Here is a 72089-nt window from a genome sequence, read left to right as displayed (position 1 = left end):
ATATGGATCGGGTTGCGCACCGCAGCGGTTATTAAATGGTACCTATTGAGTGTGAGTGCTGAGTGTGAGCGCTAATTGGTAAGAGTTGAGTCACGAGTGACTGAGAGGCTTTCCCGAGGAGCAATAGATATATACATGCACATGAGTGATATTTTTCTTGAGGGGCCTGTTTATGAACTTATTGATTTTCACTCCTCTTTAAAATGAGTTTCTATCGAATATGTTGATTTATTGTCTGTTTTCACTCATCTTTATATTGAGCCTCTGTCGAAAGTATTGAACAAATGTTTTAAAACAACTTTCATTTAAGCTGGGGTTTATGAGATGTTCAGAATTTAATCACTGATTTGGCTTTGTTATTTCCATTGATATTTTCATATTATGAGGTGTTTATGATTCCTGTTTTGCCCGAGGGGTTGTTTACGAACTATGTTTTGCCCGAGAGGCTGATTATGGTTTTTTATCTCTTTTAATATAAATGGTATTGAACCCCTACTGAAACTGTCGGAAAGCATTTTCAAATTATTTTTACCAAAAGGCTGGATTTTAATAAGACGATCGACTCGTATTCTGAATCAGCAGCCTGTGTGCTTATTGAGTTATCATGAATATGTATTCATTATTTCCTACTGCTCAGTCTTTATTTACTCTTATTACTTACTGCGTTGGAGTACTCGCATTACTCCCTGCACCTCGTGTACAGATTCAGGTATTTCAGAACCCGGTAGCGGGTATTGATTGCTCAGACGCGGAGTCATCAGAGTTAGTAAGGTGGCTGCACGACATTCGCAACACTGTTTATTCATCTCATTTCCATTTCTGTACTTAGTACACTTGACTGTTTTGTTGTATTTAGACCTTGGTAGATGCTCATGACTAGTGACACCCCGATGTCGGGCTTGTGTAATTATTCCTCATTGTTCTTTTAAACACTCATTATGAGATTAATGGGTTATAAATGGTATAAAAATCACTTTTAAATGGAAAATGGTTGATTTGTGAATTGTGTCAGCTGGCTTTGTCTTCATGAGAGGCGTCATCACGACTGGGTCCGGTTTGGGGTCGTGACAAGTTGGTATCAGAGCCTAGGTTACATAGGTCTCACGAGACATGAGCAGGTTTAGTAGAGTCTCGCGGATCAGTACGGAGACGTCTGTATTTATCCTCGAGAGGTTGTAGAACCTTTAGGTAAACTTCAAGTTCTTGAATTCTTATTATGCGTCCTTGATTCAGCTTGAAATGTAACTCTTTGGATTCCTTCCACGCGTTCGTATGCGCGCATGAGTGCTCAATATCAGATTTGCATCGATGGCTTGTGAGTCCTCGATTGGGGGGCGAGATGTGATCTCTGTGAGTTGATGTTGGGCCAGTCTGGAGGACTTGAGGCCGGATCTTTGCCTATGGCTTGAGCACCGAGGTGCTGATTGTGTGAGCAAGTGTTTTTCAACTTATATGTTCAGCATTGTCCCTATTAGAGGGAGCGATAGTTGGATGGCTATGTGATAAGTATGTTAGTATTGCGAGACATATCCATATGATTTAGAAGCGACGAGAAAGGTCCGCTGAGGATAGAAGAACTATTAGGTGTTTGAATTCCATCTTGGTTCGAGGTATAGCCCCGAGTTATGGGCGTGTGAAGAATCTTTTCATGTTAGTTGGGAGTGAAGTAAATTTCATGTTGCGGTATGGGTTCAGACTCAGGAAGACTAAGTGACTGTGTAAAGTTTACGACGGTGGAAGGTATGCGGGAATGTTAGTTTGAGGCAAATCAGGTGGGTTATCTCCTGCGAAGTGTTCGGAAGTTGTGCGATCTTTATGCTGTCTGTTAGCAGATCTCATATGCAGGTGAAAGATATGTGTCATAATTTAAATGGGTAACTTAAGAGAGGGGGACTAACTGTTGTGAGAGTGAATGCGAGATTTGCAGAAGAGTTAAAGTACTAGATGATTTGTGTTTTCGCAAGCTTACAAAGGATTTGAGTTTAATTTCACTATGGTATTATGGCATCAATAGAGTATATGTGTTATGCGATATTGAGTGTGTTTTGATCTATGGTTTCGAGCCAAGTGGGGGAGTCTGTTGTTGATTTGTTGATTGCACGGTTATGTGCTATGTTGGTTCCAGTTTGAGGCACACTAGTGAATTAGTTATGGCTTACGGGGACTGAGACCGAGGATGTCTCAAGTAAAGGAAAAATGTTGACAGAGGTTATGTCATGCTTCATAGGTGTATGGGAATCTTAGAGTGTCTTGAGCTGTTGTGGTATTGGATGCTCGATGCATAGAGCAGAAAGTGGCTTGGTTGTTATAGGATGAGGTTACACCCTACGGTGTCGGAGTGCTATTAAGGCAAGGGTGGCTCTGTTCATTTGATCAGGCTAATTGCAGTTTGAATAGAGTGAATGACTCTCAAGAATGGTTCTAATGTGTTCAAGATTTTACATATAACAATTGGGTATTTTAAAGTTGTATCTGTGGTTAGAAACTGAGTTTTCATTGGAATATATCGAGACTTGTGGTAAATTCTTTATAAATTATGAAATTCTATGTATCAGTACCAGGAAGGTAAAGGTAACAGATTTAGATTCGCAAGAAGTCTCTTCAGAGAAAAGTACTTTGATCATGGTGCTCGTGGGAATATCTGAGAAAGTATTCAGCGGCTTATGAGCCTTAGACGGTGTGGCTTTATGCTTGGGTCCCGTGTGGTAATTCTGGGTTGAGAAATTGTGATGTTATAGCAAGAGTGAGTACCAAGTTGAAGGTAAATCAGAAGGAAATTCGGATAGATGGGATAGCCTGGTAGTAGGCCGAGTTGGTATGGTAAGGATACATTAGTTCTTTGGATGCTTGCGAGGTAATGCGTTTCTACAGGTGTTTCTCGGCAATTCTCTTGGGTTTTAGTGATCTGCGTAGCTTGGTTGAGTTCGAAGGATTCAGTCCTGGCAGGTCTGGTTTGTGCAAGGGGAACTCGGAGAGTTCTTGATGGTTTCAACCTCGGTTGGAAATGTATATTTTCTATGGGCATGAGGAGCATGGTATGTATAGTGATTTTCTTCTAGATGGTAACAATGAAAAGTTCTTGGTTGGTTGAGTACATAATTGCTTGTGGCTCGGAAGAGATACAAGGTTCTTGTGGTTATCCTAGAATAGTACGGTTTATGCGGTATGTTGTGTAGGAGTAAGATTGGCATGTGTAAGGTCACGGTTCAGATTTGAAAGGAAGGTCATAAATTCTTAGGCAGCACGGGCAGTTCAGATAAATTGAAGAAATGAGCTTCAGATAATTTGAGAAATACTCTTTAGATGATTAAGGAAATGGTAATGCTAATTGAGGTGATTGGATGAGGGTATATGATTCAGAGAGAGGTGATGTGATTAAGTTGATGGTACTCCGGTAGTATTGCATCACTTCTTGTCAGATCAGCTGCTAATATTCGGGTTTGCTTGGCATCATAGAGGAATCTTAGAGTATCGCTCGTGGAATGATTGAGTACTAGAGGTGAGTTATATATGCGAGTGGTGGAATTGGGATCAGATATGGTACTTCATGTATTTTATGGACTTGGAGACTGGAAGTTCTCATACGCAGGTTAGCTCGTGGTTGTGGATGGCAAAATGTGGGTAAGTTAGTCAGATGTTAGTATGTGCTATGATTCAGTCACTGTGAACCTTCGAAGGATTATTTATCTGTTGTGGGTAACTAGAGTTGATGTGTGGTCCATTGGTAGACCTATATGGATATATGTCCGGTATCGAGACGGCCTTGTTGACATCGAGTTGTTGTAGGCGAAGGATGTGTTGATTCGGTTGTTATTGAGCTTATTGGTAATCTGGGGAGATCTATGAGTTACCTTTCTGTGTTGCGAGGCGTTATGATCTGTTGATTATAGGCACCTATAGTGCGGTTCTGTCGGAGTTTCATAGTGGAAGTCGAGCGGGAAGAGTGATTGGGTGTTTCTCGGTGAATGTCGTATCGGTTATGTTCTTTCGGGTTTGCATGGTGTATGTTATTTGTCTCACCGTGGGTGTAATGATTTTCTTTGGTTCCAGACATCAAATTGTGTGTGTTTGTCAATTTCGAGCATAGTGACTCGAGGAGTTTCGTGTGGAGCAGCGTTTGGATAGGATCGCGCGTTGCAATGAAGCTATGTGGAGTTATGACCTTGCGGGTTAGATTCATGTGTTATATTTCTATGATAAGAGACGGGTTCTCAGCCTTGTGTTGTGATGGTATTGGTGAGCTTGAGGGGCAGCTCTTTCGTTAGAGTTATTTTTATGATTTGAGTATGTTCGGACCGTTGCTTATTGGTGCGTGTATTATACAAGTTGTGGCTTAAGACTGTATTGATATGTCATGTCACCAGAGTAGTGTGTTGGATCAAAGGAGATCATTGGGATCATTAATGAGTATGAACGGATTCGATTTCAGCATGTTGGAAGGACAATATTGAGGTTCGGCTCAGAAATTGCTATGGTTTTTGCCAAAGGAGAAGTGGCTTCATAAATGGTTGATCTGAGGAATGGTTATGGCTTACTGTGTGGTTTATTTATCATTGGCAGCATATGGAAGTGTTGGGATGAGATTTTGGTTGATAAGAGGTTTTCTACCGGTATTCGGTTGTTGTGTGCAGCTGTTAAGATTAGAAGTTATCGCTACAAGTGGTTGAGGTATGTGGTATACCATGTAATTGCACCTAAGGTTGCATGTATGGGTTATTACAGCCAGTTCGGGCTTATTCGGAGTATAGATGTGATATTTTGATCTTGTGGATGATCTCAGGAGTGGAAATGTGGTTCTAAGGTTTATGGGCTAGGTCGGATTGTGAAATTTCAGTTGCATTGTGTTATCGGACCTATATGTGATAGGGTGACGTGGGATCACCCCCGGGTATGTGCATGGTAAGGTTATTCAGCGATTGGTTGGCTTTTGGAACTACACTGGGCACGTTCAAGGACGAACGTATGTTTAAGTGGGGGAGGATATAGCGACCCGACCAGTCGCTTTGAGCTTTTGCACTTTGCTCGCTAGTTCTTGGGCATGACTAGCCCTGTGTGATGAATTATGACTTATTTAAATCGTTTGTTTAGGTTTTCAGGAAAAATCGGAATGAATTTGGAAGAATAGTTCTCAGTTTGAAGCTTGAAATTCTAAAGGTTTGACCAATATTTGACTTAATTGTATATGATCTCGGATGGGAATTTTATGATTTTGTTAGCTCCATCAGGTGATTTAGGACTTAGGAGCATGATTGGAATGCATTTTGGAAGTTCGTGGAAGGTTTAGGCTTGAATTAGCGAAAGTGAGATTTCGGCGTTTTCCGATGGATAGGTGAGATTTTGATATAGAGGTCGGAATGGAATTCTGAGAGTTGTTGTAGCTTCGTTATGTCATTTGGAATGTGTGCGCAAAATTTCTGGTCATTCGGACATGGTTTGGTTGGGTTTTTGATCAAAAGCATATTTCGGAAGTTTTTAGAAAACTTAGGCTTGAATTCGATGTGAATTGGTGGATTTGTTGTTGTTCGAGGTGTTTTGATTATTGGAGAAAGTTTGAATGAGGGTTTAGGATGTGTTGGTGCTTTGGGTTGAGGTCCCGAGGGCCTCAGGTGAGTTTTGGGTGGTCAATCGGACCATTTTGGAGTTTGAAAGTTGCAAAATAATCTGCTCAGCTGTTGCAGAGAATTATCTCTTCGCGTTCGCGAGTGGAGCCTCGCATTCACGTAGAAGGATTTGAGGAAGGCTAGAATTAAGCCTTCGCATTCACGAAGAAGGCACTCGCGATCACGTAGAATAAATTGGGGTCCAAGGTATTTTGTTCATCGCGTTCGCGTAAGGTTGTCGTGTTCGCAAAGGTGTAGGAGGCAGAAGCATCTCGATCGCGATTGGTGTGACGTTCGCGTAGGGAAAAGGTTGGTCAACGTAAGTTTGTGCTTCGCGAATGCAAGGCATTGACAGCGTTCGCGAAGAGGAAGGGTCAGACCTGGGTAGAATGTTTTAAGTCACTTCATCCTCGATTTTGCGGCTCATTTCCTCCATTGTTGATCACTTTGAGAGCTTTATGAAAGAAATTAAAGAGGGATTCAAAGAGAACCGAATGGAGGTATGATTTTTTGAACCTAAAACTTGATTCTATTGTGAAATCAACCAAGAAATTCATGGAACTTAAGCTAAAAATGGAAGAACTATATGTGCGTGGAGGCTGATTTGAGGGGCAAAGGCATCACGAGCTAGAGATTTAGCCGATTCGAGGTAAGTAATTATTGAAAATGCTGCTCTGAGGGCTTGAAACCCCGGATTACACATCGTTATGCTATGTTGAGGTGACTTACACGCTAGATGACGAGCGTGGGGTAGAGCACCGCTGGGGATTGTGACTTAGTCCATTCTGAACGATTATTTTAATGCGTAATTGATAGTTAATTATTTGATGTTATTATATTTTGGGATGTATGCCATGTTTGGGGCCTTGTGTCGACCTGCTGAGACCTTTAGGGGCACTTCCACTATTTTTCCTCACTCTCTTTATTTTGAAAGCATATCCTCAGTCGTGTGTTACCTGTTTATTGTTTAAATCTGGTTTATCACTTTATTTCTTAAAAATAAGAAAACTGTTTGGGTTGAGTTCCCTATTTTACTGATGGTCCGAGTGATCGTGAGGTTGATGACTGAGATAGAACGAGAGTGTGATTGTGAAGTTAATGACTGAGAGAGGCCGAGAGCCTGGTTGTGAGGATTATATAGTTATGGATCGGGCTGCACGCTGCAACAATATATATATATATATATATGTGTGTGTGTGTGTGTGTGTGTGTGTGTGTGTGTGTGTGTGTATGTATGTATATGGTATCAGGCTGCACGCCGCAACAATATGTTGGATTGGGCTACACGCCGCAGCGATATAGCGCTTGGGCTGTAAGAGCCCGTCCAAAGTCCGCACACCCCCAGTGTGCGCTGTCGACGAGATATATGGATCGGGCTGCACTCCACAGTGATATATGGATTAGGCTGCACGCCGCAGCGGTTACTATATGGTACCTATTGAGTGTGAGTGCTGAGTGTGAGCGTTGATTGGTAAGAGTTGAGTCACGAGTGACTGAGAGGCTTGCCCGAGAGGCAATACATATATACATGCACATGAGTGATGCTTTGCCTGAGAGACCTGTTTATGAACTTATTGATTTTCACTCCTCTTTAAAATGAGTTTCTATTGAATATGTTGATTTATTGGTTGTTTTCACTCATCTTTATATTGAGCCTCTGTCGAAAGTGATGAACAAATATCTTAAAACAACTTTCATTTAAGTTGGGGTTTATGAGATGTTCAGAATTTAATCACTGATTTGGCTTTGTTATTTCCACTGAGATTTTCATGTTATGAGGTGTTTATGATTCCTATTTTTCCCGAGGGGCTGTTTACGAACTATGTTTTTCCCGAGGGGCTAACTATGATTTTTTATCTCTTTTATTATAAATGGTATTGAACCCCTACTGAAACTGTCAGAAAGCATTTTCAAATGATTTTTACCAAAAGGCTGGATTTTTAATAAAACGATCGACTCGTATTCTGAATTAGCAGCCTGTGTGCTTAATGAGTTATCATGAATGTGGATTCATTGTTTCCTACTGCTCAGTCTTTATTTACTCTTATTACTTACTGGGTTGGTGTGCTCACATTACTCCCTGCACCTCGTGTGCAGATTCAGGTATTTCAAAACCTGGTAGCGGGTATTGATTGCTCAGACGCGGAGTCATCAGAGTTAGTAAGGTGGCTGCACGACGTTCGCAGCACTGTTTCTTCAACTCATTTCCATTTTTGTACTTAGTACACTTGACTGTTTTGTTGTATTCAAACCTTGGTAGATGCTCATGACTAGTGACACCCCGATGTCGGGCTTGTGTAATTATTCTGCATTGTTCTTTTAAATGTTCATTATGAGATTGATGGGTTATAAATGGTATAAAAATCACTTTTAAATGGAAAATGGTTGATTTGGGAATTGTGTCGGCTGGTCTTATCTTCATGAGAGGCGCCATTACGACTGGGTCCGGTTTGGGGTCGTGATAAATAATTGCAGGAGAGTTCATGATACACAATGTCATAATTATTCTAGGAATTTAAATAAGAACATACCTTGTAAAACTCTAATGTGTCATAACCAATTTTCCGGAGCTCAACCAAATGCTTTATATGCATCTAACCTTTAAGAAAGAAAATCAGTGATTTAGCTATGAAGTGTCTTATGTGTTTTAGTTTCTCATTTTATTGAGCAACTGTGTGTTATATGTTATGCATATCAACTTATAGTTTATCTCATTCTTGTGAAATCGTAGGAAGTTTAGTCATAAATATGAGTTTGACAAGTTTCATAACAAGTAATATGCATCTTAGTACCTTTTTTAAGTAATGCGCATCTTAATACTTTTGTTATCTTAATTGTTTAAACCTTTTTATATTTACTATCCAAGGTTATGGCACCAAGTAAGCAAAGGATGCAACTTGTTGATAACCGACTTGACGAAACCTATTTAATTGGGGTGCAATTAAAAGAAGTGAGGCAATTAAAAGAATTATTATTAGCACAACAAACTAATTTCCAGCCTCCACTTCAAGAGAATGACTATTTCAGATCCTTGATCATACCAAGTGAGCAACAACTTACCTGAAACATCAATTTATTTTGTTGATTTAAGTGTATGTTATTAAATATCCTTTGTAGAATTTATATCTTTTGTTGATTCTGAATTTGCTGGTTGTGCATCATTATTTGTCTTATTACTGATTTCTTAATGTACGCTAGTGGTTGAAGTTTGATAAACCATACCTGAGACGCTAGTTATTGAAAGTGATAATAATGTATTGATACAAATATGTTGTTGTGGATATAAGTAATAATATTTAATGGATGATGAATGCTCAAAAGAAGAACATACAAGGTAAAAGTTCTACGGCTTCTAGGTTCATTTCTAGTTTGAACTCTTGTGCTCTGCTTGTTAGGGATTGGTTACATATTGATTTTTTGATTGCTGATGTTGTTATTCTTCTTGCCATGTCCAAACAATATCCTGAAGAACTGGTCTTAGGCCTTCATTTAGTTTAAGGCGTTTAGCGGTATGCTTGGACATGATGTCGAACGCTGGTTTCCAAGATGTGAATTTAGCTTCATTCTTTAAAAAAAAGTACCTCGAATAATTTGGATAAATTATACTTAGCATAAAAGGAAATGATATCAAATGGATTCAAGTTTGGAATTCTAGCCACTTTTTGCTTTTCCTCTGTATTTGCTGAAGCTAGATCCTGTCACGACCTAATTCCCCGAACCCGGTCGTGATGGCACCTCTCGTGAAGACAAGGCCAGCCAGACCAAAACAGACCACCTATTTTAAACATTTAAATATCATAAGTAGTTCTAAAACGTGATATAATAACCATAATTTGCGGAATTAACGATAACAACAGTAGAAACCATCCCGACACAGCCCAAACTAGGATGTCACAAGTCATGAGCAACTAATTATTCCGAATACCAGTCTACTAGATACGAAATCAGTTACAAAAGTTTAAGAACATGAAAATAGTAAGATAAGGGAGGCACGGGGGCTGCGGACGCCAACAGCTACCTCGTAGTCTCCGAAAACACTGCCTGGACTGGGAGGATCAGCACTCAGGAGCGGACTCTGCGATGCCTGAATCTGCACACACAGTACAGTGAGTAATATGAGTACTCCGACTTAGTAAATAATAATCATAAATAATGGCTGAAAGCAAGAAAATGCGAAAAGGCACAAAGCAATTCAATATCAAGCTTTAAAATCACTTAAGGCATTAAATCCATGAAGAAATCAAATGAAGTTCCTTTAAACCAAGTAAAACAAGTAATTTAGCAGGTGAATAACAAGTAGAAATCCGCCCCTCGGGCACAGTAACAATCACTTAGAACAGTATCAGCCCCTCGGGCTCACTCTCGGTACAATATCAGCCCCTCGGGCTCACTCTCAAATCATGATGGGTACCCGCGCTTACTGTGGGGGTGCAGACTCCGGAGGGGCTCCTTACGGCCCAAGTGCAATATCAAGCAATCTCGTGGCAATAAAATGTATCTCAGGCCCTCGGCCTCATATCCTCACATATGGCCCTCGCCCTCACTCAATCTGAAAATCATCACAAGCCCCTCGGGCATTAGTAAAACAGTAGTTCTCAGCCCAAAACATCATTTAGAAATATCATTTAAGTTCAAATACGAATAAATGTTGTTGAGTTTGTAAAACAGTAAATATCAACAGGACTGAGTTCAAGTAATAAGTCAAACAGTGAGAAATTAGTGATAAAAATCCCTGGAGGGTTCTAATAGTTTGCACGAAGCCCAAATATGGCAATCAACCCAAATTATGATGATAACAAATAAGTTTCAGTCCAATACGCGGTAAAATCATCAATCGAGACGGACCAAGTCACAATCCCCAGTAGTAGAAGACCCCACGCTCATCACCCAGCGCGTGTCTCACCTAAATAAAGCAATATGATGTGATATTCGGGGTTTCAAATCCTCAGGACATCATTTACAACCATTACTCACCTCGAACCGCCTAATTCTCTAGCTCGCGACGCCTTTGCCCCTCGAATTGGCCTCCACGTACGTCGAATCTATCCAAAATCAGAACGAATACGTCACAATATGCTAAGGGAACAAAGCCCAAGCAAAAACAATAGAATTATCACAAAATTCCAAAAATTGGTCAAACCCGACCCCCGGGCCCACATCTTGGAATTTGACAAAATTCACAAACTAGAATCCTTATACTCTCACGAGTCTATCCATACGAAAATTATCCAATTCTGATACCATTTGGTCAAATCATCATTTTATATTTTTGAAAGATTTCACAATTTTCTTCCCAAATCTCATCCAAAATCACGAATTAAATGATGAATTCAATGATAGATTCATGTACTCTAGCCAAATCTGAGTTAGAATCACTTACCCCAATGAATTTCTTGAAAAACCTTCAAAACATCGCCAAAATCCGAGCTCTCTATGTCAAAATATCAAAAAAAAAAAACAAAACCTCATATTTATAGAGTACCCCACAGATTTCCACCTCCGCGGGCCGCACAAAATCGACCGCGGTCCACACAAAACCAGTGCGGTCCGCACAAAAACGACCGAGGCCGCACAAGCTTTCCTCTGCAGTGACAAGCTTTAATATTTTGGCCATAACTTTCGCTATAGATGTCCAAATTATGATATCTTTATCTTTCTGGAAAGTAGACACAAAAGGCTTCAACTTTTGTTTTTAAATCATCTCACAATTCCTTGTATATCAAAAGATATGAGTTTCTGAAGTAGGACCAACGAAATGCTCTTCACCGCAGCCGCACACCATTTTGTGCGGTCCGTACAATGCCTACCGTGGCCGCACTTTATTTTGTGCAGTCCGCACAGTACATACCTCAACCGCACTTCTTTTTGTGCAGACTACGCGGGTGAGTTCTGAGGCCTGCAACTCTTCTGGACCTGCTACAACTATGATTTTCGGCGTAAAATATCCCGGAACCTACCCGGAGCTTCAAACCAATTGTACCAACGCATCCCATGACATAGTTTAAACTTGTTCAAAACTTTGGAATGCTAACAACAACATCAATCACCAATTTAGCATAGGATTCAAGTCTAATAACTCCAAGAACTCTTAAATTATGTTTTCGATCAAAAAGTCTATCAAATCTCGTTCGAATGACCTAAAATTTTGCACAAACATCCCAAATGACACAACGAGGCTACTGTCACTCTCGGAATTCCATTCTGACCCCTATATCAAAATCTCGCCTATCAACCAGAACCGCCAAAATATCAACTTCGTCAATTTAAGCCTAAATCTTCTCTAAAACTCCAAAACCCATTCCGCTCACGCTCCTAAGTCACAAATCACCTCCAGAAGATAACCGAACTATCGGAACTAACTTCCGAGCCTTCTAACACATAAGTCAACATCCAGTTGACTTTTCCAACTTAAGCCTTCTTAAAAGAGACTAAGTGTCTCATTTTTTACCAAATTCTCTCCGAACTCGAACTAGTCAACCCGATCACATAAAACACGGATAACAAAGCGTAAAGAAGCTAAAATAGGCGAAAACGGAGCGGTAACTCATGAGACGACTGGCCGGGTCGTCACATCCTTCCCACCTTAAACAAACGTTCGTCCTCGAACGAGTTAAGAAACATACCTGAAGCCTCAAACAGGTGAGGATATTTGCTCCACATCTCCCGCTCGGTCTCCCATGTAGCCTCCTCCACGGGCCGACCTCTCCACTGCACTTTCACTGAAGCTATATCCTGACGACCCAAAATTGCTACTGGCTCCACATCATAGGTCAAATCATCATCCAACTGAACCGTGCTGAAGTCCAAAAACATGAGACAGATCCCTAATATACTTCCGGAGCATAGAAACATGAAATACCGGATGGACACTCGACAGGCTGGGTGCAAAACAAGCTTATAAGCCACCTCCCCAATCCTCCGAAGCACCTTAAAAGGCCCAATGAACCGAGAACTCAACTTTCCTTTAGTCCCAAATCTCATAACACCCTTCATGGGCGAAACCTTCAGCAAGACCTTCTCACCAACCATGTAGGACACATTTCGAACATTCCGGTCCGCATAACTCTTCTATCGTGACTGCGCTATACGAAGCCTCTCCTGAATCACCTTCACCTTCTCTAAGGTATCCTTAACCAAATCTGTCCCCAATAGCCTAGCCTCGCCGGGCTCGAACCAACCAACTGGAGATCTACTCCACCTCCCATACAAAGCCTCATATGGAGCCATCTGAATACTTGACTGGTAGCTGTTGTTGTAAGCAAACTTTGCAAGTGGTAGAAACTTATCCCATGAACCTCCGAAATCAATAACACAAGCACGCAACATGTCCTCCAATATCTGAATAGTACGCTCGGACTGCCCGTCCATCTGAGGGTGAAAAGTTGTGCTCAACTCCACCTGAGTACCCAACTCTCGCTGAACAGACTTCCAAAACTGGGAAGTAAACTAAGTACCCCGATCTGAAATGATAGAAACTGGAACACCATGCAGCCGAACAATCTCTCGGATATATAACTCTGCTAACCGCTCTGAAGAATAGGTAGTACAGATAGGAATGAAGTGCGCAGACTTGGTCAGCCAATCCACAATCACCCAAATAGCATCGAACTTTTCAAAGTCCATGGATGTCCAACAACAAAGTCCATAGTTATCCTCTCCCACTTCCACTCAGGAATAACCATCTGCTGAAGCAAGCCACCCGGTCTCTGATGCTCATATTTCACCTGCTAACAATTGAGACACCGAGCTACAAATCCCACAATATCTTTCTTCATTCTTCTCTACCAATAGTGCTGCCTCAAATCCTGATACATCTTCGCGGCACCCGGATGAATAGAATACCGCGAGCTATGGACCTCCTCCAGAATCAATTCTCTCAGCCCATCCACATTGGGCACACAAATCCGGCCCTGCATTCTCAACACCCCATCATCACCGATGGTCAAATCTCTAGCATCATCATGCTGAACTCTATCCTTAAGGACAAGCAAATGTGGGTCATTATATTGGCGCTCTTTGATGCGATCAAATAAGGAAGACCGAGAAACCACGCAAGCCAACACCCGACTGGGCTCCGAAATATCCAACCTTACGAACCGATTGGCCAAGGCCTGAACATCAATTGCAAGGGGTATCTCCCCAACTGGAATATAAGCCAAACTTCCCATACTCACTACCTTTCGACTCAAAGCATCAGCCACCACATTGGCCTTTCCTGGATGATACAATATAGTGATATCATAATCCTTAAGCAACTCCAACCATCTCCGCTGCCTCAAATTAAGATCCTTTTGTTTGAATAAATGCTGAAGACTGTGATGATCAATGAACACCTCATAAGATACACCATACAAGTAATGCCTCCAAATTTTCAATACATGAACTATGGCAGCCAACTCCAAATCATGAACGGAGTAGTTCTTCTTATGGGGCTTCAACTGAAGAGAAGCATATGCAATAACTCTACCCTCCTGCATCAATACACAACCAATCCCAACTCTCTAAGCATCACAATATACGGTATATGAACCTAAAGCTGATGGCAAGACCAATATTGGAGCTGTGGTCAAATCCATCTTGAGCTTTTGAAAGCTCTCCTCACACTCGTCCGACCACACGAATGAAACACCCTTCTGAGTCGATTTGGTCAACGGCGATGTGATTGATGAGAATCCCTGAACAAACCTTCGATAATAGCCTGCCAACCTAAGAATGCTACGGATCTCTGTGGCTGAGGACAGTCTAGGCCAACTCTGAACCGCCTCAATCTTCTTTGGATCAACCTGAATACCCTCGCTGGACACCACGTGCCCTAAGAATGCCACTGAACTGAGCCAAAACTCACACTTGGAGAATTTTGCATAAAGCTTCTCCTCCCTCAATCTCTGCAATACAACTCGCAAATGCTCCGCGTGCTCCTCCTGACTATGCAAATACACCAGGATATCATCAATGAATACTATAACGAACGAATCAAGATAAAGTCGGAACACGTTGTTCATCAAATGCATGAATGCTACTGGGGCATTGGTTAGCCCGGAAGACATTACAAGGAACTCATAATGACAATATCTTGTCTTTGAAGTAGTCTTAAGAATATCTGATTTCTTGATATTCAACTGGTGATAGCCCGAACGGAGATCAATCTTGGAGAACACTCTCGCTCCTTGAAGCTGATCAAATAAATCATCAATTCTAGGCAAGGGATACTTGTTCTTAATTGTTACCTAGTTCAATTGCATAAAATCGATGCACATTATCATTGTTCCATCCTTCGTCTTCACAAACAAAACCAGCGCACCCTAAGGTGACACACTAGGCCGAATGAACCCCTTATGTAGGAGTTCCTAAAGTTGTTCCTTCAATTTTTTCAACTCCGCTAGTGCCATACGATACAACAGAATAGAAATGGGCTGAGTGTCCGTCACTAGGTCAATACCAAAATCAATATCCCTATCCGGTGGTATGCCCGACAGGTCTGCAGGAAAAATATCGGGAAAATCCCTCCCAACTGGGACAGAATCAATACTAGGAGTCTCAGCTCCAACATCCCTCACAAATGCTAAATATGAAAGGCAACCTTTCCCAACCATACGCTGGGCCTTCAAGAAAGAGATCACTCTACTAGGAACATAATCAGTCACACCATGCCACTCGATCCGCGGTACACCCGGCATAGCCAAAGTGACGGTCTTAGCATGATAGTCTAGAATAGCACAACACGGAGTTAACCAATCCATGCCCAAAATGACATCAAAATCCACCATGCTCAATATTAATAGATCCACTCGGGTCTCCAGAACCCCAATAGTTACCACACATGACCGGTACACACGGTCTACAATAATAGTATCGCCTATCGAGGTAGATACATGAACAGGTAAAGCAAGAAACTCACGAGGCGTACCCAAATAATGAGAAAAATATGATGACACATAAAAAAAGGTGGAACCAGGATCAAATAATATAGAGGCATCTCTGTGGCAGACTGAAACAATACATGTAATGATAGCATCTGAAGCAGTGGCGTCTAGCCTGCCTGGAAATGCATAGAAACGAGCCTAACCGCCCCCTGATTGACCTCCCCCTCTGGGGCGACCCCTGGCTGCCTTACCTCCACCCTTGGCTGCCTTACCTCCACCCCTAGCTAGCTGGGCGGGTGGTGAAGTAACTGGAGCAGAAGTCGAGGGCTGACCCCTCTACTGGGATGAACTAGCAACACGACGAGGATACTACATCCACACATGCCCAAACTCTCCACACTCAAAACAACTCCCGGGTGCTGGAGAAGGGGACTAAAGGGAAGCCCTCGCACCGGAGTGACTAGCTGACGCACTCGGCATAGATGAACCCTAAGCTTCCCAGGCATGAGATGAACTCTAAGCTAGGAGGACACTAAATGATGACTGGCCCTACTGAGTACCGTGATAACCATAACCCGAAGATGCCCCACGATAACCCGGGCATGCTGACTGAGCAGGCCTGAAAGAACAACCTCTACCATGCTGGAACTGGCCCCTCGAAGGAGCACCACTGTAACTGCCAGATCTTCGAGGCCTCTTGGCCTTCCTCTCCTCCCGATCCTGAAGGCGAACCATCTCAATCTCGCGAGCGATATCAACCACCTCCTCGAACATAGCACCCAACACTCTCTCTCTAGTCATCAAAATACGGAGATGGTAGTTAAGGCCATCAACAAATCTCCTGATCCTCTCACGATCTGTCGGAACCATCCAGACGGCATGCCGAGCCAACTCAGAAAACCTCGACTCATACTGTGACATAGTCATATCCCCCTATCTCAACCACTCAAACTATCTACGCAGCTCCTCTCTGCGAGACTGCGACACATACTTCTCCAGGAAGAGAACGGAGAACTCATGCCAAGTAAGGGGTGCTTCTCCAACCGGCCTACGCCTCCCACCAAGTGAAGGCAGCCCCAGAAAACTAAAAGGTAGTAAATGCCACACCACTAGACTCAAGAATCCCTATTGTACGGAGCATCGGCTGACACGTATCCAAGAAACCCTGGGCATCTTCGCCGTCTGCTCCGCTAAATGTCAGAGGCTGGAGTCTACCAAACCTCTCAAGACGACGCTGCTCATCATCTGGCAGAACTGGCACAACAAACTCCTGAGCTGGTGCAACCGTCTGGGCTGGAGGTGCCCCCGGCGTCTGAAGTCCCTGCACTACCTGCTCAGGTGTGCGAGCAGCGGGGGTCTGATTGCCTCCCCCGGCCTGTGAAATAGCTGCTGCTGTAGTGGCTGAAACTGCCTGAGCCAGGCCAGTGCGAAACTGAAAAGATCTGTGCCAAGGCCTCCTAAAGACCCGGAACCACGATGGGCACAGTTGGTGCCTAAACTGGTGCTGCTAGAGCATCCATAGCTGGAGCCTGATCCGGAGCTAGGGCAGCTGGTGGATCTATAGGTGCTGCCCTCGCTGCTCTGCCTCTACTGTGACCACGACCGCGTCCACGGCCTCTGGTGGTCTTAGCTGATGGCACTGGTGGTCGTCTAACTCGTCCGGCAGCTCGCGTACCATCTGTGAGAGAATGGAATAACAAAAGTTTCGTACTTGGACCAACAAGTTCGCACGACAAGAATTTCAAGAATATGAAGTTTTTCCTAAAGGTTCTGCAGTCTCTCGATTATAAATACAAACGTCTCCGTACCGATCTGCGAGACTCTACTAAACCTGCTCATGATTCGTGAGACCTAAGTAACCTAGGATCTGTTATCAACTTGTCACGACCCAATTCCCCGAACCCGATCGTGATGGCACCTATCATGATAAAAAGGCCTGCCAGACCAAAACAGACAATCTCTTTTAAACAGTCTAATACCATAAGTAGTTCTAAAACATGATATAATAACCATAATTTGCGGAATTAATGATAACAATAGCAGAAACCATCCCGACACAGCCCAAACTGGGGTGTCACAAGTCATGAGCAACTAATAGTTCTGGATACCAGTCTACTAGATACAAAATCCGTTATAGAAGTTCAAGAACATGAAAATAGTAAGACAAGGGAGGCGCGGGGGCTTCAGACGCCAACAGCTAGCTCGTAGTCTCCGAAAACACTGCCTGGACTAGGGGATCAGCACTCAGGAGCGGACTCTACGACTCCTGAATCTGCACACATGGTGCAGGGAGTAATGTGAGTATTCCGACTCAGTGAGTAATAATCATAAATAATGGCTAAAAGCAAGAAAACACGTAAAGGCATAAAGCAATTCTATATCAAGCAGTAAAATCACTTAAGGCAGTAAATCCATGAAGAAATCAAATGAAGTTCCTTTAAACCAAGTAAAACAGGTAATTTAGCAGGTGAATAACAAGTAGAAATCCGCCCCTCGGGCACAGTAACAATCACTCAGAACAGTATCAGCCCCTAGGGCTCACTCTCGGTACAATATCAGCCCCTCGGGCTCACTCTCAAATCATGATGGGTACCCGCGCTCACTGTGGGGGTGCAGACTCCGGAGGGGCCCCTTACAGCCCAAGTGCAATATCAACTCATCTCGTGGCAATAAAAAGTATCTCAGGCCCTCGGCCTCATATCACTCAGCATATCCTCACATATGGCCCTCGGCCTCACTCAGTCTGAAAATCATCACAAGCCCCCCAGGCATTAGTAAAACAGTAGTTCTCAGCCCAAAACATCATTTAGAAATATCATTTAAGTTCAAATACGAATAAAAGTGGCTGAGTTTGTAAAACAGTAAATATCAACAGGACTGAGTTCAACTAATAAGTCAAACAGTGAGGAATTAGTGATAAAAATCCCCGGATGGTTCAAATAGTTGGCACGAAGCCCAAATATGGCAATTAGCCCAAATTATGACGATAACAAATAAGTTTCAGTCAACTACACTGTAAAATTATCAATTGGGACGGACCAAGTCACAATCTCCAGTAGTAAAAGACCCTACGCTCATCACTACGATGTGCAATCCAGGTTTTCAAACCCTCAGGGCATCATTTACAACCATTACTCACCTCGAACCGGCGAATTATCTAGCTCGAAACACCTTTGCTCCTCGAATTGGCCTCTATGCGCGTCGAATCTATCCAAAATTAGAACGAATACGTCACGATATGCTAAGGGAACAAAGCCCAAGCGAAAACAATCGAATTATCACAAAATTCCAATTCCGATACCATTTGGTCCTTCAAATCATCATTTTATATTTTTGAAAGGTTTCACAATTTTCTTCCCAAATCATAAATAAAATGATGAATTCAATGATAGATTCATGTACTCTAGCCAAATCTGAGTTGGAATCACTTACCCCAATGAATTTCTTGAAAAACCTTCAAACAATCGCCAAAATCCGAGCTCTCTAGGTCAAAATATCAAATAAAATCCAAAACCTCATATTTATAGAGTATCCCACAGATTTCCACCTTCGCGAGCCTCACAAAATCGACCGCGGTCCGCACAAAACCAGTGTGGTCCGCAAAAAAATGACCGCGGCCGCACAAGCTTTCCTCTGCAGTGATAGGCTTTAGTATTTGGCCATAACTTTCGCTACAGATATCCAAATTGCGATATCTTTACCTTTCTGGAAACTAGACACGAAGGACTACAACCTTTATTTTTGAATCATCTCAAAATTCCTTGTTGATCAAAAGATATAAGCTTCTGAAGTAGGACCAGCAGAATGTTCTTCACTGCGGCCGCACAACACCTACCGTGGCCGCACTTCATTTTTTGCGGTCCGCACAGTACATATCGCGATCACACTTCTTTTTGTGGGGACCGTGCGGGTGAGTTCCGAGGTATGCAACCCTTCTGGACCTGCTACAGCTATGATTTCGACCTAAAACATTTCGGAACCTACCCGGAACTCCCGGAATATCAAACAAATTGTACCAACACATCCCATGACATCGTTCAAAACTTCGAAACACTCACAACAACATTAATCACCAATTTAGCATAGGATTCAAGCCTAAGAACTCCAAGAACTCTTAAATTATGCTTTCGATCAAAAAGTCTATCAAATCTCATCCGAATGACCTAAAATTTTGCGCACACATTCCAAATGATACAACGAAGCTACTGCCACTCTCGGAATTCCATTCCAACCCCTATATAAAAATCTCGCCTATCAATCGGAATCGCCAAAATATCAACTTCGCCAATTTAAGCCTAAATCTTCTATACAACTCCAAAACCTATTCTGATCGCTCTCCTAAGTCACAAATCAACTCTCGAAGCTAACTGAACCATCATAACTCTCTTCCGAGCCTTCTAACAAATAAGTCAATATCCGGTTGACTTTTCCAATTTAGGCATTCTTAAAAGAGATTAAGTGTCTCATTTCTTACCAAATCCTCTTCGAACTCGAACTAATCAACCCGATTACATAAAAGACGGATAACGAAGCGTAAAGAAGCTAAAATAGGGGAAAACGGAGCGGTAACTCATGAGACAACTGGCTGGGTCGTCAGAGATCCTAGACATTTAATTTTTATACAGAGTGTAAATAAATTCATTAAAATTGATAGTTCATTAAAATTAAAAAACTGGTACATGTAAGGAAAGCTTATCAACAATTAAATCTATAAGTCCATCTTCGCATCTTCGCATCAAAAGGAAATGCAACTGATATTTCCCTTTGTCCTGTCCCTCTTTCTTCGAACTATTCCTTATCTGTTATCAAACTCGTCGGACTGCTCATTGACAAAATGATAATAGCTTCCGATGAAGTATTTATCTACTTAGACAGAGCTATTTTTCTTATCCTTTGTGCTTATCTTTCTTTTTTGCCTTTTTTTCCTTTTGCATTCTTGCATTGTACTTTATCTTTACAAATATTTTATTTTCCTACTATTCTCAGCTGATGTATAAGTCTTGCATTGCTTATTTTGTGCTAATATAATAATGACATGCCTTTTTTATTTGTTTTGGTGGAAAAACATCAAGAAGTGATCCTTTGTGACCATGGGCACCAAATATCCCAATCGACCAACCTTTCCCTAAAGGCATGCTACTACACCTTTTGTGTTCCATAGAATGCAAGTCCTTTTCAATAATCTGTTCCAGTAGTTGGATCTGATGCTTCTGCTTTTCGGCATGCTCACCCTACTTCTTCTCCAGCTATGTCATCTCTGTCTTCATATGGCCCCATTGTTGGACCAGGGATCTCTACTTTTAGACCGATGTAGCCCGGTATGCCTAATGATGTACGAAGTCCACCTCCAATATCAGTACCTCCATATGGGCCGGGGCTGCCTGTTTTAGCACCCCCAGTTAGAACTGTTTCCGGTCCTTTTTCAACACCTCCTGTTCTTATACATTTCTATTTAATTTGAGTCCTGAAATGGAAGATAACTAGCCAACAATACAAATAAGGCAACCCCACATGACTAAATATCCATTTTTGCACCATCGTTGCCTTTTCTATTGAGCACTTCCGGAGAAACATAGGCTGGAGTCCTGCACGTAGTTTGTAGGAGTCCGTCTTAGTGCTTTGACTTGACAAGAGCACTTAAACCAAAATATGAAATTTTTAAGTTTTCATCGTCGTTTAATAGTAAGTTTTCAGTTTCAAATTCCCGTGATAGACACCCTTGCTATGGAAAAAATCTATAGCATTTATTAATGGTTGAAAATAACTTCGTGCAACGTCATCTTTAATGTTTCCTTTTGCTACCTTGTTAAAGAGTTCACCTCCTTTATTATACTCCATCCCGAAATAAATCTTGGTTTTCTTGGTCATGACTTTGTAAAGGTGCACGATATTAGGATGTCTAACTAGTCTCATAACAGATATATTCCGTTTGATATGATTCACAAGTCCAACCCTTAGAATTTTTCCTTGTCTATGACTTTGATGGCAACACTCTGCCCATTTCTAATACTCCTATCATGGTAAACCTTCGAAAATGTGTGAATGAAATTGTGAAGGTATAAGATTGTGTTTGGACCTCTTTGACCAATAAGTAATAAGAAATTTAATTGGTGATATTGCAGGGCCTTAATTGGAAAATTCATACAAATTGTCCTTATTCTTCATGAGTAATTTGTATCTCCTGTCATTTAGTATATGAAATAGCTAGATATTTGGTTCATTTGAATGAGAGCCTTTTGCTAAGAGCATAACAAATAATAGACTGTGATTTGCTGCATTAAGTTAAACTATTTGTCTCAATTCTTTGTCCCTATATATAACTTAAGACAACTTTTTCAAGTGATGAAAGAGAACAATGGTGTCTAGCCAATAATTTTTTGTTGCTTCTTTTTTCTCTATGTAGCCCTGATTTTGTTCCATCCACACAGTTACAATTTTTCTAACTAAAATTTCTTATTTCTTCTACAGGTTTTGGATATTGAAGTTTACAAGAAGCAGATTTTTAACGACATATAGATTGAACCATCTTTTTGCTAGGAATGTCAAGAAAATTTTACATTGCAATTGAGGGATATTAGTGATATATAGTTTTTTGCCAAATGTTTGTGAACACTATATTGTAACTAGCTTACATCATTGATATACGGTGCAACTAACTGATGTTGATCATTTTTGGTAATATTTTATGAAAAGCAATATCATCTATATATTAATATACTCGATTTTCTAGTTGCTAATTGAAGGTGATTTAGGGACTTGTGACTTGTTTCTTTAGGGCCTAGACTGTTAGTCCTTAAATTCCTTTTTGGAGTAGAAAATTTGGTTGCTAAATATGTAGCTTTGTAGTACTGCCCTGTTTGACTTAGCGACCAACTTTAAAATATTCGCAAAAGATATAAGTGGCCGTGAAAGTACTGTTTAACGACCATATTTAAACTAGTTGCAAAAATATTCTAAGGACCACGAATTTAGTCCCTAAAATATGCAAATAGGCACCAGAAACATGGTCCTTAAAAATTATTTAAGAGTTAGTTTTAAACTGGTCGCAAAACAGTTTTAACGACTAGAACCTTATCTAGTCCTTAATGACCTTTAGTGGCGGAAGCTATAAGGACCAGATTATTTGATCGCTATTGACCATTTGGGACCAATTCCTTGCTTTTAGGGACAAGTTTTCTCTTCGCTATTGAGCATTTTTCTTGTAGTGGAGCTCCTTAGGTCGAATCTGTGTCAAAAATATGTCCAACCTCTCAAACTACCATTTTTCCATGTATATATACCAAGTAGGGTTGAGCCCAAAAAATCACACCTTCTCCTACGCGAAAAAAGATACATTTTCCGGACAGGACGTGCGCGGCCGCGCTTGGACCACGCATATCCACTTTGATTCTGCCTGACGAGCACGGCCTGAGCGAGGCAGCGTATTTGACACGCACTTTTTACCCTGTTATGTTGGGAATTTAGAAAAATGTAAAACATGAAAAGTGTAGCCCTTTGAGTTAGAGTTCAACCATATGTTGTGGAGCCCAAATGCAGTTCTAAGCAAAAGGTTATGTGCATTTTACTAGACAGTATACAATATGCCTACTCGATTCGTCGTTCGTTCTTAACTATCATCTGTTGATCCCCAAACACGATCCCGACATAATTACTTGGGCTTTTACTCAGGCTTCAAAGCTCCAAATCACTTGAATTCATTTCATAACATCTACATAGCTCGGAATCCCTCCTACAAGGCATAAAACACACAATTAGTGCAAAACACTAGCGATTAAAGCTCAAACTCAATTAAAGTGCAGCAAATTAGAGTGTAATAAGCGACTAAAATACGTAATTATAGCATGTCAACAACAAACATAGATTCAAGTCAAGTTCAAAGGCACTTGAATTTATTTACTATTGAAAAGAAGAATAAGAGGATTGATAAAGATTGTAACACTCAAATATTTGAAAGAAAATACTACGATCGTTGCGCTATTTTTCGGTCTTGGTTTTATTTTCTTGACGCAGTTTATTGTCTACAGATATGTATATATACAATTTGAAAACTCTTAAATATAAACATATTTGTTTTTATACCTGTTTTTATAAACAATTATTTCTTTGATTTTGCTTATAGTTGGGTGGAATTAAATCTATCTCACGATTGTTTAACAAATCCTATTGAAATTGAATCAACGTTTTACATTATTCAAATCGAAGATGTTCACATAGTTTTGCACCTTCACTTATCTGTGCGAGTTATCTGATTTTTTCTTGTGAAAATGACAAAACGAAAGAAACCTTATGTTTCTATTTGGTTACTCAGAGTGTTGAAGGAATTTAAATCCTTTTGATCAATCACTTTCGGTGTTTTTGAGCATAGGAAAGCACGTTTCCTAGGATACCTAGGGGCGAAGCTACACCTTTCTATCACCCTTAAGAGAAAATTACAATGTGTATATAAATAAAATATTAAATTTTGAACGTATATAACATATATTGAATATCCTTTGTTGGAGAATTTTTTTCACTTCTTTCAAGTTTGAATACCCGTAAAAAAATATTTGACTTTGCCAATGCCTGTCGCATATTTGGATTTAATTTCCAATCTTTCCGCACAAAAATTGAAGAAATAAAAAGAACGATAAAAGTTGTTCTATGTTTCGATTAATTTAATTTATATATTCAATTAATATATATTATTCATTTAATTTTCTTTAATAAAACTGATTCAGATGAAACTACAAATACCTCAGAGAAAAGTCCAACAAGTTCTTCAGATGTCTCAACGGTGTTGGAAGCCTAAAGACAAGTGGTAATAAGATACCTTAAATTTGTTTAATAATTTTAGATATTTTTGTTTAAAGTATTTTTTTTTTACTTTCTGATATGCAATTTAATCTTGATGAGATATAACCAACCCATGAAACATTATAACTTTTTTCTTAAATTTAATTTTGATTTTTTATCATATGATAGTCAACATAACTCACTATATATCTTGCCTCCCAAAGTAACAATCATGTGGGAAATTGCATTTACAAAGATGATAAACAAATCAAGTATAGTTTTTGACAATTTAATTAGTTTGAAGCGTACCTACAGAGACTTTGAAAGAAAATATCTTATAAAATTAGAGTTATAAATAAAATTTGTTCAAGTTAAAATGAGAAAAACTAGAAAGTAAATACAAATTTAATTGTCTTTCAATTTCATTAGAATTTCTCAACCAACTACAAAAAAAAATCACATAATAAATATTTAATTTACATATATAAGAAGAGTAGTTTTTGGCCCTCTAAGTTTGTGAGGCGTAAAGCAGCAGTTTTAATGGCCTAAAGGCCGCCTATTTTAACTCTTCGCCTGACATTTGGTCCACGAAGTTTCCTTTCTACTTAGAGTGGGTGGCAATTGTACCATACCTAACTCTTTCAATAGATGTCCTTTTTGTCTCCTTAGCGAAACTTCCCAAGTAAAAACTTTCTCTTTCTTTTTGGCTAATCAATCGTTTATGAATGGCGACAAATATGCAAAATGTTGTGATCTTAGTGGATAAAATACTCATTTTCTCTCATGGTGTATAATATAATTACTATTTTGAAGGTCAAGTAAATTTTCTTCTATATATATATATATATATTTTTTTTTTTTATTTTAATACATATTTTTTTCTTAGAAGTACAACACTGCTCCAGTTGGTTTTGATGTTACATTTGAAATATGTCCAATCTTTCGTCTATTTCAACTTATGCTGCTCCTTGCTCATTCTCTCGATTTGACTAACAAAGTAAAAAGAATATGCTTTAGAGTTTAGACTATCTTAAGTTATGTTATTATTGTCTTTAAGCCAACTTCCTCCGTTCCTCTTACTATGTTAATTTAACTTTCATATTACTCAATTTCTTAAGATCGTCTGAAATGCAGTAATGTCAATGTCCACTGTCCAGTGAGGATTAACTGGTAGTAGAACCCCAAACCTATGCACCAAATGCAATACTAAATATTAGGGGAAAATGATGACCCTTTTTTTTTCCAAGCCAAATCTGAGAATGTGCCCTTCTATCGACGACTTTATAAAATTTACTTGAATGGAAAAAAGATAGTTTATTTGGTGTATATCTGTAACGTACAAACTCCAAAACACATTGTACATAAGAACTTATTCTAGCTATTTAAAGATTTATTAACAGTTTAGTGAGATCATCAATAAAATCTTAAAAATAAAACATCTACATGAAAAATCAACATCATCATTTATGTTCAGTTTTTTCACAACTTACATTCAAGATTTTACCAATAAATTGGCGTACGTAAATCCTAAAATTCTCATAGCTTATAATAGTACGTCTAGTTGAATAGGATTCGAAATAGGTTTATGAGTGTTAGTTTGAGTGCCCATTTGCATTAGTAAAGAACTTGGTTTTTACCGTGTTTCTTAAATGTGAAATAAAATAAGCAGTAAAATAAACATATCGATTTTTACGTGAAAAATTACCAAGCATAAAAGATACAAAAACCATGACCTGTGTAGGATTTTCAATTTCAACTCCACTAGAACAATGACCCAAAATATATCAATTATAAGACTATAATTTAATACTCTCTAGTGGTCCTACTAAGACTATTTGATTTACAAGTTACTCTAACTTATGAAGCAAACACTCACTCCAACTCACTAATTATTTGTGATACTTTGATTACAACTCGAATTTCTAAAATACATTTACTAGACTAATTCAAGAAGAACACAACACTGATACTTGACTGGAGTGGGCAAAATGTAGTTCTTCAGTTGATGTGTAAAAGAAAAATCTCAGAAGTCCAAAATAGATAGTATTTAAATGACTGGACTTCAAGATCTTCTAAGAGTCCTATGCATAGTCAGCTTCTCATTTGATAGGACTCCTACTATTCCAAGGACTCCACAAATTTTGGGACTCTTGTCTCTTACTGATTTATTCGTACCTTCTTGAGCAACAACCCTTATCACATGTAGCAGCCTTCTTCCATTAAACTCGGACTTGGGTAACTTTGAGATAAAGTTACTGTTCTGCACAGACTTACAATCATCAACCAAAGGAATGAAAGTACAAGGAGGGAGGGGGGGTTGAATTGTTGCCTAGTTAAAATTTAGTCGACAAATATAGGTATTAGTTGACTAACCACGAGACAGAAAGAGTAAAAGTAGTAAAAAGCAATAGTAAGACACACATGATTTATACTGGTTCGGTAAACATCCAGTTCCTTGGGTCACAAGGGTTCCCTTAAGATCTTTGAATAAAGTTACAAGATTGATGGATTTTGAGTTTACCACCAACGTATAAAATTAGCAATTGAGTTCTAATCAATTAACACAACTTTCTTTTGTACTCTAGATCTCTCTATCTTTTGAGACACTGCTAAATCAGAGTTAGAGTGTTTGATCTAAAAAGTAGACAGATGTGGAATACATTTTTTGTAGTTGCGTGATCTTCTTCTTGAGAGAGCAGCCTTCTTATACAAGAGAAAGAATTGAGTCCTTTTTGAAACTGGAGGCACAAGATCTTTAATTAAGGGATTTGACCCAAGAGGTGCCTATTTGAATCTTGCTCTTTGACTGACCCAGATTCGAATGTGACCTTCCTTGTCATAACTGAATTCAAGGATAGATTAATTTGTAAGCGTGTTCTTCAAAATTGGAGTGACCAGGATTGGTTATCTGAGTTCCCTTAATTGAGTCAATCTCCTTCTTGATTGATCATTAATATTGTAACTGAATCTTTATTCTTTCCTTGATTGAGGACGAGTTAATCTGCTTCTTAATTGATCATTAATGCAGTAACTGATTCTTCCTTCTTCCTTTATTTTGAAACCAGTAGCAATCTTGCTAATCATCATCATTCTTTCCTTTTTGTTTGTCCTAAAAATATTACATAAGATAATATTATCATCATTGAAACTTAAACTTAAAACCTATCAATCTCCCCCTTTTTGATGATGACAATCAAGAAGGAGTAAACAAGTTTAAAGAAAATTAAGATACTTCCATTTTCAGCTTTTTCAATAGTTGCTCCCCTTGAGCTAGTGCTTCTCTTTAATTCAATTGTTCCTATGTTTGGAAAGTTGTGCTCATGTCTCCCCTAACTATTTACTCATTTTTTTTCTCCCCCTTTGACATCAACCAAAAAGGAAAGTGTAATACAATATACAGAAACACAAAGCAATATAATGAACATACTAAATAGCAAGAGATAATTAATGATGTCCTAGAAAGTATTTGAGGGTGTTGATCACTTTGGTGTAGAAGGAGTCATAGGAGTTGTCAACATCCTTGATGAGCTTGTCCATTTTTTCAGTCATGGAATTGAAGGCCTTGGTTCCATGTCTCCTTGTATCCCCTATGTCTATTCATAGCTTTGCTACATCTGAACCTGCCTCCTTAGTGACTTCTCTGATTTTATCTACATGTTCTTTCATTCCCACCAGCAGCAGCTTGAATTCATCAAGGTGTTGTTGAATGTGTGGAAGACTCTAGGAGGTAGTCAACTGAGGAACTAGTTGATCAACTTGAACATCTACCGGAGCTGGAGCACTTTCAACCTTGTCCCTTTTAACCCATCCATTTTTACCCAATGAGTAACTCATCATAGAGAAAGCAGTTTTTCAACCTTGTCCCTTTTAACCCATCAAAGATATCTCTAGTGGACAATGAACTTAGGGACCCAGACCCGGGAAGTAGAGTAGTGGAAATCATGTGGGCCAAAACCCGGTGTTCAAATTTTAGATTTTTGGGGCCAATGCCAGGGGGATTATCAGACAAGAAATTTTTTGCTTCTTCAAGAGACACATCAAAGTCTTTCGGCCAAGAATTTTGGACAAACATATCATACCCACTAAATTTGGCAGAAAAAATCTTTTCAAATTGGTAGGAGTCCAACACAATTCTAGTACCTAAGACCATATAGTCTAAGTCATCCTTATCATTCACAAACATATTTACATAAAACATTCTCACAGGTTCTTCATACACAGAATTTCCAAGAGTGTCAAACACAGGGGAAATGTGCTGAAAATAAAAAATTGCAGTCACATCATAATGAAGACTTTGCATAAGAGAGAGACTTATACAGCGTCCATAAGCCATGTATTTTGACTTAGGACTCAAACCTTGCCTTTTCACTGGGGCCATAGAAGATCAAATTGTCTTCCAGACCAAAATCCAAGTGTTCTACCTTACCCGTTTTACATGCAGCCTTTTTTGGGGTTTTCTCCATGGGTCATTTTCTGGCTTTTTTCTGGCTAATGGGTTGATTTGCAGATGAGGCACTATTATCATTATCAATCTTGAGAAGGTCTGAATCAATAGATGATTCTACATCCACCGTTTCTTCTGTATTGAGAGGTTTTTGAAACCTACGGCTTTGTGTGGTTGTAGAGGAAGATTTATTTTGGCCATGGAGAAATCAAAAAAATTGTAGAGAATGAGGAAAATATTGGAAGAGGGAGGTTTTTTATCAAGGATTTAAGATAAGTGAAGGGCGTCTTGGTTATCAGAAGGGTCATACAGACGGAGGTGATGGTTCTGAATGACTGCAAGTAATAATTACATTTCCATAGTAAAATTAATTAGTACACGAATAATTAAAGAAATAAAATATACTAAAAATATATAAAATAATTGAACCACTTAAACAAGTAACTGGTTTACAAATTTGGCAGAATGCCAATCTTTTTTTGAAGAATACAAAATCTTTTTTCTAAAAGAGATTTAGTGAAAATATTAGCAAGTTGAGAATCATTGCTAATGAATTATAATACAATACCACCTTTTGCAACATGATCACGAATAAAATGATGTTTAATTCCTATATGCTTTGCTCTAGAATGATGCACAAAATTTTTAGATAGACAGATAGCACTGGTGTTGTCGCAACAAAATAGGAGTAGTAGTAAGACATAAATCATAGTCAAGGAGTTGATGCATGATCCATAAAACTTGTGTACAATAACTTCCAATAGCTAGGTATTCTACTTCAGTTGTTGAAAGAGCAACACAATTTTGTTTCTTGCTATGCCAAGATACTAAGGCATTTTCCAGTAATTGACATGCCCCACTGGTACTTTTCCTATCAGTTTTGTCTCCTATAAAATCAGCATCTAAAAAGCCTCTTAAGGAAAAATTGTTAGAATGATCATACCATAGGCCGAATTTAGCAGTACCAATTAAATATCTAATAATGCGTTTAATAGCAGTCAAATGTGATTCCTTAGGAGCTGACTGAAATCTAGCATACATACACTAAACATAATATCTGGTGGACTAGCAGTTAAATAAAGTAGAGATCCAATCATTCCTCTATACATGATTTCATCAACCATTTTTCCATTGTTGTCATCATCTAGCACAATAGTTAGACTCAGAGGAGTGCCAATAGACTTAGCATTTTCCATTCCAAACATTTTGATAAGCTCCTTGTTGTACTTAGTTTGGCTGATAAAAATTCCTTTGGGAGACTGCTTGATTTGAAGTCCAAAGAAGAAGGTTAGTTCTCCCATCATGCTCATCTCAAATTCACCTTGCATGAAAAAAGCAAATTCTTCACAAAGAGTAGTGTTAAGGCTACCAAAGGTAATATCATCAATGTAAATTTAAGTAATGAGATTACCGAAATTTGATTGCTTAATAAAAAGAGTTGTATCTATATTACCTCGTTTGAAACCTTGATTCAAAAGAAAAGAACTTAACCATTCATACCATGCTCGCGGAGCTTGTTTGAGATCGTACAAGGCTTTAGTTAGCTTGTATACATGGTTTGGAAGAGTGGCATTTGCAAACCCAAGAGGTTGCTTCACGTATACTTCTTCAGATATATAACCATTTAGGAACGCACTTTTGAGATCCATATGATACAGTTTGAATCCTTTGTGAGTGGCAAAGGCAAGTAAAATTCTGATGGATTCAAGTCTTGCCACATGTGCAAAGGTTTCATCATAGTCGATTCCTTCTTGTTGAGAGTAACCTTGAGCCATCAGTCTTGTTTTATTTCGAACGACTTGGCCTGATTCATCCAATTTGTTTTTGAAAACCCATTTAGTCCTAACAATAGAAGAGCTTTGAGGTTTTTGAACTAATTCCCAGCCTTTGTTTTTCTCAAACTGATCTAATTCTCAATGAGAATCCTTTGGAGCTTCATCAATCTTCTTGGGCTCAATTTGAGAAATGAGAGATACATGAGACTTGTTCTTTTGTGATCTCCTTGTAGTTATTCCTTCCTGTGGATTTCTAATAATCAATTTGTGAGGATATTCTGGTTCGTTCCTCCATTCATTTGGAGTATTCACTGAAGAGACATTTTCCATGTTAGTCGACTGATATGGTTGAGATAAGTCATGATCTTTTGAAGGAGCTTCAGCTGGTTGAGTCTATTAATTTGCTGACTCACTTTGATGATCTTTTCCTACAATAACATATTTTGGAGCACACGAAATTTGTATTTGTTTTTCAATTAGTAAGTAAGTAAGTTCTCTTAGTCTTGAAGATTGCAAAGGGTAGAAAGAGGACAGATGCTATCGAATCGGATGTGAACAAATTCCTGAAATCCACTCTAAGAGTTCGAGAATCCAAGCGCTAGCAAGGAACATGTTCATTCCTTGGGCGAGGGTTAGCATCAATAAAAATAACATGAATAGATTCTTCAATGCATAAGGTTCTCTTATTGTAAACTCTATAAGCTCTACTTAAGAGAGAGTAAACAAGAAATATACCTTCATCACTCTTTGGACCAAACTTACCCAGATTATTCTTACCATTGTTATGAACAAAGCATTTGCATCCAAAAGGGTGGAGGTAGCTGATGTTTAGTTTCTTACCATTCTATAGTTTATAGGGAGTCTTTTTGAGAATAGGATGAATGAGACATCTATTAAAGATATGACACACTGTACTTACAGGTTCTGCCCAGAAATGATGAGGTAAAGAGTTTTCCACTATCATCGTTCTTGCCATATCCTGCAAGGTTCTGTTTTTCCGCTCTACTATACCATTCTACTGAGGATATCTATGTGAAGAGAAATTGTGGGAGATTCCTTGATCATTGCAGAAATTTTCAAATGCCCTGCCTTCAAACTCTTCTCCATGATCACTCCTGATTGAAGAGATGTAGTAACCCTTCTCACGTTGAACCTTCTTACAAAAGACTTTAAAATTCTTTAAGGGATCATCTTTATGACTAAGAAATATGACCCATGTAAATCTATAGAAATCATCTACAATAACAAAAGCATATTTCTTACCTCCAATACTAGCAGTTGTAGTGGGGCCAAATAAATCCATATGCAGCAGTGGAAAAGGTTTAGAGGTTGAAACAATATTTTAAACTTTGAAAGAGGATTGAGTTTGCTTTCTGAATTGACATGCATCACAGATATGATCTTTTGAAAAATCCAGTTTTGGAAGACCAATGACAAGGTCATGTTTTGAAAGTTTTTGAATGGTGTGCATGCCTAAGTTTCCTATGCCAAACCCAGGGATCTTCAATTATAGAAGAAAGACAAATTTGATCCCCAAAGTTTTCTAGGTTTTTGATAGTATAGACATTTCTGTCCCTATTACCAGAGAAAATGATATTACCTGATTCGTCTTCTATGAACCAACCATGTTTCTTAAAACGAACCTCATAATCATTGTCACATAGTTGACTGATGCTGAGAAAGTTGTACCTGAGTTCATCCACTAAGTAAACTTCATCCACATCATATGCAGAGCTTAAAGGAACCTTTCCAACACCAATAGCATTTCCTTTGGATTTGTCACCAAAAGTAACTGTTCCTCCATCTAGCTCGGTGACTGATTTGAACAATTATTTGTCACCCGTCATATGTCTGGAACACGCACTGTCGAGATACAATTTTCCTTTTCGATTCTTCTTGCGATGTTCCTGCAAAACAAGATTACTTATTTTAGGTACCCAAGCCTGCTTGGGTCCTAAATGGTTTGATTTTTGAGATTTAGTTTAATTTGAAGATTTTGGTCTCCAAATCCACCTCCTGTTGTTTTTGAACTTGCAATGATTTGAGGCGTGACCTCCTTTACCACAGTAGGTGCAAGATGAGCTGTTGAAGTTTCTAGAATTATTCTCAGCTCTAATTCTGTTCCTGCAATTGTTAGTGCTATGACCATGTTTACCACAAAAGGAGCATGCTATTTTATTTCTAACAGGAACGTTCTGAACTGAACTAGAACTTGATGATTTTTGTAGACCATTCAATTGATGCCTAAGTTCGTTTACTTCTTCTTGAACTATATCACGTTTAATTTTGTGTACTTCTAGTTTCAGGGCCCAATCCGTCTTTTCTTTTTCTCTTTCTCTCTTGACTTTTCTGAGTTCATTTACTACTTTTTCAATGTCTGCAATAGAAATATCAATAAATTCTTGAAGTTCATAATAAGATGGACATAAAGGAGTACGTACCTCACTAGTTCTTTCATCCAACGGTGAACAGGGTCTTCTTTAATCATCTTCTTCATCGTTGTTGTCTCCCATTAGTCCAAGTTTATCTGATTCTTCATTGTCGCTAAGAGCTATAAAACACATGTTGACTATTTCCTCATTATTAGATTCGTCCTCATCACTCCATGCTCCAAAAACCTTCTTCTTTTGCACGTTTCTGCTAAGCTTCCTTTTTAATTCAAGACAGTCAGCTTGAACATGTCCGAACTTTCCACATTTGTAACATCTTCCATCATTTTTATCTGTTTCATTGCCCGCCCTTCCTTTTCTGAAATTAAACTTACCTCTTTTGTAGTTTTGTTTCTTCTCATCATGTTGGTCACAACTTGCGAGAGCATTGCAATGTTTTCATCTTGTTCTCCTCCTTCTACTTAATCTTCATTTTCAGGTTCAGCCATAGTTGCTTTTAAAGCAACATTTTTCTTTTTCTCTTCAATTTGTCTATCAAAAAGAGTTTTCTCAAAAGTAATCAAGTCACCTTCGAGTTTATCATAGGAGATTTTGTCCAGGTCTTGACATTCTAAAGCGATAACGTTTGGTTGCGAGATTGTAGGTAGACTTCTGAGGATCTTTCTAACTGTTCACCACTTTTAATAGGTCTTCCAAATGATTTGAGGTCTCCAAGGATTTTGCTGAATCTAGAAAACATTTCTTCAATAGATTCTCCATCCTTCATTTGAATAATTCATATTCCCTAACCAAGAGATTTATTCTAGTCTCTTTCACTTTGTTGGTTTCTTCATAAGTGACTTCCAGTTTATCTCACATTTCTTTTGCAGTCTCACAACTGAATATTTTTTCATATTCTTCTCCACTGATAGCATTGTACAATAGATTTTTTGCTTTTGCATTTACAGTGATAACAACAACTTGTTCATCAATGTAATCGTCCAAATCCAGAGGATCCGTTGATGTGACGATTTTACCATTTGCATCCTTTGTGGGAGGAATTGGAAGATTTCCCTTTTTTATCACATGCCATACGTTGATGTTGTATGACATGGTATATTTTTCCATGCAAACTTTTCCATGAGAAAATGCTGACCATTGAAGTAAGGAGGTCGAACCCGAGAGGTTCCTTCTTGAAAGAGAGCACAGGGAATAGTGTTGGATCCTATTGATCTTTTTCTCACTAGCAGTAAATCACAGATTGTGAGACTTGTTCTTATACCAATTAAAAGTACAAGACGGGTGGGGGGAGGGGGTGAATTGTTGCCTAGTTAAAATTTAGTCGACTAATATAGGTATTAGTTGACTAACCACGAGACAGAAAGAGTAAAAGAAGTAAAGAGCCATAGTATGACACACACAATTTATACTAGTTCGGTATCGTTGTGGTACTTACATCCAGTTCCCTTGGGTCACAAGGGTTCCCTTAAGATCTTTGAATAAAGTTACAAGATTGATGGTTTTTGTGTTTACCACCAACGTATAGAATCAACAATTGAGTTCTAATCAATTGACACAACTTTCTTTTATACTCTAGATCTCTCTATCTTTTAAGACACTAATAACTTTGAATTACAGTGTTTGAACTAAGAAGTAGACAGATTTGGAATACACTTTTTTGTGTGATCTTCTTCTTAAGAGAGCATCCTTCTTATACAAGAGAAAAGAGCCATAGAGTCCTTTTTGAAACTGGAGGCACAAGATCTTTAATTAGGGGATTTGACCCAAGAGGTGCCTCTTTGAATATTGCTCTTTGACTGGCCTAAATTCGAATGTGACCTTCTTTGTCATAGCTGAATTTAAGGAGAGATTAATTCTTAAGCGTGTTCTTCGAAACTGGAGTGACCATGATTAGTAATCTGAGTTCCCTTGATTGCGTCAATCTGCTTCTTGATTGATCATTAATGCTCTAGCTAAATCTTCATTCTTTTCTTGATTGAGGACGTGTCAATCTGTTTCTTAATTGATCATTAATGCAGTAACTAATTCTTCTTCTTACTTTATTTTGAAACCAGTAGCAATCTTGCTAATCATCTTCTTTCCTTTTTGTTTGTACTGAAAATATAACATAAGATAATATTGTCATTATTGAAACTTAAACATAAAACCTATCAAGGAGTTGGTCCTTTACCTTGAGGAGCTGGTTCTTAGAACAGTTAAGCAGCTACGTTGAGGACCTGATTCTTCGAACATTGCATCTAAACAAACTTTTTTAATCATCAAAATCTCAATACTTAACAAATTTCCCCTTTTTGATGATGATAAACGTTGTACACACTAGAACCTGGTAATCACATCATATTCACAACTCCAACCTTATCTTCCCCATTTTGGCATCATCGAAACAACAAAAAGATATTAGACATATAAAGCTTAGTTAATGTAAGATTCTAGGCCATACAGGCTCTAGCAGAACCTCAAGAATTAGTATGGCAAACAGACTAGGTTGATGATCCAATGTTGTATGAAACATTAAAACGGTAAAAAAGAAGTCATTTAGTAGTGCCAAAAGAAGCCCAAGGCCTTGTCTTAAACCATTAGAAAAAATAAACTAAACATAATGCAAGCTACTCTGACTAAAACAGAAAGAAAAAAGTAAAGCATCACTGGATAGCAAAGGAAACTAAGGACACTAGGAAGAAACATGTTCATGGGAGAGAGGTAGAGAGGGTCAATGCTTTCACAAGAGTGGAAATCTGTTGGGCATGAACTTCCCAATATCTTCTAAGCTTTTCCCTAAGATGCTTATTTTCTTTTCTCAGCTCATCATTGTCCTCACGAATCATGGTATTCTCTTCAACAACCAACTCCAACCTCTTACTAAGCTTTGCTGCCCCTACTACTTCCAAGTAGAATAGCAGATCTTGTTGATCCCCTAACCTTAATCTCTTCATAGCCACACTGCTTGAGGGTAACAAAATCTAAGACATCACTGTGATACTTAAGATCAAGCAAGATAATATTGAGCTTGTCAAATAGCTCAGTCAACATGAACCCATAAAGTATAACATGCTTAGGCTTGGAAGTGTTTGTAGCCCTTGACATATGCTAAATCATCAAGCTAGGGAGATTTATAGGTTTACCAGTGTCAAGCAGTTCCATTACAACCATGCCTAATAGGGTAGCTTCATGCCTTCTCTCAAACCTTTGCAGAATGCAGGAACTGACAAAGTCAAATTGCAGCTTGTAGAAGGGGTTATATCAGTCTTGTATACCTTCCAGAGAGCATTCAGTTCAAAATTTTGGGAGAACTTCCTTATGACCACAATTCCAGTGTCAACATCATTGTCTATGGATGACCACCTTTTCTTCAGATAATTGTCAAATCCTAAAGAGGAAATATTCAGAAGCATCTCCAGCTCCTCTATATCAAAATCCATTTCAAACCCCCTTACCTTACCTTTGACTACTTTTCCATCAAATTAGAAGTTTGCATAGAACTCCACCGCAATAGGAACACATACAAGGGGAAAAGCTTTGACAAACATGTGCTTCCATCACTGTAGCTCAAGTTTTCAACCAGTTGAGCCATCCTTTATTCATCAGTGTTTGCAAGAATTTTCTCATTTAGCACTTTTCTATTTTTGAACTTTATAAGTCTATCAACCACAGTTGGCATATTCTTTCTCTTCTTTGCTCTACTGGCCTTTGTAGATGGGGTAGCAGTTTTTATAGCTTTGACCACCTATCTATTTTGTTTAGAGGACTTTTCTGGCAAAGCAGACTTAGACTCATCTTCTCCATCCGACTCAATCACAGGTTGCACAATTGAATCTTGCTTATTTGGCGTCTTGGCACCTCTAGACTCCTTAATGATCTATGCTCCAACCCTTTCTTTTACTCCTTATAAGAGGAGTCCTAGCTGGAGGAGCCACTTTTTTCCTTGTTAGGACTGCAGACTTTGTTTCTTTCATAGGAGTCTTCCTAGTTTATTCCCTACCTCAGAGGAGGGAAAGTCATCTTTATCACTGCTGACCTCCTCATCTCCAGTGAAAGGAGTTAATAAGGACCCAGGTTCTTCAGTCCTTTTCTCTCCACTTGCTCCTTCTGAAGGGGCTATGACATTGTTCCCAAAGGCCATAAAGCCTTCAGATTCCTCACTCATATTCTTATTCTCTTCCTCACTTTCTTCATCCACTCCTTCACTCCCACTTTCCTTTTCTTGATCCTTACCGTCACTCTTAGAGTTATCCTCTTATTCACTAGTCTTTTCTTCTTCTGCAGAATCATCCACTTGTTCACCTTTCCTATCTTCTATCTCACTCTCCTTCTCTCCACTAGAATCTCCCTCATTCTCACTCTTCATCTTCATTAGCTATGTCATGAGAAGTATGTTCCTCATGACTTCACATAACTCCTCCTTTCTTTTAACCCCCATTGTCATCCTAATCCTCCGTCCAACTGAATGAAAGACCATCGAATGTCTCCTTTGGCACTTATTGTTAGCCCCCCTCAACCACAGGCACCACAGTAGTGGTATTTACCTCTTTCTCCAGATTTCCTGCACTCTTTTCTACAGTGAGTTCCTCCACCTGATTAATCACTTGTGGGTAGAAGAGTGTCTGGGTGCGACATCTATCAAAGATAACCGAACATCTAATTTTGAAAGAGAGGGTTGTTTTTGGCTTGTAATGACTGACACTAATTCCCCTAGAACCATAGCTTCCTTGACCACTATGTCTACCTTAATAGTAGCATCAGGCACTACCTTGACATTCTTGACAAATTTTCTTGGAGTAGCATTGATCTAGGTTGACTTAGAGGTATTTTTCGTAGTAAGCATAGATGCATGAGTGGTTGGTTTTGGAAGTGAAGGTGTAGTGGAGGTGGGGATGGTAATAGCAACAAGAACATTAGATGATGGTATAGGTACAATGGAGGATATCGATGGAGAAAGATCAGGTTTTGGTGTGGGTTCACTTGATGGTTTGACACTTTTCTTTGATTTGGGCTTCTTGTTCTTTGATTTGGCTTCAGTCTTGGATGATGATTTGGATTTAGAAGGGGGTTTGGCATGATTTAGGCATGGTGATCAGTGAAGAAAATCAATAAAGGTAGAAGAGAGAATTAGTTCTTAATTCTTGCTTAGGGTTTGAGAGAAACAGTAAGGTTTGAGAAGCTGGTCATAAGGGGCTTTTAAAGATGTTACTCCTGATTTGACTAGAAGAGAGAGGATGATCAAATTTGAGCTCTAACGAGACTCTTATAACGGTTACTTTGACTATTAAGATTTTAGGAGTAATTAAACTCTAATTGCTTTAGGATTCCCCCTTACTCTTTGACTTGATGACAACTAGAAGTGATGCTAACATGATTAGAAGTCTGAGTATAGCAATAATTTAGGTTATTAAGTCCCAGTGAATTAAGACAAGATGGCACGTAACTGAATGGAAGAACCAACTCCTTACTTGTTTTTGCAATAAAGTTCGAGCACTACACATTACTATCACACAACATAGTTATCAGCCAGATTTTTCTAGGCAGGTGTGTGTGCTTAGTACAAGCACGAGTATGAATCAAACACATTGTACTTGACTATCTACATCTAATTATACCTTTTCTAGACAATCATTAGGGTTCAACTAGTTAGAAGTATTAATTAGACCTAGTTCTAGTCTATTACTTTTAAAGTGATCCCTACTCAGAGCTTTAGTAAAAATATCTGCAATTTGATCTTCAATTTTATAAATATTAATTGAGATATCCCTCTTTTTAACATTGTCTCTGAGAAAATGGTGCCTAATGTCAATGTTCTTGCTTCTCTTGTGCTGACATGAATTTTTAGCAGTGTTTATAGCACTAGTGTTGTTACAGAAAATGAGAACACAATCAACAATGAGTTGTTGTCTTATCCATAGAAACTAAGCATAGTAGGATGTTGCTGCCACATATTCAATCTCGGTTGTGGATAAGGCCAATGACTTTTTCTTCTTTGTTCCCCAAGACACCAGACAAGAACATAGAAAATGAGCGGTTCCTGAAATATTTTTCTTGGCAACGTGAAAACCTTTAGTCAGAATCACATTAACCAACTAGATCAAATTTATACCCTATGGGATACCAAAGGCATAGGTCAGGAGTCCCCTTGAGATATCTTAGTACCCTCTTGGCAACCTTCAAGTGAGACTCATTGGGATTTGCCTGAAATCTTGCACACAATCCCACACTGAACACATAGTTAGGAAATTCTTCACTTTTAAACCTAAGAGGTATGTGACAAACACTTCCTCTTTCAGATAACCATTCAAGAATGCACTCTTTACATCCATCTAATACAAGGTGAACTCCATATGTGCAGCAAAGGCCATTAGAATTCTTATAGCTTCCATTCTAGCTACAAGTGAAAATGTCTCATCATAGTCAATGTCATCCTCTTGATTGTATCCCTGAACCACCAGTTTGGCCTTGTTCCTTATGATATTTCCTTATTCATCCAGCTTGTTTCTGAACACCCATCTGGTACCTATGGCAGTTATGTTCTTGGGTTTTGTACTAAGTGCCAGACCTTACTTCATTCAAACTAATTTAGCTCCTCTTGCATGGCTATAATCCAATCTAGATCCTTTAGAACTTCTTTGACGGTCTTCAGTTCAACCTATTAGAGAAATGCTGTGAGTGCACATAGATTTCTCAAAGATGACCCGGTCCACACTCCTGCATTTAGATCATAGATGATGTTCTCAAGAGGATGTGAACTTTAATGTTTCCATGATTTGATATGCATACCCAGAGAAGTTCACCCAAGGAGTGACCCAAAGGAACATGTTCAGTAGGTATAGCTTCATCACTCTGGTTAGCAGTCCGAGTAGTTCTTTCTTCCTCTTATTCCTTGTGATCATTGTCAATTTCTTTGTAGTTTCCTGATCCATATTCAGATTGAGGTTCAGATTCGTCATGAGCTCAATCACCAGTGAGTCCTATGTCATAGTTTTTATCCTACAAACCTTTTTCAGCCAAATTGTTAGATTCATACGAAAATAACATGAATATTTTCTTCTGCACACATAGTTATTTTATTAAAAACTTTATAGGCCTTACTATGTAAAAAGTAACCAAGAAAGTTCCCTCATCATTTCTGTTATCGAACTTACCTAGAGCTTCTTTGCCATTATTATACACAAAACATTTACACCCAAGTGATCTAGGGTGAATGATGTTGGGATTTCTCCCTCGAAGTAACTCATAGGGAGTTTTCTCAAGAATAAGTCTAACCATGCATCTGTTCATCAAGTAACAGGCATCATTAACTGCCTCAATCTAGAAACTCTTAGACAGCCTACTAGCAATCAGGATGGTCCTATGTCTTCTAATGATTTATTCTTTCTTTCTACAAACCCATTTTGTTGTAGAGTTCTAGGTGCAGAGAAATTATTATCAATACCATGTGAGTTATAGAACTCAAGGAATTTGGAATTTTCAAATTCAGTTCCATGGTCTGTTCTTATACTTAATATATTAAAACCTAGTATCTGTTGAATTGTTTTGACAAATACGTAGAAAACATCAAAAGTTTCATCTTTAGATCCCAAAAACAGAGTCCATATATACCTGAAGAAATCATCTACAATGACAAAACAAACCTCTTACCTCCTTTACTCCTCATTCTCATGGGTCCATAAAGATCCATGTGAAGGAGTTCCATAGGTTTGAAGGTGCTGATAACCTTTTAAAATTTAAAAGGTGACCTTACATGTTTTCCTTTAACACATGCATCACAAACCTTGTCTGAGGAGAACTCAACTTTTGGTAGATCAAGGACCGAGTCCTTTGCTGGAAACTTGTTGAGTTGAGAAAAGCTGGCATGACCCAGTCTTCTATGCTATAGCAGTGGACAATCTTCCACTACACTTAAGCATATGTGCTCATTTTGGGAAAGAGATAATAAATATATTGTAAACATTATTATGTCTATTACCTTTCCATTCAACTTCATCAGTATCAAGCTTAGTGGCAATGCAAATTTTGGAATTGAATTTTACTTCATTTCCTTTGTCACACATTTGAGAAATGCTAAGAAGATTGTGTTTAAGACATACCATATAATAAACATCTTCTATAGAATGAGAGAGTGACTTACCAACCTTGCCAATATCTGTTCTCTGGCCCTTTTTCCCACTTCCAAATGACACACTCCCTTCTTGGAAGGCTGTCAGTGAGAGAAAGTTTTTCTTTTATCCAGTCATATATCTTGAGCTATCTAGATACCAATCTTGATTGTTCCCTCTCACTTTAGCATGCACCAGAAATTACAAGTTAGTATTGGGAACTCAGACAAGCTTGAGTCCCTCTTTATTTGTAAAAGGATGAATCATATCACTTCTTAACCAGAAGGGAAGAGAAATAGAAGCCACTTTCTTATTAATCTTAATCTACTTAGTATGGACAAAAGGCTTGGCTTTTGGCTCCCCCTCCTTCTTTAGATTTTTAGCAATACCAAAGGTGTTTCTAAACTGAGCATAAATTAAGGCAGGACAAGTATCTCTAAAGTTTCCTACGTTTCCCCAACGAGTGCATATTTTATTATCAGAAATTTCTACATACTTTGGATAAAAAATGGGAACAAGTTTTCTGTAGCCAATTCATGATTTGTTTGAGCTGTAGTTTTCATTCAGCTAATTAAAGGCATCTGAAGATCTATGTCATTTGCTTAGTCTAGATAGTTCATAATTAAACTTTTTTAGATTTTCTTGCAAGACTTCATTCCTACATTCAGCATCATAAAGATTATCTTTAACCCCTTTTAATTCTTTTTCAAACTTATCCTGCAGATCACTCATTTTTCCCTTACCATGTATATCAGGAGACTTCTCATTCTTAGAAGTGAGCTAAAGAACTTGGTTCTTAAGGTCTTTGACATATCCCTCTAGATTAGATTTGTCATATTCAAGCACTTTGAGATCAAGTTTTACCCATGAACGATTGCTTATTAACTGATCATTTCCAGAACTCATTTTATCCATTTCACTCATCATGGTCACAATTATAGCCATCAGTTATTTTTTAGACATAGCATGAATATTTTCTTTTAAGTTAAAGATACTTAAACTGGTTTGTTTCATATTCAGTTTCTAAATCGCTCATGGCTATTATTACTATCACTTCTTCTGTTTGGGTTTCTTTAATTGCCATCAATGCCACTTCGATATTTTCTTCTCCAAAGTCAGCTTCCAAGATCCTCCATATATCATGGGCAGAGATGCAAGAGGACACTTTATAGATAATATTTCTCGGCAAGACAGTAATTTAATACTCTCTAGTACTCCTACTACGATTATTTGATTTACAAGTTACTCTAACTTGTAAAAGAAACACTCACTCCAACTCACTAATTGTTTGTGACACTTTGATTACAACTCAATTTTCTAAAATACATTTACTAGACGGACTCAAGAAGAACACAACACTGATACCCGACTAGAGTGAGCAAAATGTAGTTCTTCAGTTGATACGTAAAAGGATAATCTCAGAAGTTCAAAATAGATAGTATTTAAACGTCTGTACTTCAGGATCTTCTTGGAGTCCTATGCATAGTCAGCTTCTCGTTTGATAGGACCCCTACTGTTCCAAGGACTCCACAAGTTTTGGGATCCTTGTCTCTTACTGATTTATTCGTATCTTCGTGGGAAACAACTCTTATCACATGTAGCAGCCTTCTTCCATCAAACTCGGACCTGGATAACTTTGAGATAAGGTTATTGTCTTGCACAGACATACAATCATCAACCAGAGGAGCCGGTCCTTTACCCTGAGGAGCTGGTTCTTAGAACAGTTAAACAGCTATGTTGAGGACCTAGTTCTTTGAACATTGCATCTAAACAAATTTTGTTAACCATCAAAATCTCAATAATCAACAAATCAGAGTTGAAAAAAGCAATAGAACAGAAACAGAAGTTCATGAGAAATTTTGGACGCCAAACTGTAGCAATAAGAACTCCCAATGTTGGAGCAGTTCATCGGTTTGTTAGCTTGTAAACGCTTTATTCGCATAAAGTGCTAATCTAGTGTCATAGTGAGAAAAAAAAAACAAGATAGTCATTGTAGAAAAATAGGTTGTAATCATAATAAGGATTATTGTAACAAAAATGCTATTTGAAACCAAATATAAGCAAACAAGATTCTGAGTTTTAGTGGTAAGTAAACCTCTTATGGGGGAGAGTTATGTGATAGCGGTGCAGAATGGAGTGTGATCAGGACCACATATCATCGTCTTGAGAAAAATAATGTAATTTTATAAAATTGTAGTAGACTTTACGTGATTCGTGGGTTTCGTAATTAAATACATATACTTACATCTTTTTCAATGAAATTAAAAAGACAAGAAATAAGACCAACTTACGTCTTTTGATATCAGTCCTAAGAACGAAAGTATAAAATATATATACTAGTGATGTCAAGTACTGTGTCTATATAAAAGTTCAAGTTCTCAAAGGACTAAATAGAAAAAAACAAATACAAAGACAAGTTTTTAGATCACTTCTTACAATAAACTAACTTATAATGAATTACAGTAATTAAATGTAGAAAAAAAATAAAAAATCATGTCACGCACATATACTGGCGGTGTGCTTCATGTTGCGAATATATGAAGTTCACATTTGGACACTAAATTTGCCAAACTTAACATAATTAATTTAGTTTAGCTAAAAGTTAAACATATAAAGGTGAGGCCATTTTATTCCTTACAGATCTGCTCTTCTTATCTTCCATACTTTCTAATGGATTTTTTTCCTTTCTATTTCAAGCCCAGGTCAGCTCTTTCTATATTTTTCAACACCTCTTTCCTCTTTATACTCTTGCTTTACACTCTCATTTTCAATGGGTTTAGCCAATCCCAAACACACGTCCATTTATCGAAAACTAAAATTAATGACTGCTCTGACTTATACAAACTAATTGATTCACAATCTAAATGTGCCTACATAAAATCAAGCACTTCGTGCTCTGGAAAAGGGTATGTGAATTATCTCGAGTTCTTCTACTGCATCCTAGGTTGGTCTCCAGTACTAGGGCACACTCTCCTGCTTTTATGGCTTGTTTTGTTGTTTTATTTGTTGGGTAATACAGCAGCTGAGTATTTCTGCCCTTCTGCTGAAGGCTTATCCAAAGTCATGAATCTTTCCCCTACCATAGCTGGAACCACTCTTCTCCCTCTAGGAAATGGTGCTAATGATGTCATCTCTAGTATCATCTCCTTCACTCGATCCAGCAGTGGCGGCGTTGGGCTTAACAGTGTTTTAGGTGGTGCATTTTTCGTGTCTTGTGTCGTTGTGGGAGTCATAAGTATAGTCGTATCGCCAAACCATAGGCTAACCATTGATAAGCCAAGTTTCATTAGAGATGTACTTTTCATCATTTTTTCACTCTCATGTCTCCTTGGGATCATTGTTTTCGGGAGGGTTAATTTGTGGATAGCGATTTGTTTCTCATCTATTTATGTCATTTACATTTGTGTGGTCTGCGCCATGCATTTCTTTAGTGAGGATGAAGCAGCAGAAAATGTGAATTCAACGGACAAAGAAGATGAATTGGATAACGAGATTGGGGTTGCATTGTTAGGGTGTGTTGATGAGGAAAAGTCTTCTGAATTATGTCCTAATGAGAAACACACAGAAGAAATAAATTCCTCTATCTTTGGTACCTCATCATCTTTCTGCAAGTTCATAAATTGTTTTCTTGGTGTTTTGGATTTTCCCCTTTACTTGCCAAGAAGGCTGACCATCCCTGTCGTTAGTGAGGACAAGTGGTCCAAGCCAATGGCTGTAATTTCAGCAACATTGGCACCAATTCTGGCAGCAGCTGTTTCAAGTGAAGGCATGGATTCTCCGACAAGCTTAGCCATTGGCATGACATCAGTTCTAGTAGGGCTTATTCTAGGGAATCTTGCATTTTTGTCTACAAAAGAATCTAGCCCTCCAAAAGAATGCTTGTTGATTTGGCTCCTTGGAGGGTTTCTCATGAGTATTACATGGACATATGTTCTTGCACAGGAATTGGTTTCATTGCTCGTCTCATTTGGATATATAATAGGTATAAACCCTTCAATTTTAGGTCTCACTGTCCTAGCTTGGGGTAACTCAACTGGGGATTTGATATCTAACGTTGCCATGGCACTGAATGGTGGAAAAGATGGGCAACAAATGGCGATTTCGGCTTGTTACGCCGGCCCATTATTCAATACTTTGATTGGTTTGGGGGTCTCCCTTGTGTTTGCATCATGGTGGGAGTATCCAGTTTCTTATGTGCTTCCCAAAGATCCTTTCCTCTGTGAAACTTTGGGATTTCTTATGGTAGGTTTGCTCTGGGCTCTTGTCATTTTGCCTAAGAGAAACATGCAACCGGATATCTCTCTTGGTGTTGGACTTCTGGCGATTTACTTCTGCTTCTTGTTCCTAAGGTTTGCAAAAGGCTTTTAGTATGGAATATTTCGAAGTTTCAAATAAAAGTTGTATGAATTGCCTATTTGACCTGAATTAGCAAGGATATGTATATGAAGCGATGGCTTGTACAATAAGTAAATATTTATATTAATGTATAGGGTAAATTATGCTATGCTAAGTAATTGTGCAAGAGAGTGGCACGTGGAACCGGAGGTAGAGGATAGCTAAAACCGAAGACAACTGTTCCATTTGTGATCGGAAAGAAAGATGTTCATAAAGATGCAAAAAATGCCAGCCACACGGTAGCGTTTAATGGAGAATATTCTGCAGCATTTAATACGCTGCATGTTACAAAGAATTTATCATTCATGCCCGCCGTTACACATTCTTAATGACCCTCATAATTGACATTAAAGAGGGGCATGATCCTAAGACCTTGTTCCCTAGGTGCAGAAAAGTGAGCTCTGCTATCATTGTAAAGAGATGAATTTTCTAGCAAAATTATGCTATAATCTATTCAAAGCTTTATACAACTTTACCTTCTTACTTTTTGATTTCGTTGCTGTTATGCCCGGAAACATTGCTCCCGGAACTAATATTTCTGCTATTTCATATTCATCTCAAGGCTAAATATTGCATATTTCTTCAATTTTTTTTACTATTTCAAGATCGAATTAATTCACTTGTCTAGAAACCACGTATAAATTCAACTATATCATTTTATGGGTAAAGAGTTTTGCGTCCACCATGGGGCCTAGACATACGTGTAATTAAGTTGATCCTTGCCTCTTTTACTAACGTGTTTTGATTATTTGTTCTTAGCAAAATCACAAAAAATGGAAAATAATGGTGTTACCAACACACACAATCTTGAGGCCGAAGGAGACCAGCCTCAGCGTAAGGATTCAATCAACGATACCCGCAATGAGTGGAGTTATGCCACGTCGATCCACGACAGACGGTACCCGAATCATTTTTGGGAGGCAACCGCTGATGATACTGAAGAGGAGCATGTTGTTGAAGCGGTAAGGGTCCTGCAAGAGAAACAAAAGGTCATTCTAGGCCATCTCACACGACAGGATAATGTCATGACACAACTAAAATAGGCATTGTCGAGTGCATCCAATAACGCGAATGGATGTGGTCCAGTTCCTCCCAGTGCTCCTGCAAATCAATTAATGCAGAGGTTCGACAACAAGACCCCGAAGGGCGAGATCGGCTTCGATAGTGTCGGGGGAGAGGGTCCAGTCAAAACATCGAGAGTGATCCCTTCAAAAGCGAACTCTTATGGTTTATGAGGGAAGTGAACGCCTGCATGGACCAAATCCTGGGTGCTCCACCGGTGCTGAAAGTGCCAGACTCAAAAAGTATACTAGGTATCCATACAAACCAAGCGCGGCACCAAAATAAATTTCGAAGCGGTTTAAAATGCCCGGCGTGCTGAAATATGATGGTACTTCGGACCTTGAGGAGCGCATCACCACCTATACAACGGTGGTGAAGGGGAAAGATTTAACTCCCCATGAGATTGAATCTATTTTACTAAAGATGTCCGGGGAGATTCTCACGATGAGAGCCTTGACGTGGTATTCGCTGTTGCTCGAGAAGTCCATAAATTCCTTAGAGATGCCCGCGGATTCTTTTATTAAGGACCATGCTAGGGTTAAAAAGGTGTAAGCCTGAAAGTCCGGCATATTTAGAATCGCACAAGGAGAGTCCGAGTTGCTACGGGAATTCATCACCCAGTTCCAAAGGGAAAGAATATTGCTCCCCGCGATTCCGGATTAATCGGTGGTTGAAGCATTTACCAAGGATCTGAGTCTGAGAAGTTCTGATGCTTCTTGAAAATTAAAGGAAAACTTGCTTGAGCTACAAGCGACGAGTTGGGCGGATGTTCACAATCGATACGAGTCCAAGATAAGGATTGAAGATGATCAGTTTGTCTTCCCAGCGTCGGCAAAAGGTCGGGAAGAATAAAGAAAAATCAAAAGACAATTTTAACACAAATAGGCGGTCTTCAAGGGGTCGGTTTTTTCCCTACAAAGGGGCCGAAGGACGTGACAGAGGTTTCTGGTCGATAGACAGGTTCGTTATCGACAAAAGAATTGATCGCAGTCAGAATAACAGATCGTTGCAGGACAAAGAAATGTCAGGTTCTCGAGATCCTTCCAATCTAGGCTATCAGAATACAACTTCATTGTCAGTGTAGTATAGTTGGTATTGGCTATGCGGAACATTAAAGAAGCACAGTTTCCGAAGCCGATGAGGTACGATACCTGCCAGAGGGACCCTAACTTGTGGTGTGAATACCACGGGACGAATGGCCACCGTACTAGGGACTGCCCTCATATACCTTACTAAAACATGGCTATCTCAGGGAATTCATAAGTGCCCGGGCCAAGAATTATTACGGTCATAACAGTGACAATGCAGACCCCTTAAAAACAGGAGAAGATCCCCCGCACCAGACGATCAACATGATTTTTGGGAGAAACGAGATTAACGAAGTTACTTTTCGACAACAAAAAATATGAAGGTAATAGTAACCCATGATAAGAAGCTCTAGGAAGCTGTTGAGGACGACATCACTTTCACGAAAGAAGATGTAGATGGATTATTGCTACTGCACAACGATTTACTAGTAATATCTTTAAATGTATTAGATTATAAAAGCAAACATGTTTTGGTGGATCTAGGAAGTTCGCCAATATAATAAAATAGAGAGTATTAGAGCAAGCCAAAATTACTAGAAGTATCATTCTGGCCATAAAACTCTTCGCCGGATTCAACCTCGCAAGTGTAACGACCTGAGGAGAGATCCTACTGCCCATAAATGCCGAAGGGGTGATGAAGACAACCCTTTTCTAGGTTGTGGACGATAATATAGGTTATAATATTATTCTGGGAAGGACCGTGGTTGTACGAGATGAGGGCCGTACTATCAACATAACATCAGTTGCTTAAATACCAACTCCCGAAGGAATCAAATAGATAAAAGGCTATCAACTGGTAGCAAGGGAGATGAATGCGATTTTGGTCTCCTATAGCAAAGGGAAGGAGAATGCGACATAGAAATTACACAAACCAGCACCTGCTCCTGAATCAAATGAAGATAAAGAGGGGGAAGAAGTGTTGGAATCTTATCAGGTGCCAAGATATTTTCAGGTATCAGAAGAGACGGACTCAACGAAGTCCACAATGGAAGACCTCGAATAAGTTGCACTGTTTGAAAAGTTCTTGGATAGGAAATTCCACTTGGGAACAGGGTTGCACCCCGAGATCAGTTATAAATTTATTGAATTTCTTAAGTATAATGCCGATTATTTTGCATGGTCTCATGTAGATGTGACATGAATCCCAACGGAAGTGGCCGTATACAAGTTAAGCTTGGATCCCAGCATTCCTCTGGTAAGACAAAAGAAATGCCCTATTACAAAGTCCAGGAATAAATTCATCAAAGAAGAGGTAACTCCCCTACTTGATATTGGTTTGATCCAAGAGGTAAAGTATTCAGACTGGCTAGCTAACGTAGTAGTCGTGCCTAAGAAGAACAATAAATTTTTCATGTGCGTAGATTATAAGCACTTGAATAAGGCGTTCCCAAAGGAATCATTCCCATTGCCAAACATAGATCAAATGATTTATGTAACGGTCAGACACAGATTAATGAGTTTCCTTGATGTTTATTCCAGTTACAACCAAATTAAGATGAACTTGGAAGATTAAGAAAAATATTCGTTCATAACGAATTTCAGCGCATATTGCTATAATGTGATGCCCTTCGTGCTAAAGAATGCCGGAACCACATATCAATGACTCTTAAATAAGATGTTTGAAAAACAGATAAGAAAAACCATGGAAGTTTATATAGATGGATGCTTGTTAAGTCTTTGAATGAAGGTGATCACCTTAAGCATTTGCAAGAAAATTTTGACATCCTAAGGAAGCATAACATGAAGCTTAACCCCAAGAAGTGCGCGTTCGGGGTCAGCTTCAGCAATTTCCTAGGGTTTCTGGTATCACAAAGGGGGGATTGAGGTAAACCCCGATAAGATTAATGACATAAAAGACATCCGGACCAGCTATCAAGCGTGAAAGAATTTCAAAGGCTCACATAGAGATTGGCCGCTTTGAGCAGGTTCATTTCCCGATCATCAAAGAAATGCCACCATTTCTTTGCGCCGCTAAAAAAAACACCTTCGAATGGACCTTGGAATGCCAGCTGGCTTTGATAGATTTGAAAAGGTACTTGTCAAGCCCTCCGTTACTATCCAAGCCAGAGGAAGTGGAAACATTGTTAATCTACCTAGCAGTCTCGGAGGTAGCGGTAAGCACCATTTTAGTCTGTGAGGACGAAGGTACACAATTTTCCATTTATTAAGTTAGTAGAATTTTAACGGAGTGGATACTTGTTACCTGTATTTGGAAAAGCTGGCCTTTGCTCTTGCAGTCGCTGCTCGAAAGCTGAGGCCTTACCTCCAATGTCACCCGATAGACGTGCTGACCAGCTTTCCCTTGCGGAATATCCTTCACAAACCCTAACTCTTGGGTAGATTTGCCAAACGAGCTGTCGAAATGAATGAATTCGACATAGAGTATAAATCTAGGACTATGATTAAGTCACAAATGCTAGACGACTTTGTGGACAATTTCAGTCTAGGATTCCTGACAGTGAATATCGAGAGTTTGGACCTTATTTATGGATGGTGGTTCTAATATAAAGGGGTCCGGGCTTGGCATAGTATTAACCACGCCTTAGAGAGAAACCCTAAGGTTGTCCATAAGAACAGTCCCTTTGACTAACAACAAAGCAGAGTATAAAGCTTTGATTGCATGACTTGAATTGGCTTGGGGACTAGATTCCGAGGTCATAGAAGTCAAATGCGACTCCCAGCGGGTGGTAAATCCAGTCTATGTGATCTTTGAAACTAAAGAGGAGCACATGCAACAATACATTATGAAGGTTCAGGCCCTACTTGCTCGATTTCAAGATAGGTCAATTACGCATATCTCAAGGGAAGAAAACGCAGAAGAGGATGAACTAGCTAACCTCGGTTCATCAACAGAAGCGAAGGGATCCAATTTTGGGATGGTAGTGCAACTCATGCACTCGGTTCTAGATGCAGATAGATACTATGAGGTAAATACGACCAATTTGGTCTAGGACTGGAGGAATGAGATCATTGATTCTCTTGAACATGGGAAATTTAAAGAAGACTCCAAGGCATCTCGGGAGTTGCGTGCTAAATCAACGGGGTATAGCTTTAAAGGAGGCCAATTGTACGAGAAATCCTTTCAAGGCCCACTGGCCCGATGCTTAGGAGCCTCCAAAGCTAACTATGTTATTCGAGAAGTCCACGAAGGGATATGTGGACATCATTCGGGTGCAGACTCCTTAGTACTAAAACTGATAAGGCCAGGATACTATTGGCCCCGAATGGAACAAGACGCCAAAACTTTCATGCAAAAAATGTGATAAGTGTCAACGCTACGCACCATTAGTACATCAACCAACAAAACTATTACACTCAGTTCTATCTCCATGGTTGTTCATGAAGTGGGGAATAGATATCATCAGACCACTGCCGCTAGCCCCTGGTAAGGTAAGATTTCTTTTAATATGAACTGGCTATTTTTCTAAGTGGATTGAAATAGATCTTTATCAAAAGATCGGCGAACATGAGGTGGTGGATTTGTTATGGGAGAACATAATTTGCAGATTTGAAATACTAAAAGAGATAGCCTGCGATAACGGGCCACAATTTATAGGTACAAAGATCACAAAGTTTCTTGAAGACTTGAAAATAAAATGAATCACATTTTCTCCCTATCATTCGAGCGCAAATGGTCAAGCAAAATCAGCGAGCAAAGTGATTATACAAAATCTCAAGAAGAGCTTGGAATCAGCAAAAGTTAAGTGGCCTGAGAAACTACTCGGAGTGCTATGGGCATACCGAACAACAGCCAAATCAAGCACAGGAGAAACTCGTTTTGTCCTTGTGTACAGAGCAGAAGCCTTAATCCTGGTGGAAGTAAGGGAGCCCACTTTGAGATATTTCTAAGAAAATAAAGAGACAAACAATGAAGAAATGTTAATCAACTTGGAGCTACTCGATGAATGTAGGGATTTGGCACATATAGGAATGGCAGCCCAAAAGTAGAATGAAAAGATATTATAATTGAACACCCAACCTCCGTTATTTCAAAGTAGGAGACTTGTTTATAAGGAATGTTACTCAAAACACTCGGGAACTTAATACAGGAAAGCTAGGTCCAATCTTGGAAGGCCCTTGCGGGGTTTCAGCTGTCACCGGGAAAAGTTCGTACGAGTTGGAGAATCATAGTAGAGAAAACTTGCAAAGCAACTGGAATGTGACACACCTCAAGAGATATTATTGCTGATGAATATCACTTGTACTAAAAGTGTGTGCAACACTCTTTTTCCCTTCATTCAGTTTTTGTCCCAATTGGATATTTCTCGCAAGGTTTTTAACGAGGTAATAATAATTTTAATAGCAAGGTTACCCGGCTGTTCACAAGTGCAAACCACTAGAGGATTATTAGATAGTCTTTTGCTCGATAGCATAAATTCCTAATGGGAAGTAAAGTTCATTATCGAACTGAAGGTTATCTAGTAATTCATTAGTGGAATCCTCGAATGTGCAAAATTTCCAGTGTTCTAATTAGCTTCCTTCACATTCAAACACTGGGGCGAATGATACGAGGATACGGAAACAATGACTGCCATGTCGTCCGGAAAATAAAAACGAAAACATAGTTGTATCATCGGGACCGGGGACTACGCGGCTAGCCCTGTAGAAACAAGTTGTGCAGGATAGCCAAAAGAAATGGCAATCTCTTTTTAGCATAGCGAATGCTCATGTACTTTTTGAAAACGTAAGGAATAAAAGTAAAGTCTTTTTATTTCTATGTTGTTTCTTATATGAACAATTAACTGATTTTGTCATTTGAAAGTTAAACAAGTACTTCAAATGCTAGTGACGTAATGAACATGAGATGTCCTCTTCAAGAGCATCGTAAACATAAGAGGGCGCTCTCTTATTAAAACCCTCACGATAAAGGGTGGTTTAAGAAGAATTTGTGCCCAAAATAAAAATGCTTTTGGGGAAAAACACACCCACAACCTTACATAATTAGACGCAAACAACAAAACATGTGGGAAACACTTAATCAAAACAGAATGCAAAGATTAAAACTTGCATAAATGTTCAAACAAAATAACACAGAAAGACTCATGTAATACTTGAGAAAAAGACACTTTTAGTCACAATAAATGTGCCGAAATGGCTCAAGTACAAAAGTTGGGAAAAGAAAGGAAAAGCTAAACCGTTGCATCTCCGCAACCCGGATGAAGATAAGTATATGTGCCCCTAGAGGAAGTAGGTTGATCCGCTGTCGGTTCGATATGTTGGACTTCATCATCTTGGCCCTCAACATCGTCACCTTCCTGTTCATCTCCAGTTCTCAAGAACTCAGAATCGATACCAGAAGAATCGATAGCATCAGGCCTGACTGGAAGACCCCTTTTTGTGGCTAACTCCAACTCAAGAGCCTTAGCAATTTTTGCATCAAAATCTATGACACCTTCTTTCGCCTCTACTAAGGGTTTTCTCCTCATACTATACATGTAATGTATTTCTTAACAATAAGGGACGTCGCTTGATTTTAGTAGATCTGAAAAGTTTGTTATGCTCGATAGTCCTCTTGTACTTCTCCTCCAACTGGACATATTTCACCCCAACATCGGCAAGCTCTTCAGTTTTGAAGTTCAAGGCTACCTCCAAATTGTTCGATCTTTCAGCGGCGACAGCCTTGCGATCAGATGCAGCAAGAACGACACTATGGACTTTGACCCATTTAGCCCTAACCTCTTCAATTGGAACCCTCAGCGGGGAAATCTCTTGGTTAAGGGTTTCCAGTTCTTTCTCACTTTGTTGCAAATGAGCCTCGAACACAACAGCCTCAGCAACTATGATTTCTAGTTCAAAGAGGCGAGTAGCAGTTTGGTCCACTCGACCAAAAGTTTATCGCACTCAGAGCTAAGTTCCTCGTTTTCCTAAATCAACCTTTGAAGGCCCTCGGAAGCCAGGAAATTGGCCTACGAAACAAGAAAGGCAAATTCAAAAAATAATACTAAATCAATGTTAGAAGAAATGACAAAGGAAAAGAATAATACACCGCCGCGGTGTTGTGCATGGCATTATTCAACAAGCACTCTCCCGATAGAGACTGTATAGACCGAGAGAGTAACGCTCGTCCTCTTTTATGGATCTTCTAAGGGGGAAGCATAATTTTGCCCTAAATTTCCATGAACTAGTTATTGGGGAGGAGGAATATCCTCTTTCTCGAACAGATGCGGCCGGTGGAGATTATATAGCAGTTGCTGATTTAAGATTGGGTGAAGAAGGTGATGAAGCTGATGGCGTTGAAGGGTGAGAAGTAGATGCGGCAAGTGTAGTGCTGGTTGTTGGTTACTCATCAACCAAAGATGGCAGGGGACTGGTACTCAGCTTCACAGTACCGGGTGCAACGACTAGGATCGGGCAACGGGAGTTGGCATTTTCTACCATCTCAAACTCCCCCAAAGAGCCGAGACATCATATTCGGTTGGTGTAACTAACTCAATAGGTTGAGCATTCTGTTGAGTTGATAAGGATCTTCATTTTCTATGTAGAGAAGCTCCCCTATCACTAGATTCTCCATCATCGTCGATCATTATGGTGTCTATTGATGGCCTGGATAGAGCACTCATCACCATAACTTCGGATACGACATAGGGGCGGCATTCTTCGCCCACTTATTCTTTCCTCCGGCTATGGAGGAGTACTTTGTTTTTTGTTGCTTGTTCTCTGTTTGGGGACTCTAAGAAGAAATACTTGCACTCGAAGTAGGCCGAGAGACACCTGTTCGAGTAAGTGGCTCCTGAAGTAGTCTCGCCACATTAGCAGGTGCAGATAAAATGTCATCCTCTGGGATGACAATCGTGCCCGAGGGTAGACCTGAATTCAATAAAGGGAGAAAGGGTTAATTAATTTCCTCACACAAAAAACAAAGACGAGATAAATCTATGTTACCACGATTTTTGGCCTTCCACTTGTATTTAAGGACTAGTTCTTTCAACAAGCGGGTTTTGGGACATAGCAACGTCTAAGATTTTCTGGATCCACTGGTCCAAGCCATCAACCCTAGGTGCAACCCATTGGGTTGCTGAAACAAGCTAAATAAGGAGGGTCGATAAGGATAAGAAAAAACTTCTAATGAAAGAAATATTAAACAAGGAGCTTACGAGTGTGATTCCTTGATTCCGGAAAGGATGAAGCCGTTGCCGGAATGATATCAATGGTGGTGACTGAAAAAAACCATTCCATCTACCCACGATTGTTTTCATCAACCATGCTAGATAACAGGGCATGGTGGCCGCGTTTGCTGTAGTTTATCTTCCCCCATGAAGATTTTGGAGGAATAGAGGTTCATCACATGAGATAGGGATAGCTCCTCTCCCTTTTGGTGTAGGCGCTGAAGACAAGCAATTGTCCTCCACACGGAAGGACCTAATTGAGCCAAACACACCTGAAAGCGGAGACAGAACTCCATAATAACATAATCAAGCTCCCCGCTCAGAGAAAACCCTCCCAACGTAAAGAGATACGTGTAAAAGCATGTAAAATCCTCCTTGTGTAGGGTTACCCACACCACCAGATAAGGAGCGATAATGTCTAAATCATGGCAACAAAAATCTTCCTTTACAACAAAAATACTAGAAGGACGGATGGAAGAAGGGTATCTGCCAACGACCCATGTATAAGAGTTAGCAGAAAGAAATATCTCTTCGAAATCTTTGGTGGTAATTAGGCCCTTTGGGACAATGGTACTCACCGTAGGGGGGAGCAGCATCATCAGCTTTGTCTTTGTTCTTTGATGAAATAGATTTTCTTGAAGAGGAGGCCATTTCTTATCGTGAAAGAGTTTTTTCTCTGAAATAAGGAAGTTGAGGAAAGGTTGAAGTCGGAAGGTGACTTGAGTAAAGAAAGTCTTAGAAAATTCAGAATGTTATGAAGTGTAAATTTAAGGAAGTAGATGCGTATAAGTAAAGGTTTAGGCGGTTAAATTCATGGTCATAATTACATTGATAACCGGCAAAGGTTATGATAAAACATGAGATAACGCATGTTCGGGGCATTAAATGCAGCGAGGCATGCGTCTAATCAACCGTCAGAAGTCTCTCAGAGGGGGTCAGTGAAATTCCTGCCAAAAGGAACAATTTTACCAACTTCCTGGTGACACAAAGTTATGTCACCAGAAAGTAGGAGGACTAGTTGTATAGGATAAAATATGCTATGCTAAGTAATTGCATAAGAGAATGACACATAGAACTGGAGGCAGAGGGTAGCTAAAACCGAAGACAACTATTATGTTTGTCACCAGAAAGAATGATGCTCATACAGATGCAATAAATGTCAGCCACTCGGTAGAATTTAGTGGAGAATATTGTGTAGCATTTAATACACTACCTATTATAAAGAATTTGTCATTCATGCCCACCGTTACACATTCTTCAACGACCCTCATAATTGACATTAAAGTGGGGCATGATCCTAAGACCTTGTTCCCTACGTGCAACTATAAATAGCGAGCTTTGTTATTCTTGTAAAGAGAGAAATTTTCATGCAAACTTATGCTACAATCTATTTACAACTTTACCTTCTGACTTTTTAATTTCGTTTCAATTCACTCTGAGGGGTACGTATAGACATACGTAAAACCTTCCTTGGTGAAGGAAACCTGCTCTATCATATCAGGAGTGAGGATGTTATGGTTTGGGCAGTTTCATTCCTCTTTCACAGTATGAATACTAGAAGGGCGAATAGAGGAGGGCTACCTACTAACAACCCAAGTCCGTGGAGACGCAGATGGAACCTTCTCTTTGAAGTTATTTATGGTACTCATGTGTTTGGGTATGATGGTGTTTATAGTGGGAGGCTCGAAATCAATGTCAACTTCTTTATCTTTGTTTCTCTTCGGGCCTCCACCGAAGAGAAGATCAGAGTTTCTAAAAGAGCTGTATAAGAAGTCATGGTAGTAAAATAGCAGTAAAGTTTTTAGAGAAAGTTAGAGAAGATGAAAGTTTTCTAAGCAGGAGGAGACTGAGTGCAGGGAAGACGATAAGCTTATGAAATTTCTGGAAGTTAAAGAGTTAAAATGCTAAGTATAAGTAAGGATATTGTCATGACCCAAAACTAGATGACACCTATCGTAGAACTAGGCAAGTCACTACTCAACTTCTCAACACAATAAATGCTTTAAAAATAAAGATGGAAGCAATTAATATTTAAGAAAACCCTTTTTGAAACGGAAATAAATCCACAACACAATACAATCTATCCCAGAATTGGGTTGTCACCGAGTACATGAGCATCTATACCGGAATACAGTCTACTACAATGTCTAAGAATAAGAATTGAAATATAGATAAAGATTGTGAAGGAGGGTCAAGGCCTGCAAACGCCACTACCTCGATAGTCTCCGGATCTTGACTCCTCAATTAGCAACCACCGTGACTGGCAGCACCTAGATTTGCCTAGGAGGTGCAGGGTGTAGCGTGAGTACAACCAACTCAATAAGTAACAAATCCAAATTTTGGACTGAAAGTAGTGACAAATTCAACCGGCACAGTTCAATATAGAAATAACAGTGCATAAACGTAGGCATGCTTTCAAGTTCAACAGATAAACTCAAAATAGTAAAATAGATCAAATCTGAATGATAAGAAGAATATAACTTCTCTACTTCTACATGCCAGTGCACATGGTGTATGTGATGCACCATGCTGACAGCTTCATGTGCTCACAGTCTCAAATGCTCAATCAGTCGGTACTGTATATGCCCCAGGGAAGATTTATCCCGGAATATATACATCATTGACCATCAGTCACCTAGTATCGAGTAGGGCCATTCCAGCTCATGGAGTAGATCCATATCTAGGTATATAATGCTTCGGACAAGATCCATGTCCAGGGAAGATCCATTCCTCAATAACATCAACCGCGCTCACTGGGGGTGTGCATAGACTTTGGAGGGGCTCCTTTAGCCCAATCGCTATCATAAATTAGTATAATTGCTGCGGCATGTAGCCCGATCCCATAAACGTCACTCATAATCAGGCTCTCGGCCTCACTCGGTCTTCAATCTCTCCAATCTCGCTCACGGGCTCATAAATGTCATGAAACTAGCCCGAACATGATGATATGATGTATCAATAAATTACAATAGAGACTGAGATATGATATGAAATGAATGAACATGACTGAGTACAAAATATCAATGAGATCAGTAAGTCAACAGTAAGAAACGACCACTATTGGTCCCAACAGTACCAGCATATGGCCTAAACATGACCTTTAGCATGATTGACAGCTCAGTTATTTTATCACATGGTGAAAACACAAATATCAACAAGATAGGGTCACTTTATAGTGCCATGGAATCGACCAGGTTCCAATTTACATAGTACACGCCGGCATGCCCGTCACTTGGCATGTGCGTCACCTCAATACCAATCACATAACACATAATTCGAGTTTTCAAACCCTCAGAACCAAGTTTGAAAGTGTTACTTAACTCAATACGGGTAAAACATCTACTCTAACACGCCTTTGCCTTCCCCAAACGTCCCGAATATAGATGCAAGCAGTACAATACAATCAATATGGGCTAAAGGAATCAATTCCACAAGAAAGAAAAATATGAAGTTACAACCCAAAATCCGCCAAAAGCCGACTTCGGGCCCACATCTCGAAATCCAAAAAAGTCACAAAACCCGAAAATTCATTCACTCACGAGTTCAACCGTTCAATTTCTATCAAAATCCAACACCAAATCGTCACCTAAAAACCCCAAATCTACTCTCCAAATCCCTACCCTCAAATCCCCAATTTCACATAAAAACCATGCAATCTAGGTGGGAAAAACAATGGGGAAACAAGATTATTGACCAAAAATGAGTACAAGAAGCTTACCTCAAGAATCCCCTCAAAAATCCTCTCAACAATTGCCTAAGACCGAGTTCAAAATGTTGAAATGAAGACAAAATCGCGAACCCTCATTTTTAAACATTCTGCCCAGGCTTTTCGCACCTGCGGAACCGCTTTTGCGGTAAAATCTCCGCTTATGCGGAATCCACTTAACCAGCTGCCTCTACTTCTGCGAGCCCTAGAACACATCTGAACATATCGTAGGTGCAGAAAATGCCAGCACACCTATGGAACCATCCCGCAGTTGTGCCCTTTTGCCCGCTTTTGCGACCACGTAGGTTCGGGAAACATCTTCGCACTTGCATCCTCTGCTCACCCCTCCCTTGGCTGCTTCTGCGGCTCTTGCCTCACTTCTGTAGGCTTGCACCTACGGTTCCCACTCCGCAGGTGCGATTACAGCAACAGTAACAAACTTCAGCTACTTCACAAACTCAAAACCAAGTCTGTTAACCATCCGAAATCAACCCGAGGACTCCGAGACCTCAACCAAACATACCAACAAGTACTAAAACACAATACGTACTTAGCAGAACCCTCAAATCACCTCAAACAACATCAAAAACACTAATTGCACACGGATTTAAGCCTAATGAACTTTGAAATTTCCAAATTCTACAAACAATGCTGACACCTATCAAATCACGTCCGATTGACCTCAAAGTTTGCACACAAGTAACAAATGACCCTGCAAACCTACTCCAACATCCGGAAATCCGACCTGACCCCGATATTAATAATTTCACTCCTGCTCAAACTTCCTAAAATTCAAACTTTCGCCATTTCAAGTGTAATTCTACTATAAACCTCCAAATCATAAACCAACCGTGCTAACGGAACCACCTGAATTCAAATCCCATGTCATTTGCACATAAGTCAACATCCGGTCAACTTTTTCAACTTAAGCTTTCCATTTAGAGACTAAGTGTCTCAATTCGCACCCGGATGGATGGAATATCGTGAACTATTGGCCTCCTCATGACTCAACTCCTATAGACCATCTATATTGGGCACACATATCTGGCCCTGCATCCTCAACACCTCATCATCTCTAATAGTCACATCTCAGACATCACCATGCTGAACCTTGTCCTTGGGGACAAGAAAATGAGGATCAACATATTGTCACTCTCTGATGCAATCAAATAAGGAAGGCCGAGAAACCACACAGGCTAGGACCTAACTAGGCTCCGAAACATCTAATCTCATGAAATAGTTGGCTAAGGCCTGAAAATCAATTGCAAAAGGTCTCTCACCAACAGGAATGAATACAAGACTACCCATACTTACTGCCTTCCTACCCAGATGATACAGAATAGTAATATCATAGTCCTTTAGTATCTCCAACCATCTTCGCTGCCTTAAATTGAGATCCTTCTATTTGAACAAGTGCTGGAGGCTCTGATGATTTGTAAACACCTCACAAGACACACTGTAGAGATAGTGCCTTCAAATCTTCAACGCATGGACAATGGCAGCCAACTTCAAATCATGAACAAGGTGGTTCTTCTCATGGGGCTTCAAGTGAAACGAAGCATAAGCAATCACTCTACCCTCCTACATTAAAACACACCCAATACCGATCCAAGAAGCATCACAATATACTGTATAAGAACAAGAAGTTGATGGTAGAATTAGAATTAGAGCTGTGGTCAAGGTAGTCTTGAGCTTTTAAAAGATCTCCTCACACTCATCCGACCACCTGAAATGAGCACCCTTTTGGGTCAATTTGGTCAAGGGTGATGCAATATACGAGAAACCCTACACAAAGCGACGGTAATAACCAGCCAACCCTAGAAAGATCCAAATCTCCGTAGCTGAGGACGGTTTGGGCCAACTATGAACCGCCTCTATCTTCCTTGGATCTACCTAAATACCCTCACGGGACACCACGTGCCCCAAGAATGCCACTGAGCTGAGCCAAAACTCACACTTGGAGAACTTGGCATAAAGCTTCTCCTCCCTCAACCGCTGCAACACAACCCTCAAATGTTGGGCATGCTCCTCCTGGCTACGAGAGTACACCAGGATATCATCAATGAATACAATAACAAATGAGTCGCGATAAGGTTAAAATACACTATTCATCAGATGCATGAACGTTGTTGGGGCGTTGGTCAACCCAAAAGACATCACAAGGAACTCATAATGACCATAACGGGTTTCGAGAGCTGCTGTAAGAATATCTAAGTCCCAAATCTTCAATTGGTGATACCCTGACCTCAAATCAATCTTGGAGAACACCCTCCCTCCCTGAAGATGGTCAAATAGATCATTAACATGCGCCTAAGGGTACTTGTTCTTGATTGTGACTTTGTTCAACTACCTATAATCAATGTACATTCTCATAGTGCCATCCTTCTTCTTCACAAATATAACCGGTACACCCCAAGGTGACACAGTAGGCCTAATAAACACTTTCTCAAGGAGTTCCTGAAGCTGCTACTTCAACTCTTTCAACTGAGTCGGTGCCATACGATACGGAGGAATAGAAATGGGTAGAGTGTCCGGCACCAAGTCAGTACCAAAGTCAATATCCCTATCAAACGGCATGCCTGACAGGTCTACAGGAAACATATTCGAAAAATCTCACACTACCAGAACAGAATTAATAGTAGGGGTATCAACACCAACATCCCACACAAAAGCCAAATAAGATAAACAACCCTTCCCAACCATCCGCTGGGCCTTCAAGTATGAAAACACTCTATTGGGAACATAGTCTAAACAACCTCACCACTCAATCCGTGACAACCCTGTCATCACCAAAGGTATAGTCTTAGCGTGACAATCCAAAATAGCATGACCTGGAGACAACCAATCCACACCAAAGATCATGTCAAAATCAACCATATTAAGTAGCAAGAGAACAAGTATAGTCTCCAATCTCCCAATAGTCACTACACATGACCGGTACACATAGTCCATAATAATGGTCTCACCCACTAATGTAGATATATGAACATATGAAGCTAAAGACTCACGAGGCATATTGAGATAATGAGAAAAATACGATGATACATTTGAATAGGTAGAACCAGGGTTAAATAATATAGAAACATCTCGGTGACATACTAAGATAATACTTGTGATCACTATATCTGAATCCATAGCATATGGTAGGGAATGCATAGAATCGAGCCTGGCCGCCACCTAATCGTCCTCCCCCTCTAGGGCGACCCCTAGCTAACTGAGCTCCACCCCGAGCTAGTTGGGCGGGTGTGAAGTAATGGGTGTTAAAGTCATAGGTTGACTCCTCTGCTAAGCTGAACCTCCTAAAGGTCGGAGACAATGCCTATTAATATGACCCAAATCTCCAAACTCAAAGCAACCCCTCCCTATGAATGGCGGTGGGGACTAAAGGGAGCCCCAAGCACCGGATAGCTGCTAGAAAGACTCGACAAAGATGAACCTTGAGCTGATGGTGTATGATACGAACTCTGAGCTGGAAAGGAACTAAGAGATGAGTGACCCTGCGAAGAACTGTGTGAGCCATGGCTAGATGATACACCGCGGTGAACTAGACGAGCCATTTGAGAATGCCTATAGAGATGACCCTGCCTTGGTAGAACTAACTCTAGAAGGAGCACCACTAAAACCGCCTGGTTCTCGAGACCTATTGGCCTCCATCCCAACCCCTCCTGGCTGCGGACCAACTTTATTTGCCGAGAAATGTCAACAACCTCATCGAAAGTAGCACTAGATACTATCTCTAGAGTCATAAGCACCCGCAATAGAAATGTGAGGCCATCAATGAACCTCCTGATCCTCTCCCTATCAATGGGGACCAACCAAACTACATAAAAGGCCAACTCAGAAAACCTCATCTCATACTGCGGCACAATCATATCATCCTGATGTAACTGCTCAAATTGTTTGTGTAGCTCCTCTCTGCGAGACTGCGGCACATACTTCTCCAAGAAGAGAACGAAGAAATCTTACCATGTAGGTGGCGCTGCATCGACAGGCCTATGCCTCTCATAAGCCTCCCATTAGCTGAAGGCTGCCCTAGAAAACTAAAACGTAGTGAACGGGACCCCACTGGTCTCGATAATACCTACTGTACGAAAAATCCTCGGACACTTGTCCAAGAAACCCTGTGCAACCTCCGACTCTGTCCCGTTGAAAGATGGAGGTTGTAGTCTATCAAACCTCTCTAGTCTCCACTGCTCATCATTAGTCATAACAGGAACCACATGGGCCTGAGCAGCTACCACCGGCTAGGCTGGTAGTGCCCCCAGTCTCTAGAGTCCCTACATCACCTACTCTAGTGTATGAGCAACGAGAGTCTTAGTAACTCCCCCCTGCTTGAGAAGTGGTTATTGCGGCTGGAACAAAGACCGTCTAAGCAAGACTGGTGCGTATGGTAGGAATCTGAGCTAACGCCTCCAGAAGGGCTGGAATCACGATTGGCACAGCTGGTGCCTGAGCTAGCCTTACGGGCACATCCACAACTGGGACATGCTCCTGAACTGGGGCAACTGGTGGATCTATTGGTGCTGCCCTATACTATTGTACAAGCTGCACCTCTGCCACTACCGCGGCCTCTATTGCGACATCAACCTCTCTTAGCCCTGACTGGCGGTACTGCTGGCTGTCTGTCCTGCCCAGTAGTGCGTATCCTCACCATCTGTGAGAGAATAGAATAACAGAAGTTTAGTTACCAGAGTCAATAGATTCGCATAACAAAGATTTAAGAATGTGAAATTTCCTAAGGTTTCGGCAGCCTCTCGAAGATAAGTACAAACTTCTCCGTACCAATCCGCAAGACTCTATAAAACTAGCTCATAACTCGTGAGACCTATGTAACCTAGGCTATGATACCAACTTATCACGACCCAAAACCGATTCTCGTGATGGCGCATATCGTGGAACTAGTCAAGTCATTACTCAACATCTCAACACACTAAAAGCTTTGAAAATAAAGACGGAAGCAATTAATATTTCAGAAAAACCTTTTTAAAATAGAAATAAATCCACAACACATTACAATCTATCCCAAAACCAGGGTGTCACCGATTACATGAGCATCTATACCAGAATATAGTCTACTACAATGTCCAAGGAATAAGAACTGAAATACAGATAAAGACAGTGAAGGAAAGTCAAGGCCTGCGAATGCCATGCAACTACCTCGATAGTCTCTGAGATCCTCACTCCTCAATCAGCAGTCGTCGCGACTGGAAGCACTTGGATCTGCACATGAGGTGCGGGGTGTAGCATGAGTACATCCATCTCAATAAGTAAAAAATCCAATCTTTGGACTAAAAGGTAGTGACGAACTCAACTGGCATGGTTCAATATAGAAATAACAGTGCAGAAATGTAGGCATGCTTTCAAGTTCAATAGATAGCTCAAAATAGTAAAATAGATCAAATCTGAATGATGTGAAGAATATAACTTCGCTACTTCTACATGCCAGTGCACATGTTGTATGTGATGCACCATGCTGACAGCCTCTTGTACCCACACTCTCAAATGCTCAATCAGTCGGTACTGTATATATCCCACATGGCCAAGGGAAGATCAATCCCGGAATATATACATCACTGACCATCAGTCAACCAGTACAAAGTAGGCCATTCTAGCCCGTCGAGAAGATCCATCTCCAGGTATATAATGCTTCAGACAAGATCCATGTCCAGTGAAGAGCCATCCCTTAATTATATCAACCGCGCTCGATGGGTGTATGTGCAGACTTCAGAGGGGCTCCTTCAGCCCAAATGCTATAATAAATATGTATAACCGTTGCGGCGTGCAACCCGATCCGATAAATGTCACTCATAACTAGGCTCTCGGCTTCACTCAATCATCAATCTCTCCAGTCTCACTCACAGGCTCACAAATGTCATGAAACTTGCCCGAACATGATGATATAATGTAACAATAAATAACCGAGACTGAGATATTATATGAAATGAATGAATATCACTGAGTACGAGATATCAATGAGATCAATAAATCAACAGCAAGAAACGACCACTATGGGTCCTAACAGTACCAGCATATAGCCTAAACATGATCTCTAGCATGATTGATAGCTCAATTATTTTATCATATGGTGAAAACACAAATATCACAAGATAGGGTCACTTTACAGTGCCATGGAACCCACCGGGTCCCAATTCACATGGTGCACACTGGCACACCCATCACTTAGCATGTGCGCCACCTCAATACTAATCGCATAACACATAATTCGGGGTTTCGAACCCTCAGAATCAAGTTTGAAAATGTTACTTACCACAATCCGGGAATAAACTCAACTCCAACACGCCTTTGCTTCTTAAATCGGTCTCCAACGTTTTGAATCTAGCCACGAGCAGTACAACACAATCAATATGGGCTAAAGGAATCAATTCCACAAGAAAAAATACGAAGTTAAAAGCCAAAAATCCAAAATTGGCCAAAAGCCGGCCCTTGGGCTGACGTCTCGAAATCCAACAATATTCACAACATCTAAAAGCCCATTCACTCATGAGTCTAATCATACAATTTCTATCAAAATCCAACACAAAATCGTCACCTAAAACCCCTAAATCTTTTCTCAAAATCCCTAGTTTCAAACCCCCAAATTTAACCTCAAAGCCACACAATCTGGGTGGGAAAAACAATGGGGAAACAAGATTATTGACCAAAAACGAGTACAAGAAGCTTACCTCGAGAATTCACTTGAAAATCCTCTCCATTGCCTAAGACCGAGTTCAAAATGTTGAAATGAAAAAAAAAGTGCGAACCCTCGTTTCAAGGCTTTTCGCACCTGCGGCCATATTTTCGCACCTACAAAACCGCTTTTACGGCAAAATCTCCGCTTTTATGGAATCCAATTAATGAGCTACCTCCATTCTGCAAGCCCTTGACCACATCTGCACATATCGCAGGTGCGAAAAATGCCATCACACCTGTGGAACCAACCCACATCAGCGCCCTTTTGCCCGCTTCTGCGACCACGCAGGTGCGGGAAAAATCTTCGCACCTGCGACCACTGATTACCTCTCCTTGGCCGCTTCTGCGGCTCTTGTCCTGCTTCTGCGGGCTCGCACCTGCAGTTCCCATTCTGCAGGTGCAATTACACCAGCAGTTACAAACTTCAGCTGCTTTACCAACTCAAAACCAAGTCCGTTAACCACACGAAATCAACCCTAGGCCCCCGAGACCTCAACCAAACATACCAAAAAAGTCCTAAAACACGACACTAACTTAGTCGAACCCTCAAATATCCTCAAACAACATCAAAAACACGAATTGCACGCGAATTCAAGCCTAATGAATTTTGAAATTTCCAAATTCTACAAATGACGCCAAAACCTATCAAATCACGTCCGATTGACCTCAAATTTTGTACACAAGTCACAAATAACCTCACGAACCTACTCTAACTTCTGAAAATGCAATCGGACCCTGATATCAAAAAGTCCATTCCTGGTCAAACTTTCAAAAAATCCAACTTTCACCATTTCAAGCCTAATTCTACTACTTACCACCAAATCACAATTCAGACGCGCTTCTAAGTCAAAACTCACCTAACAGAGCTAACGAAACCATCAGAATTCAAATCCGATGTTGTTTACATATAAGTCAACATCCGGTCAACTTTTCTAACTTAAACTTTCCATTAAGAGACTAAGTGTCTCAATTCACTCTAAACTCTCTCCGGACCGGAATCAACTAACCCGCTAAGTCATATAACATATGTAGAACATAAAAGGAGCATTCAATGGGGGAACATGGCTAGAACTCTCAAAACGACCGGCTGGGTCGTTACAGATATAGACGGTAAAAATCGTGGTCATGATTACCTCGAGAACCGACAAAAATATTGCTGTGTCGTGGAGTAACACGTGTTCGGGGTATTAAATGCAAGAAGACGTGTGTCCTTCCAAGCGTCATAGACTGTTCAAGAGATTTCCTGCCAAGAATAGGATCTTCACCAACTTCCCAGTGACACAAAGATATGTCACAGGAAAGCAGGAGGACTATATGTATAGGGAAAAATTGATTTATAATAAATGATCGAATGATAGCATGAGACGTGGAACTCAAGATAGGTAAAAGGCGAATCATGTAACAACTAGTTCTGGGAACAACATCTGCAATTGACATCGAGTAAACCCCGAAGGGAGAATGGCCAACGGGAACAAATTGTATATTGGCCATCATATAACATTCAATGAAGAATATCCTCTAATATTAAATGGGCAGCCGTTGTAGAGAATATTAGCATTTATGGTCTGCCGTTACTTATTTATCAACGACTCCTTTATTATCATTTAAGTGGGGCTTGATCTTAGGATCTTGTTTTCCTAGGTATAGCTATAAATAGCACGCTTAGCAGTCATCATAAGACACAAAATTCTAGGAAAAACATATGCTATATTTCATTTTCATTCTCAATTAAGCAATTTTATTTTCTCTTTTACATTGTTCTCATTTTTGTCCTCAAAGACACTACTCTCTGAGTCTGACTTGTTATCTTCTTCAATTTCAATTGCTAAGTCTTGCTTTTAATTTTATTTATTTACCATTTTTGGATCAAATTTGTTCGAATGTCTATAAACCGTGTAACAAATTCAACTGTACCGTATTACAGGTAAACAACCATCACGTGTACCAAGTAACTCTACCCACCAAAACTTAAGCAGATGAAAATAATTAGTTAAGTCACCTAGCTTATTTTTTGTCTTCGCTAAGGGTACGAATCAAATAGGTGCAACGACCCCCTTATACTAGAATGAGATTGAATAGCGAGCGACCTATTCACTGTTGCCTAGAGCAAATTAAAAGGATTAACCAAAAGTTTCTCAGAGATAAAGACCTATCTTCAACTCGAGTATGCACATGAAGATAAAGCCAAGGGCTTCGATTACCCCACAAAAACAAATTACAACACGGGGATGGGTGCACCAGGAAACTTTCTATATAGCATATATCTTCTTGTATTCATTGTTTAGAGCATCTGAATCTGAAAGGACTGATGCTGACCAGGACCGCGACCTGCCTGCCAGAGAGTTCCTTTGGATGCTTCTCTTGTTCGAGGAATTTATCTCATTCATAGCAACCCAATAACACATTGTTCCAATAGTTGTAGCCATTATGCTTGATCCAGTTACGGATACTAATATAGGCATCCACAGATTATCGTCGCCAACAACAATGTACGATAGGGACAAGTAAGCCACTGAAACAAACAAACATGCTACTCACATTAGCTTGTTTATAATTGACATCATCTTCTTCTTCGCTCTGCTTTCTATTACCACGATTGTAGTTTGCACAACCACAACAGCAAGAGCGATGGATAAGGATATTGAGTCAAAGACAAAGAAAACCAGAGATGCTGGATTTGGACCAATATTTGCTTCTCCAAGGGAATGATCAAGTGGGATATCATTCGGATCATCGACCCATTGGCCATTGATTTGAAAAATTGCACCAGAGGCTATTGTGCCAATGAGCATTCCCTTGAAGCTAATAAAATTTTTAGTATTTTTACTAATGAATTTTCATTGAAGGTCTTGTCATCAATGAAGCATTCCAAGTTGCAGCAATTATTGAGAAGCTGTCTCTTTTGTGGAAGGATTTCAAGAACTACTTGAAACTCAAACGAAAGGAGATGTCCCTTGAAGATATCATTGTTCGGTTGAGAATCGAAGAGGACAACAAAGCAGCTGAAAAGAAAGGCTGTGGAAACTCAACAATAATGGGAGCAAATATTGTTGAGGCTACTTCTCAAATTAAGAGAAAGAGAAAGCAAGCTTCTAGGCCAAGAAATAACCCAAGCAACAAGCGGTTCAATGGAAAATGCTACAACTGTGGAAAAGCTGGACACAAATCTGTAGAGTGTCGTGCTCCAAAGAAAGACAAGAAGAAGGGTCAAGCAAACATGATTGAAAAGCACAAAGATATTGATGACTTGTGTGCTATGCTTTTTGAATGCAACCTGGTAGGAAATCCTAAGGAGTGGTGGATTGATTTTGGAGCCACTCGCCAAGTTTGTGCTATGAGGGAAGCATTTTCTACATATGCTTCTGCTGGATCCGAAGAGACGCTTTCTATGGGAAATGCTGGTACAACAAAAATTGAAGGATATGGGAAGATATTTCTCAAGATGAATTCTGGCAAGGTCATGACTTTGAACAAAATCCTTCATGTTCCCGAAATTAGGAAGAACTTAGTCTCTATTGGACTTCTTGTAAAACACGGTTTCAAGTGCGTTTTTGTATCCGACAAGGTGGTGATAAGTAAGAATGAAATTTTTGTAGGAAAAGGTTACCATACTGAGGGCCTTTTCAAGCTGAATGTATTAGTTTTCGAAAATAATAATAAAACTTCAGCTTCTTCTTACTTGAGTCAAATGATTTATGGCATGTACGTTTGAGTTATGTCAATTATAAAACATTGCGGAAAATAATTAACTTGGAAGTATTGCCTAAGTTTGAATGCGAAAAATCAAAATGTCAAATATGTGTGGAATCTAAGTATGTTAAACATCATAATAAGTCGGTTGAAAGGAATTCAAATCCTTTAGACTTAATTCTCACAGATATTTGTGACATGAAGTCAATACTACTCGCGGTGGAAAGAAGTATTTCATAACTTTTATTGACGACATTGCTCGATATTGCTATGTTTACTTTCTTAATAGTAAATATGAAGCAATAGACTCATTCAGGCAATATAAAAATGAAGTTGAAACACAACTTAACAAGAAGGTCAAAATAATAAGAAGTGATAGGGGTGGTGAATAAGAAACTCCTTTTGAAGAAATATGTCTAGAATATGGAATTATTTATCAAACAACAGCCCCTTACACGACCCAATCCAATGGGATTGCGGAAAGAAAGAATCATTTATTAAAGGAGATGATGAATGCATTGTTCATAAGTTCTGGTTTGCCACCGAACTTATGGGGGAAGTCGTTCTTACGGCTAACCAGATACTAAATCGAGTACCCCATAGCAAAATACAATCCATTCCATATGAAAAATAGAAAGGAAGGAAGCCCAACTTGAATTATTTGAAAGTGTGGGGGTGTTTTACAAAAGTGCAAGTTCCTAAACCTAAAAGGGTAAAAATAGGACCGAAAACAGTTGATTGTGTTTTTCATAGGATATGTGACCAATAGTAAAGCATATCAATTTCTGATTAATAAATCAGAAAATCCCGACATTCACAATAATACGCTTATAGAATCAAATAATGCTAAGTTCTTTGAAAATATATATCCATATAAAAAGGAATGCAAGTCGATTGGTGAAGGATCTAAACGACCTCGGGAAGAAACAAAATAAAGCCTATTTAATCAGGAGGATCAAAGACGTAGTAAATGTCAAAGGATGTCTACTTCGTTTGGACCAGATATTGTGACTTTCTTATTGGAAAATGAGCCTCAAATATTTGAAGAAGCTATGGCTTCATAAGAATCATTATTCTGGAAAGAGGCAATCAATAGTGAAATAGAATCCATATTGAACAACCATACATAAGAATTGGTTGATCTTCCTCATGGAAATAAACCTTTGGGTTGTAAATGGATTTTTAAAAGAAAAATGAAAGATGATGGCACTATTGATAAATTTAAGGCAAGACTTGTTGTCAAAGGGTATAGACAGCGAGAACATTTTGACTACTTTGATACATATTCTCCAGTGACGAGAATTACGTCTATACGAATGCTAGTAGCTTTAGCTGCAATTTATGGTCTTGAAATTCATCAAATGGACGTAAAGACAGCCTCTTAAATAGAGTTTTGAAGGAAGAAATCTACATGGAACAACCTGAAGGGTTTGTGGTTCCAGGTAAAGAAAAGAAGGTATATAGACTTGTTAAGTCCCTTTACGGACTAAAACAAGCACCCAAACAATGGCATGCGAAATTTGACCAAACAATGTTGTCAAATGATTTTAAGATAAATGAATGTGATGAATGTGTGTACATTAAAAATGTTCCAAATCACATAGTCATTGTTTGCCTATATGTGGATGATATGATGATAATGAGTAATGACATTGCCAACATAAATGTGACTAAGCGTATGCTAAATAGCATGTTTGATATGAAGGACTTGGGAGTTGCGGATTTAATACTGGTGATTAAGATCCAAAAGACTCATCAAGGTATGGCATTGTCACAATCTCATTATATTAAGACAATATTTTAAAAATTCAAGCACTTAGGGTTTAAAGCTGCAAAGACTCCAATTGACGTGAATCTTGCATTAGCAAAGAACAAAGCCCAAAGCATATCACAATTGGATTATGCCCATGTGTTGGGATGCTTAATGTACATCATAAATTGTACACGACCAGATATAGCTTGTGCTATAAGTAAACTTAGTCGATACACGAGCAATCCAGGTCAATCTCATTGGATGGCATGAAACGAGTTTTGGGATATTTAGAACATACCTAAAACTTTGATTTGCACTACAGTAAATATCCTGAAGTGATTGAAGGATATTGTGATGCAAATTGGATCACCGGTTCAACTAATTCGAAGTCTACAAGTGGATATGTATTCACTATTGGTGGAGGAGCGGTATCTTGAAAGTCATCCAAACAAACTTGTATAGCTTGCTCTACAATGGAGGCTGAGTTCATAGACTTAGATAAAGCCGGTGAAGAAGCTGAATGGCTCTGGAATTTCTTGGAAGACATTCCATTTTGGCCCAAACCGTTGGCACCAATATGCATACATTGCGATAGCCAAGTGACAATTGGAAGGGCTGGGAGCGTTATGTATAATGGTAAATCTCGTCATATACGATGAAGAAATAAAACTGTTAAGCAACCACTCTCTAGAAGAATTATCAGGATTGACTATGTAAAGTCAATTGATAATGTGTCAGATCTACTTACAAAAGGCTAACTAGAGAGGTAGTTGAGAAATCATCGAGGGGAATGGGACTATGGCCGAGAACAAGTCATTGTGGCGGTAACTCTACCTAGAAGACTGGAAATCCCAAGAACTAGGTTCAAGGAGACCAAATAACGTCATTAATGATGGTTCAACATTGTCAACAAAAATTTTGGTCCATTCTCGTGATGAGACAATGTTCAGTACCAAGGATAAAACATTAAGGATTTTTAATGATTTTTAAATTTGATACGGGGTATATAAAATAGTATATCTATGGGATGACACGTTTAGGAATCACCTATGTAAGTGTGAAGTGTTAGCCGCTTCAAGGAGAATTTTGCAAAGCCAATTCTCTACGCACTTATGAAACTAGGTAGTGTTCATGGCTGAAACGAACACAACAATGAGAACCAAAGACGGTGAAGGGTTGATTGTGTGACTTATGGTTGTCTTGGTATACACTAAAGTTCGACGTTTCAAAGATATCAAATCTACCGATTGACCAAGTATATCCGACATAAGTTCACTACGGAATGTTCAAAGGGAAACCTACGTATCCAGATGCAATTAATCCTTACTTGCAAATCACACATGTTTTTCATACATACTTCCATGATATAGCCATTCCCCATTCATGTGGGGGATTGCTGAGTTTCTTTTTAAGATGAAAAAGTCTTAAAAAGAGAGTCTTAGAAAGAGGGTGAATGGGAATGGAGGAAAAATGAAACTTTTGAGTAAAATTTAAGTTTCCCTCTCTTGAAAATGAGACATTGTCCCATATTGGAAGAGAAAAAGGCTTTTGGTGGGTATATATACAATTTCTCTTCTTGTAGCTCTTAAAGAGTTAAGAAGAAGGCAAACCTCGCGCCGTCGCCATCACTCGCTCCGCTCGGCTACGGCTGCGGCTACAGCTACGGCTTCG

General features: G+C 39.5%; 1 protein-coding gene, 1 long non-coding RNA gene and 1 pseudogene across 4 annotated transcripts in view; 2 read left to right on the top strand and 1 right to left on the bottom strand.

Annotated features, from left to right (window-relative positions):
- Positions 1-7982, top strand: part of LOC142179398 (uncharacterized) — a 12981-nt gene extending 4999 nt beyond the window's left edge. For 2 of the 3 annotated variants that reach the window (XR_012707405.1, XR_012707403.1), the window contains one exon: positions 7698-7982. This is a non-coding gene — a long non-coding RNA (uncharacterized LOC142179398). Of the gene's footprint in view, positions 1-703; positions 989-7697 lie in introns of those variants that run through there. The other variant, XR_012707404.1, reaches the window with a different exon arrangement.
- A 35517-nt stretch (positions 7983-43499) lies between these two features.
- Positions 43500-45793, top strand: LOC107809750 (cation/calcium exchanger 1-like). The gene has a single exon (XM_016634423.2). The coding sequence runs from the start codon at positions 43599-43601 to the stop codon at positions 45294-45296; it is 1698 nt and encodes a 565-aa protein (XP_016489909.2). The 5' UTR covers positions 43500-43598; the 3' UTR covers positions 45297-45793.
- Positions 45794-67224: 21431 nt separating this feature from the next.
- LOC142175769 (ankyrin repeat-containing protein At5g02620-like) lies at positions 67225-67767 on the bottom strand (annotated as a pseudogene).
- Positions 67768-72089: the final 4322 nt, after the last annotated feature.

Source organism: Nicotiana tabacum, chromosome 3, assembly GCF_000715075.1.
Source record: "Nicotiana tabacum cultivar K326 chromosome 3, ASM71507v2, whole genome shotgun sequence".
NCBI classification, from domain to species: Eukaryota; Viridiplantae; Streptophyta; class Magnoliopsida; order Solanales; family Solanaceae; genus Nicotiana; species Nicotiana tabacum.
Note: the sequence above shows the minus strand (reverse complement) of the source record. Positions and strands in the feature narration are given on the sequence as shown.

Coding starts and splice junctions, on each gene's coding strand:
- LOC107809750 (XM_016634423.2), top strand. CDS start 43,599: ATGGATTTTTTTCCTTTCTATTTCAAGCCCAGGTCAGCTCTTTCTATA.